Below are 54,597 nucleotides of genomic sequence, written 5' to 3'. Positions count from 1 at the left end.
AATGGTGAATTATTTAGAGTATATGTACAACTAATAAGATAAGATAAACTTTATTGATCTCACAGAGGAAAAATTCACATGTTACGTCAGCTCTTAAAAAACACACAAGATGGGTGCAAGTAGAGGAAAATGTTCATCAAACAGTGTGTGCAAGGATAAGCAATAATAATAATACCTGTAACAGTATGAGACATAAGAAAATGAGGTAGAAATAGAATATATATATATATATACGCCTGTCGGTTGCGTCATTCACCTGTGAGCAGGCTTTGAGTGAGCAGTGGTCCAGCCCCCTCAGCGGATTTTCATTGTCAGGAAAATGGCCGAGCGACTGCTGCTTTGCTGCATCAAAATTTTTTCAGAAACTGTGAGAGACAGCCAGGTGGAAACCATTCGGAAAATTCAGATGGCTTTCGGTGAAGATCTTATGGGCATCACGCAGATTAAGGAGCATTACAGCCGGATTAAAGACAGCCCACAGCGGCTGAGGGTGCGCCGCACTTCAAGCAGCCATCGACAGGCTGAAACGACCAAATCATTTCCAAAGTGAAGGCTGTGTTGATCCGGGATGTCGCCTGACTACCAGAGAAATGGCGAGAGAGGTGGACATAGCACTTTTTCGGCACATTACACTGTTACAGGAGATTTTGTAATGAAAGACATGCGGCGGAATTCGCGCATCAGGACGGAGCCACGTAATGGTGCAGAACAAAAAGCACCTCCGTGATGGAAGTTGCACGGGACATGCCCAGCTCTTCCACCATTCGGAAGATTCAGACGGCTTTGGGTGGCTTTTCAGTCGAGTGAGTATCCGAGAAATTGTCGAAGATCTGGGCATGCCACAACATGTCCTGTGAGACCAGTATGGAGGTGCTTTCGTTCCGCGCCATTAGCGGCTCCGTGGCGAATTCCTCCGCTCCTGTTTTCATGACAAAATTTCCTTTAACAGTGGAATGTGCCGGGAAAGTGCTATGTCCACCTTTTCTGCCATTTCTCTGGTAGTCAGATGACATCCGGGATCAACACAGCATTCAGTTTGGAAATGTCCGCCATTGTGCGCCGTCTTTAAATAGGCTGTAACACTCCTTAATCTGTGTGATACCTATAAAATCGTCCCTGAAAGCCATCTGAATTTTCCGAATGGTGTCCACCTGGCTATCTCTCACAGTTTCTGGAAAAATTTGATGCATTGCTGCTCCAGTTGTTCAGACATTTTCCTCACAATGAAAATCTGACGAGGGGGGAGGACCAGTGCTCACTCAAAGCCTGCTCACAGGCGAATGAAAAAACTCACGCATGCGTACAAAGGTTCAAGCTTGGCTGATGCAATCACACGTGATTCAAATCCATATGGTTTTTGCAAAAAATAAAAAGGTCGGATAGTTTTCTAACAGACCTCGTACATACAAGGTTGGGTAAGATTACTTTGAAAGAATACATGTGGATTACATGTATGTATGTACATACATTTGGAATACTTGTAATCTGAGTACTTTTGGATTACATTTCAAAGTAATCCTACCCTGTTATTGCACATGATTTGTGGACATATTAATATTGCACGTGATTGTAGACATATTATTGCATGTGGTTATTTCCAGTGGTGGGCACACCGATAATCTAATAACCGATAATTATCGAAGATAAAGTTTTCATTATCGGATTTCATTATCGGCATCGGTGTCCTCTGACGCTGAGCTCCGTGTGCCCTCCGCACGCTCCAATGCAGAGGAAGCCAGGGCCAGCGGGGCAAGACCCGGCTGCATTGGAGCAAGAGCTGCAGTGAAGGGACCTGGAAGTTCGCGCAGCAAAGTTGGGGCTTGGAGTCGCGTTACCGCTGCGGATAAGGATCTATATACGCGTACGGATAACCCGTCCAAGTGGATCAGGAGCTCTTGGTTCGGCGCTGGTGCTCTGGACGCGGTCCCTGTGGACTTTACTGCATGTGGGGCTGTGGACTTGTGCACTAAAGACGCATCTGAAGGTCTGCAGGACTTTGATCCAGCTAAACCACGAGATCTGGTAAATTTCACTGTTTGTAAAAATGTTCTCAAGACCGATGTAAATGTAAATGTGAATATAAACAGGAAAATAATCAATCCGGGTATATTGAAAAACAGGAAGTGGGCATTTTTTCAAACAGTCAATCAGGCTAAAATTATATGGGACGCTAAATCTAAACCTAAGGGGATGTTAGGTGGTCACCTAAACATTCGTAGTGTCTTGTCCAAAGTAGATCAAATACACCACCTTTTAGAAAATTCTAATCTGGACTTCCTCTGTTTGTCAGAGACATGGCTGAATAAATATTCACAGTCAGCAGCACTTCATGTCAATGGATACAATATATACAGAAAAGACAGAGAAAATAGGAAAGGTGGGGGTGTAATGATTTATATTAAAGACAACATACAATGCCGTGAAATGGAATGGTTAAGCAAAACAGATTTGGAGTGTCTTGGTGTTGACATTATTTTATCACCACAAATGAGTTAGTCTGTTATTGTGGTCTACCGTCCTCCTTCCTCAGATGTAACTTTTTATGATAAATTTGAGAAGCTTTTAAAGGAATGCAATAATAAGAATGAAATAATTATAATGGGAGATCTAAATCTGGATTGGACTAATCAAAAAATTAGGAAGAATCTTAAAAGAATTGCAGATAAATTTGATTTGCAACAACTAATTAATGGGCCAACAAGAATCACTGCATCAAGTAAAACCCAAATTGACTTAATTTTCAGCAATAGACCAGAGAGAATATCAAAATCTTTCAACATGTTAACTGGTCTTTCTGACCATAACTTGACACTCGTTTCCAGGAAACTCACAAAGCAAAGATTCAACTCAAACTGCAAATCTAATATTTTTGTTGGAATTCCCAAGAGTCAGATGAACAACTTTAAATTAGCTGTAGAACAAATCAGTTGGAATGAAATAAACTCAGACGATTGTCAAACTAATAGTGAAATCTTTACAACAAAACTTGAAGATACAATTAAGAAGTTTAGTGTAAGTATGAAAAACAAAAGGAATAAAAATTCAGTTGCATGGATTACTTCAGAAATAATCAATCTAATGAAGGAAAGAGATATGGCTCTAAAACATGCAGTTAAAACAAAGACAGCAACTGCAAGAAAGATGTTTGTGACTCTCAGAAATAAAATTGTCAAAAGTATAAGAAAAGCTAAAGCAAGCTTTTTCTTAACTTTAATTGAAAAATCAAATGGCAATACTAAAACACTGTGGGATCAATTAAACAAACAGGAAAGAAAACAAAAGCTAATCTCCAATTAGAAGTAAAAATTCAAGATAGGATCACATGTAATGTACAAGAGGTTGCTGTCGCTTCAATAATTTTTTCATAGATTCAGTCAAATCTGTAGCCCAAGGGTTTTCCCATAATGTCACACTGAGCTCTCCAGTTGTAACCGTGGAGCCAGCTTTCACTTTTAAGTGTGTCTCAGAAACTCAGGTGTCACAAATTATCTCTACCCTAAAATCTTCAAGAACAAAAGATAGTTTTGGTATGGATGCTCTAATGCTAAAAGACTTGGCTGCATTTTTAATTAACCCAATTGCAACCATTATTAATCAATCATTTGCACAGGCTCTGTTTCCTAAAATATGGAAGTCTGCTGCTGTAATCCCAGTGTTCAAATCTGGTGATAAGTTTTCAGTTCAAAATTATCGTCCAATTAATATTTTGTCTACGGTGTCAAAGGTCTTGGAGAAAATTGTAGCTGAACAAATGACTCAACACCTCAACACCTCATCATTCAACCTTCATCCGATGCAGTTTGGCTTTAGAGCTAGACACTCCACAGAAACGGCAACTTGCTTTCTCACCGAAAACATAAAATCATTACTTGATAAAAGGTGGGGTTGTTGGAGCTATATTTCTTGATTTCAAAAAGGCCTTTGACACCGTGAACCATGATATTTCATTGATGAAACTGCAACGATTTAATTTTTCTCCTGGGGCGTTAAAATGGGTTGAGTTGTATCTGTCAAATAGGTCACAATCTGTAAGAATTGGTAATTATCACTCAACTTCTCTCTGTGTTAATACAGGAGTGCCCCAGGGCTCAATTTTAGGGCCACTATTATTTTCATTATATATAAATAATCTCCCGTTGGTCTGCCCAAATTTGTTCACTCAAATGTATGCTGATGATTCTGTTCTTTATGTACATGGAAATAATGTACAGCAGGTCTGTGACAAATTAACACAGTCCATGGCTGATGTCACTATATGGCTTGAGGAAAATTGCTTACAACTTAATGTATCAAAAACTGTTGCAATGTTTTTTACACGATCTAAAAGTCTAGTCACTGAACCAAATGTCTATGTGGCAGGGGAAAGGATCAAAGTGGTGTCTGAATATAAATATTTAGGGGTCTGGTTCACATTTAAAACACAGTTTAAAAAGTGTGTCACAAAGTTCAATTTAGCCTCTCTAATTTTCGTTACATACAGCCTCAACTATCTGTACAGGCAGCTAAAGTTTTTATGCATGCAATGATTTTATCACATATTAAATACTGCCTGACTACATGGTCCAATGCAAATGCAACAGTGCTCAAGCCACTAGAGACCCTTTATAAACAAACTATCAAAGTATTGGATAGGAAGCCTCAGCGCTACCACCACTGTGCTATTTTACAAAAATATAAACTTTTAAACTGGCAAAATATGATGAAATATGTAAATTTATGTCTCTTGTTTCAAGTTATAAATGGTCTGTCCTCTCCGCCTCTGGAACAGTTTGTGAATGTAAGGTCTGCTGCTGTTCGTAACACCAGGGGAGCCACTAGAGGAGACTGTGTGGTCCCACTGAGGAGAAGTGCTTTTGGTCAGGCTTCTTTCTCTGTGAGGGCAGCACAAGAGTGGAACACAGTACCTGTGGTCATTAGAGAAATGACCACCTTTAACACATTTAAGGTTAATCTGAGGAAGTGGCTCGTTGACCATCAAACATGTCAGCACCAAATCTCCTGAATATTCTTAGAAAATATATTTAACCTGCATGTTTAATTCTTTTTTTTATATAATGTTTACAAAATTGTATAATAATGTGAAGTGTTTTATGTATGTATTTTAACTAACATTTATTTTTAGGCAGATGAAAAATAGCCGCTAAGGCTAATTCTGGTGCATTTACAGAAATGTTCATTAATGTACATTGTCCCTGTCAAATAAACTAATAAATAAATAAGATTATATTTTCAGATAACTTTGAAAACCAGTATCGGACTAATGATCTTCCGATAAATTTTTGTCCAATAATTTTTAGACCGTTAACGTAGTAAACAGAGGTGAACACGTGTAATTCTACTCTCTGCAAACAGAGAAGAGCTACTTCTAAGAGAAACCACTGTAGCCAATATCACCCAAGTCATCCAGAGGCATACATTTTTAACTTATGGTTCAAATTTTAACCAAACTTATTTCAGACAAGTTATTTAAATTAACGTCACTTCTGAAGTTTTATAAAGTGAAAATATCAGATATATGTTTTAGTTTTAAAGTAATGCGCTAATTTTTAAGGTTTTAGTGTGGGCATGCTGTGCCCAGCAGTGCATTGTGGGTGATAGGGTAATCTCAGTACGTTCACGACAGGAGAATGCATTTGAGACACTCTGATCAGGACAACAGCATTAAACTCTAGTGCCTAAAACTCTTGTGAATATATTCTCTGGGTTTATAGATGTTTTTGTGTTTGCTTTTATTAAATTCCACGCATCTTAAACATAGCAAGTAGCAACACAGATTATCTGGAATTTTGTTTTGGCAAGTTTTCAAGGTCACTACTGCCATCTACTGGCCAGTAGTGTTCATGGCAGTGCTCAGACTGAAGGTTTGATTATCATCTGACCATACAATCAGCGATCAGGAGGTGGTTGTGAGATGTTAAACGCAGCTCGTTACTCCATGTATACTAAACGATGCAGGACATGCGATTAACCTGAAACTCGGTGCGATCCAAAAAATTCTCACACGAATGAAAAACCAGCTGAAGAAGGGCCAAAACTCGCACTGGCACCAGTAGTTGCCAGTGTCCTATTTATTTTGACACTGGTTATATCAGACGGTTATCTAATTACAACTTGGCTTTTTTTTTTTTTTCTGAAAATGCCTTTTTTTTACAGATTAAAAAAATGGCATATTTTACAAAAGCACATTCATCTGTAAACACCAACACACGACACACCTCACCTTAACGTGCACAATTTACCCAGAATGCCATCTGTCTGTGTTTGTTACAAAACTTCAGAATTAGTGCATTATTCAACATTAAAAGATATGTGTTATATCTTAACTTTGCACAAATGACAGAATTTACATTAATGGAGTTATTCTATCAGTATTCATTTTATTTACACCAAACCATAACTCAGCACTACTTTATTTTCCAAGACCTCCGCCTGATGGCAGCATTGTGATTGATTAGAGTTGAATTTTCTGGCTCTTCTCAGTTGCATTTCTGCTGGAAGCCATGTAGTAAACAGGAGCTTCCAGCAGGGGGCAGGACGCTGAAAGACAGAAGTGCTGACTAATTGTTTAGGTCTGTTGTCGCCTTTGATGCTTCCAGAAGCGATCGTGGTGTTAAAACTCAAAATCAGCTTGTTAGCTGCAACTATACCGGAGACAATACTGGAATTTATCAGTTATTGGTTATCTGTAACTTCTGATACATTTTTGGGTGGTTTATCGTTTAATCTTTATCAAAGATAACTTTTCAGTTATCTGATTATCTGTTATCGAAGTTAATTTTTTGGTTATCTGTGCCTACCACTGGTTATTTCACAGTGTTATTGTACAGTCTGACAGCAGCAGGGAGGAACGACCTGCAGTATCATTCCTTCTTGCACTGAGGGTGCCTCAGCCTGTCACTGAACGAGCTGTTCAGCTCTACTACAGTCCAGTGCAGAGGGTGAGAGGAGTTGTCCAAGAGCTAACACCCTCCTCTCAACCACCTCCTCCAGAGACTGCAGAGGACAGCCCAGTACAGAGCTGGATTTCCTGACCAGCTTGATCAGCCTCTTTCTCTCCCACTCTGTGCTGCCCGGGGCCCAACAGACGACAGCACAGAGGAGAGCTGAGGCTACAACAGAGTTGTAGAAGGTCTTAAGCAGAGGCCTGCTCACTCCAAAGGATCTCAGTCTCCTCAGGAGGTGGAGGCAACTCTGGCCTTTTTTGTACAGTATATATAGACAATATAGGATAATATAGACATAAGGTAAAATAAAATAAAATGTGGACCAAGTAAAATGTAAAACAAGAATTATATACAACTGTGGAATCATATTGCACAGGAATATTGCACATGGTTTACAGATATTGCACAAGAAACCTGAAGGTGCGGATTAGAGTGATTTGTTATTGTTCAGTGCAGTAATCGCTCTGGGGAGAAAGCTGTCCCTGAGTCTGTTGGTCCTAGTTTTGATTGACCTATACCGTCGGCCGGAGGGTAGTAGGTCAAACAGGTGGTTGCTAGGGTGGGATGTGTCTTTGCTGATGCTGGCAGCTCTGTTGAGGTAGCGAAAGCTGGCGATGTCCTCCAGGCTGGACAGAGAGCAGCCAGTGATCCCCTGGGCCGTTTTGATCACCCTCTGCAGCACGCTCCTGTCTGCTGCTGAGCACCCCCCCCCCCCCCCGTACCACGCTGTGATGCAGTACGTCAGGATGCTCTCGATGGTGGCTCTGTAGAACAACACCAGCAGCTTCTCCTCCAGATTGTTTCTCCTGAGCACCCTCAGGAAGTGGAGTCACTGCTGGGCTTTCTTCACCACCACTGTGGTGTTGGCAGTCCAGGAGAGGCTGTCAGAGAGCTGCATTCCCAGGAACCTGATCGAGCTGACTCTTTCCACACAGTCCCCTTGGATGTAGAGCGGGGCTGGGTCAGCCCTGTTCTTCCTGAAGTCCAGGATTATTTCTTTTGTTTTTGTGGTGTTCAGCCGCAGGTTGTTATCTGAACACCACGCTGTCAGTTGATTTACCTTGTCTCTGTAATCAGACTCATCCCCCCAAGATGAGCCCGTTCATGGTGGTATAATCTGCAAACTTTATGATGGTGTTTGTGGGATGGGTCAGAGAGCAGTCGTGCGTGTAACGGGGGGAACAGGAGGGGGCTCAGTACACAGCCATGAAGGGAACTGGTGCTGAGTGTGATGGTGGAGGAAAGGTGGGGGCCAGTTTTCACGGACTGTGGGCGGTTTGTGAGGAAGTCCTTGATCCACTGGCAGATGGGGGTGGAGATGCCCAGATGTGTCAGTTTCTGGACCAGGATCTCCGGGATGATGTGGGTGAAGGCTGAGCTGAAGTCAAATCAAATCAATTTTATTTATATAGCGCCAAATCACAACAAACAGTTGACCCAAGGCGCTTTATATTGTAAGGCAAAGCCATACAATAATTACGGAAAAACCCCAATGGTCAAAATGACCCCCTGTGAGCAAGCACTTGGCGACAGTGGGAAGGAAAAACTCCCTTTTAACAGGAAGAAACCTCCAGCAGAACCAGGCTCAGGGAGGGGCAGTCTTCTGCTGGGACTGGTTGGGGCTGAGGGGAGAGAACCAGGAAAAAGACATGCTGTGGAGGGGAGCAGAGATCAATCACTAATGATTAAATGCAGAGTGGTGCATACAGAGCAAAAAGAGAAGGAAACACTCAGTGCATCATGGGAACCCCCCAGCAGTCTAAGTCTATAGCAGCAGAACTAAGGGATGGTTCAGGGTCACCTGATCCAGCCCTAACTATAAGCTTTAGCAAAAAGGAAAGTTTTAAGCCTAATCTTAAAAGTAAAGAGGGTGTCTGTCTCCCTGATCCGAATTGGGAGCTGGTTCCAGAGGAGAGGAGCCTGAAAGCTGAAGGCTCTGCCTCCCATTCTACTCTTACAAACTCTAGGAACTACAAGTAAGCCTGCAGTCTGACAGCGAAGCGTTCTATTGGGGTGATATGGTACTATGAGGTCCCTAAGATAAGATGGGACCTGATTATTCAAAACCTTATAAGTAAGAAGAAGAATTTTAAATTCTATTCTAGAATTAACAGGAAGCCAATGAAGAGAGGCCAAATATCAAATCAAAAAAGTCCCGGAAGAGCATCCTCACATAGCTCCCCTTTTGCTCTAGGTGCCTCAGTGCGGTGTGGAGAGCTGTGGTGATAGCATCCTCTGTGGAGCGGTTTGCCCTGTAAGGAACCCGGTGGGGGTCCAGAGTGGGAGGCAGACAGGCTCTGATGTGCTGAGAGACCAGTCTTTCTCTTCTTTCTTTTCTTTTCTTTTAAATCTTATATAGCGCCAAATCACAACAAACAGTTGCCCCAAGGCGCTCCATATTGTAAGGCAAGGCCATACAATAATTATGAAAAACGGCAACGGTCAAAACGACCCCCTATGAGCAAGCACTTGGCCACAGTGGGAAGGAAAAACTCCCTTTTAACAGGAAGAAACCTCCAGCAGAACCAGGCTCAGGGAGGGGCAGTCTTCTGCTGAGACTGGTTGGGGCTGAGGGAAAGAACCAGGAAAAAGACATGCCGTGAAGGGGGACAGAGATCGATCACTAATGATTAAATGCAGAGTGATGCATACGGAGCAAAAAGAGAAAGAAACAGTGCATCATGGGAACCCCCCCACAGTCTACGTCTAAAGCAGCATAACCAAGGGATGGTCCAGGGTCACCCGATCCAGCCCTAACTATAAGCCTTAGCGAAAAGGAAAGTTTTAAGCCTAATCTTAAAAGTAGAGAGGGTGTCTGTCTCCCTGATCTGAATTGGGAGCTGGTTCCACAGGAGAGGAGCCTGAAAGCTGAAGGCTCTGCCTCCCATTCTACTCTTACAAACCCTAGGAACTACAAGTAAGCCCGCAGTCTGAGAGCGAAGCGCTCTAATGGGGTGATATGGTACTACGAGGTCCCTAAGATAAGATGGGACCTGATTATTCAAAACCTTATAAGTAAGAAGAAGAATTTTAAATTCTATTCTAGAATTAACAGGAAGCCAATGAAGAGAGGCCAACACGGGTGAGATATGCTCTCTCCTGCTAGTCCCCGTCAGTACTCTAGCTGCAGCATTCTGAACCAACTGAAGGCTTTTTAGGGAACTTTTAGGACAACCTGATAATAATGAATTACAATAGTCCAGCCTAGAGGAAATAAGTGCATGAATTAGTTTTTCAGCATCACTCTGAGACAAGACCTTTCTGATTTTAGAGATATTGCGTAAATGCAAAAAGGCAGTCCTACATATTTGTTTAATATGCGCTTTGAATGACATATCCTGATCAAAAATGACTCCAAGATTTCTCACAGTATTACTAGAGGTCAGGGAAATGCCATCCAGAGTAACGATCTGGTTAGACACCATGGTTCTAAGATTTGTGGGGCCAAGTACAATAACTTCAGTTTTATCTGAGTTTAAAAGCAGGAAATTAGAGGTCATCCATGTCTTTATGTCTGTAAGACAATCCTGCAGTTTAGCTAATTGGTGTGTATCCTCTGCCTTCATGGATAGATAAAGCTGGGTATCATCTGCGTAACAATGAAAATTTAAGCAATACCGTCTAATAATACTGCCTAAGGGAAGCATGTATAAAGTGAATAAAATTGGTCCTAGCACAGAACCTTGTGGAACTCCATAATTAACGTTAGTCTGTGAAGAAAATTCCCCATTTACATGAACAAACTGTAATCTATTAGACAAATATGATTCAAACCACCGCAGCGCAGTGCCTTTAATACCTATGACATGCTCTAATCTCTGTAATAAAATTTTATGGTCAACAGTATCAAAAGCAGCACTGAGGTCCAACAGAACAAGCACAGAGATAAGTCCACTGTCCGAAGCCATAAGAAGATCATTTGTAACCTTCACTAATGCTGTTTCCGTACTATGATGAATTCTAAAACCTGACTGAAACTCTTCAAATAGACCATTCCTCTGCAGGTGATCAGTTAGCTGTTTTACAACTACCCTCTCAAGAATCTTTGAGAGAAAAGGAAGGTTGGAGATTGGCCTATAATTAGCTAAGATAGCTGGGTCAAGTGATGGCTTTTTAAGTAATGGTTTAATTATTGCCACCTTAAAGGCCTGTGGTACATAACCAACTAACAAAGATAGATTGATCATATTTAAGATTGAAGCATTAAATAATGGTAGGACTTCCTTGAGCAGCCTGGCAGGAATGGGGTCTAATAAGCATGTTGATGGTTTGGATGAAGTAACTAATGAAAATAACTCAGACAGAACAATCGGAGAGAAAGAGTCTAACCAAATACCGGCATCACTGAAAGCAGCCAAAGATAACGATACATCTTTGGGATGGTTATGAGTAATTTTTTCTCTAATAGTCAAAATTTTGTTAGCAAAGAAAGTCATGAAGTCATTACTAGTTAAAGTTAATGGAATACTCAGCTCAATAGAGCTCTGACTCTTTGTCAGCCTGGCTACAGTGCTGAAAAGAAACCTGGGGTTGTTCTTATTTTCTTCAATTAGTGATGAGTAGAAAGATGTCCTAGCTTTACGGAGGGCTTTTTTATAGAGCAACAGACTCTTTTTCCAGGCTAAGTGAAGATCTTCTAAATTAGTGAGACGCCATTTCCTCTCCAACTTACGGGTTATCTGCTTTAAGCTACGAGTTTGTGAGTTATACCACGGAGTCAGACACTTCTGATTTAAAGCTCTCTTTTTCAGAGGAGCTACAGCATCCAAAGTTGTCTTCAATGAGGATGTAAAACTATTGACGAGATACTCTAACTCCCTTACAGAGTTTAGGTAGCTACTCTGCTCTGTGTTGGTATATGACATTAGAGAACATAAAGAAGGAATCATATCCTTAAACCTAGTTACAGCGCTTTCTGAAAGACTTCTAGTGTAATGAAACTTATTCCCCACTGCAGGGTAGTCCATCAGGGTAAATGTAAATGTTATTAAAAAATGATCAGACAGAAGGGAGTTTTCAGGGAATACTGTTAAGTCTTCTATTTCCATACCATAAGTCAGAACAAGATCTAAAATATGATTAAAGTGGTGGGTGGACTCATTTACTTTTTGAGCAAAGCCGATAGAGTCTAATAATAGATTAAATGCAGTGTTGAGGCTGTCATTCTCAGCATCTGTGTGGATGTTAAAATCGCCCACTATAATTATCTTATCTGAGCTAAGCACTAAGTCAGACAAAAGGTCTGAAAATTCACAGAGAAACTCACAGTAACGACCAGGTGGACGATAGATAATAACAAATAAAACTGGTTTTTGGGACTTCCAATTTGGATGGACAAGACTAAGAGACAAGCTTTCAAATGAATTAAAGCTCTGTCTAGGTTTTTGATTAATTAATAAGCTGGAATGGACGATTGCTGCTAATCCTCCGCCCCGGCCCGTGCTACGAGCATTCTGACAGTTAGTGTGACTCGGGGGTGTTGACTCATTTAAACTAACATATTCATCCTGCTGTAACCAGGTTTCTGTTAGGCAGAATAAATCAATACGTTGATCAATTATTATATCATTTACCAACAGGGACTTAGAAGAGAGAGACCTAATGTTTAATAGACCACATTTAACTGTTTTAGTCTGTGGTGCAATTGAAGGTGCTATATTATTTTTTCTTTTTGAATTTTTATGCTTAAATAGATTTTTGCTGGTTATTGGTGGTCTGGGAGCAGGCACCGTCTCTACGGGGATGGGGTAATGAGGGGATGGCAGGGGGAGAGAAGCTGCAGAGAGGTGTATAAGACCACAGCTCTGCCTCCTGGTCCCAACGCTGGACAGTCACAGTTTGGAGGATCCAAGAAAATTGGCCAGATTTCTAGAAATGAGAGCTGCTCCATCTAAAGTGGGATGGATGCCGTCTCTCCTAACAAGACCAGGTTTTCCCCAGAAGCTTTGCCAATTATCAATGAAGCCCACCTCATTTTTTGGACACCACTCAGACAGCCAGCAATTCAAGGAGAACATGCAGCTAAACATGTCACTCCCGGTCTGATTGGGGAGGGGCCCAGAGAAAACAACAAAGCACTTCATGACCACAAGCGTAAGTGCAACAGGCCTGTAGTCATTTATGCTCTCCACTGCTGACTTCTTTGGGACTGGAATGATGGTGGAAGATTTGAGGCAGAGTGGGACGATGGCCTGTGACAGGGACAGGTTGAAGATTTCCGGGTACACCATCGTGGCCGACCACCTTCCTGGGGTTCACTGCCTTCAGCACAAGTGTTAGCGTGCTAGTGCTGGAGGGTGGTGGGTGTGGAGTTGCTGCTGGTCTGTCTGCTTCAAAGCGGGCAAAGAAGCGGTTCAGCTCCTCTGCCAGCGAGGCGTCAGACCTAGCATTTCCTGGGTTGCTGCTTCTGTAGTTGGATATATGATTTATTCCCTGCCACATCCTTCTGGGGTCATTTACAGCGAAGTGGTCCTCTATCTTTTCCTTGTAGGCAGCCTTGGCCTCTCTGATGCCTCTTTTCAGATCAGACCTGGCTGCGCTGTACAGGGCCCTGTCCCGATTTAAAGGCGGTGTTGTGCCTTTTTAATAGGGACTAGACTGCGCTGTTCATCCAGGGCTTCTGGTTTGGAAAAACCCTGACCCTTTTGTTGACGGTGACAGTGTCAACACAGTTCTTAATGTAAGAGAGTACGGTGTCAGTGTACTCCTGCAGGTTGTGGCTGGAAAATAAATCCCATACAGTTCGTGAGAAGCAGTCCTGTAGCTGGGAGAGCACTCCCTCAGGCCAGGTTTGGATTGTCTTTCGTTGTGGCTTTGTTCGCCTCAGCAGGGGGGTGTAGGTGGGGGTGAGGGACAGGCAGAGATGGTCGGATCCAGCAAGATGGGGGAGGGGAGTGACTTTGTACGCATGTTTTGAGTAAACATGGTCTAAAGTATTTTCCCCTCTGGTGGCACACTTCATGTACTGGACGAACTTAGGGAGCACAGTCTTTAAACACGCTTGGTTGAAGTCACCAGCAACAATACAAACGCCATCCGGGTGGGCCAGCTGCTGTTTATTTACACAGGCAAGCAAGAGGCTAAGGGCCGTGCTAACGTTAGCATCGGGTGGGATGTAAACAGCAAACACGACGACTACTGTGAACTGCCTTGGGAGATAAAAAGGTCTGCACGAGACTGCCAGCACCTCTAAATCAGGAGAACAGTGAGAATCAGTGACCCTGCTGCTGCAGCACCACTCGCAGTTCACATAAACACAGAGCCCTCCACCTCTGCACTTACCCCAATCACTGGTTCTGTCCTGCCAGTGTAGCTTGCGGCCTGCTAGCTCGACTGCAGCGTCGGGGAAAGTGGGTGAAGCCACGTCTCCGTGATGAAAATAATGCTGCAGTTCCGCACAAAGTTGTTTGTGGCCATCTGTAGCTCCAATTCATCCATTTTGTGGGTGATGGATCTGGCGTTTGAGAGGAAGAGGCTCGGTAATGCTATCAGGGGTGCCCAAAACTCTCTCTCTCTCTCTCTCTCTATATATATATATATATATTGCTGCAGCGATCTGTGGTATTGGGCCTAAACTCCTGCAGGATGAGATTTTCTTGGTACTGATAATCTTTGCTTCAGTCTGGAAGACAGGCATAATCTCTACTGCCTGGAAGTGTAAATACATATTAAAAAAAAAAAAAAAAAAAAAAAAAAAAAAAAAAAAGGAAGGAAATTAATTTGAAACCTTGATTATCCTTGGATAATTGCTTAGCCACAATACTTGAGTATATTGACTCAGCTCAGTCCAGTATTTGTTTCCTGCTTCCAACATTTAAAATTAATATGCATCATTACAAAATTACTTTACCCAAAAATGTCTTGTACCTTTAATCCATGAGCTAATCCCATATCAACACAATATCATGTTAGTCAGTACAATGTGTCCCCACATTTCGTTCATTTCTACATTTGTGAAACACACACACACACATAAAGACATTATTTACTTTTTTAAATCCAGTCTTTTTTCCATCATTCTACAAAAACCTGAAGACTTTCATGTATTTTGATGAATTCGAAGCATAACACAATTACACTGCTGCCAAATCAATATTCTCTAACAAACTCAATATCTTAAAATATTAAACAATGATATGCTGTTTCCTATGACACTGGAAATCAAAATATGACATGGTGTGTGTACATGTTAAAGTAATAAATAAACTGGAATATAGTCCCAACGTTTCCGTTTGTATGCCTTGTCAAAAATGAATTACAATCATCCATATTATTTTAGTACAATCCTTTAAAGATCAGATTAATGCATATTTATATTCAATCACTAGTTATATTTTTATTCTTCATGTGTTTCAAGTGGATGTTTCTTCTCAGATTAATAATACCTATAATATTGCCATTACTGCTACATTTTGCAAAGTAAAGTGTTTTACTGTTCAGTCAGTTCCCTTGAAGTCTTATCCTGAGTCATGCACTATAGAAAACATTTGTATGTTTGTTTGTTGTTTGCAGTGGTGGGCACAGCTAAACAAAAAGTTAGCTTTGATAACAGATAATCAGCTAACTGAAAAGATAAGAAAGCCTTTATTCATCCCTCAATGGGGAAATTTCAGTGTTACATAGCATCATAGAACAGTAGGAATAGACAGAAGGGCATGCAATAAAACAAACAAGTTTTATTGCAAGTTTTTTATTGCAAGCATCTTTTATGAAGCTAAACCGATAAACCACCCAAAAAATTATCGGAAGCTATAGCTAACCGATAACTTTCAGTATTGTCTCCGGTACACTTGCAACTAACAAGGTGAATCGCTTCTTGTAGCGACGACAGACCCAAACAATGAGTCAGCACTTCGGTCTTTGAGCGTCCTGCCCACTGCTGAAAGCTCCTGTTTACTACATAGTTTGTAGCAGTGAAGCAGCTGAGAGGATCAGCAAAGCTCAACTCTCTACTCAATAGCAGTGGCACTGTGAGGCAGTGGTCTTGGAAAATAAAGCAGTGCTGACTTATGGTTTTGAAGTGTAAATAAAATGAATATGAGTGAAGCTCACTCATGGTACAGGGTGTCCTAAACAGGAAGAGCCAATTTTCAAATTAACAGTAAAACAGGAAATGTTCAAATTTAAACACTTCTTGGATTGACAGACAAGAGCCCATGGAATCTCGCGGGAACTCAGTGGCAAGCTCACACTCAAACAGGAAGTACCAGTTTATCAGTCACAGTGAAACAGGAAATGTTCACATGTCAAACATTTCCTGGCATGGGTGGAGCTAGATTGGAGGCCGGGGTTTCAGTGGAGTTTCCTGAAATCTGATTGGACACACATGATTGATATGTCACGGCACTGCACGTCTGGTTGAAAGACCTGCATTTTCAAATCAGTGAGTCACATTGACTGCTAGGTTCCTCCTGTCCAGTAGTTGGTGCTGTGTACCACAGAAAAGTTCTAATCCATCTTAATAGAAGAAGAAAAATGCTTGCTCCAGATTTGAACTGAACACATTGTTTGAACTATGGACTTCTAATCACATCAAACTTATATTGGTGAGTAAAGAACCGTATTTTATGCCAGAAATGAGGTCCAGGTTGTTAAAAGCAGCATTTCTCCTTTAATTCGGGTTGTCTTATATACACGTTTAAGCTAACAGACAGCAGCTGGTTCATGCTCTGTTGGCTTATTAGAGCAGCAGATAACTGAAACAATCCTTCAAATGGTGATACAAGCATCAAATTCTGCACAAATACAGATGGAGCAACTTTAACTTTTGACCCATTTACAAACTGAAACTGACCTTTGTCACCATTTTTTTTGCATTTACGCAATATCTCTAAAATCAGAAAGGTCTTGTCTCAGAGTGATGCTGAAAAACTAATTCATGCATTTATTTCCTCTAGGCTGGACTATTGTAATTCATTATTATCAGGTTGTCCTAAAAGTTCCCTAAAAAGCCTTCAGTTAATTCAAAATGCTGCAGCTAGAGTACTGACGGGGACTAGAAGGAGAGAGCATATCTCACCCATATTGGCCTCTCTTCATTGGCTTCCTGTTAATTCTAGAATAGAATTTAAAATTCTTCTTCTTACTTATAAGGTTTTGAATAATCAGGTCCCATCTTATCTTAGGGACCTCGTAGTACCATATCACCCCAATAGACTGCAATAGACTACTTGTAGTTCCTAGGGTTTGTAAGAGTAGAATGGGAGGCAGAGCCTTCAGCTTTCAGGCTCCTCTCCTGTGGAACCAGCTCCCAATTCAGATCAGGGAGACAGATACCCTCTCTACTTTTAAGATTAGGCTTAAAACTTTCCTTTTTGCTAAAGCTTATAGTTAGGGCTGGATCAGGTGACCCTGAACCATCCCTTAGTTATGCTGCTATAGACATAGACTGCTGGGGGGTTCCCATGATGCACTGTTTCTTTCTCTTTTTGCTCTGTATGCACCACTCTGCATTTAATCATTAGTGATCGATCTCTGCTCCCCTCCACAGCATGTCTTTTTCCTGGTTCTCTCCCTCAGCCCCAACCAGTCCCAGCAGAAGACTGCCCCTCCCTGAGCCTGGTTCTGCTGGAGGTTTCTTCCTGTTAAAAGGGAGTTTTTCCTTCCCACTGTAGCCAAGTGCTTGCTCACAGGGGGTCGTTTTGACCGTTGGGGTTTTACATAATTATTGTATGGCCTTGCCTTACAATATAAAGCGCCTTGGGGCAACTGTTTGTTGTGATTTGGCGCTATATAAAAAAATTGATTGATTGATTGATTGATTCTTGCTGCTTTTACCTCATAACTCCATAGCATTCAGTCACAGATTGTTCAAACTATACCTTTTTTTGGAATCTTTATGATCAGGCAAATAATGCGGTGTAGTTTTCTATATGATTGGAGCATCTTTTAATTTAGACCAAGGGTGGGCAACTTGTTCCAGAAAGGGCCAAGAGGGAGCAGGTTTTCTTTGCAGCCACTGATCCCACTAGGTGATTTCACTGATTAACTGATTCCATCTGGTCAAAGTGATATTAATCAGTGAAATCACCTGGTGGAGTCAGTGGCTGCAAAGAAAACCTGCACCCTACTTGGCCCTTTCTGGAACAAGTTGCCCACCCCGATTTATACCCCTGTGTAATTCTTCAGTTGACCCCTACCTGGCTGCCTCTTGAAAATTCAAGTGGCCAATCAGTTTTAAAAGAGTTAATGTCTATGGATTGTTTGTGCCAAATTTGATGTTTGTATGACCATTTGCAGGATTCCACTCTAAATATTCTCTTATCTGCTGCACTATATATGAGATGTAAGATGCTGCACCTCATTGTTTCTCAGTTGTCCTCAAAAGTATTGGAACACTTGGTATTTCACACATTTTAATTTGTTTATTCCATTTCAAATATATTTTTTTTTCTAAAATTATCTTCCTTAATTCAAACTGAAAGCAAATCTCTACAACTTGATATAAATGAATTAAAAATCTAAAATCCATTTTCCTGATGAAGTGGTGTAGAGGAGGATTTTCTTCAAAAGAAGACCTGAAAGTTCAGCTACAATTTGACAGAAAGTACATTTGAGATGAAAGCCTAGATTTGAAGTTTTGGTGAAAGAAACTTTTGTATTTCTTCATAATTGATGTAAATAAAGTCCAAGACATATTCAGTGACTTGGAAATGTTCATGTTTCCATCCCCTGACTTGTCTAAAAAAAAACTGGCAATAAAATTGATTATTTACAGGTTTTATCATGTTTTAGAGATTTGCTTTCAGTTTGAGTAAGATAATATTAGAAATATGTTTTCTTAATTGTTTTGTATTTCCTGTATTTAAAATGGAATAAACAAATTAAAATGTGTGAAATTCCAAGTGTTCCAGTACTTTTGGAGGGTACAGTATCCTAACCTTATGATGAGTGCAAAATGAGTGTGGGATTATTACTGTTTGGTTTAAGAAGGTTTAATTTTCACTGTTGCTGCACTTTGTGTCAAATCATAGTCATATTGTATATCATATTGATATGAAAATTCAGTAAGGTATATCTTCTATTATACATTCCAAATCTAAGGTGGAACTCTACTAGTGTTTACTAAGGTACAACTAAATATCTTAAAAAAAAAAAAAGAGAGAGTAGAGCCACTTAGGTGCCTGGTCTTGAGAACCAGGGATGGTAGGTTGAAAAGCTTTTTTATCCCATGGGAACTCTCCCTACACACCTAAGCAGCTCTAGAATATGGACAGCAGGTATATAAGTGACATTTACATAACAATTTATATGACAATATTGAGATACGATAATTTGGCCATATTGTACAGCCCTACTGTCAACTAGCTGAAAACTTTGAATATTAATTTACATCTACAGTAAAAAATGCTTAAAGTGGCGGGGGGTAAGAGGGCTGTAATTAGGGGGGTCAGCTGAAAAGCAAAAAAAGAAAAATGCTTAAAAAGGTGGAGGTATGGGGGGCAGAGCCCCTCCAGAAGCTGAAAGGCAAAATAAGGAAAATGCTTAAAAAGGCGGGGGGGTCTGGGGAGCTCCGCCCCCACCCCCCCAGAAACTAAAAGGTTTTAGTCATGCTCATGCTCCAAGAACCATTTTACTGAAAATAGACTGAAGGACATAAAGGACATGGTTAGATGGCGAGGAACTTTTCCAAGTATATGATAGGCAAATAAAGAAAACTGCTTAAAAAGGCGGGGGTTTGGGCTCCGCCCCCCCCACCAGAAGCTGAAAGGTTTTTGCCATGCTAATGCTCCCCTGAAGCATTTACTCAAAATAAAGTCTGAAGAACCTAAATGACATGGTGAGATGCTGACGTGCTTCGCTCATTCATGTCTGTGACATATGCATATTACAGACAGAATAACTCCATTAATGTCAATTCTGTCATTTGTACAAAGTTAAAATATAACATATATCCATCCATCCATCTTCTACCGCTTAGTCCAATTAAGGGAGGCGGGGGGCTGGAGCCTATCCCAGCAGTCATAGAGCATGAGGCAGGGTACACCCACGACAGGAAGCTAGTCTGTCGCAGGGCCACAAACAGACAAACAAGCACAGACACACACACACACACACACACCTACGGACAATTTAAAGACTCCAATCCACCTTGGAAGTGGGAGGAAACCGGAGCACCCGGAGGAAACCCACGCACACACAGGGAGAACATGCAAACTCCACACAGAAAGGCCATGGGAATTGAACCCATGACCTCCTCACTGTGAGGCAACAGTGCTAACCACGAAGCCACCGTGCTGCCCTATAACATATATCTTTTAATTTTAAATAATACACTAATTCTGAAGTTTTGCAACAAGCACAGACAGATGCCAAAGGGATTATGGGTAAATGAGCCTCCGCAAACACTGATTGGTTGACTCATTCATTCTATGTAAAAACCAACACATTAATGTGAGGTGTGTGTGTTGGTGCTTACATGTAAATGTGGTTTTGTAAAATATGCCATTTTTTTATTTGTAAAAAAAAAAAAAAAAAAAAACATAAGCCAAAAGCAAAAAAGTTGATTTGACAACCGTCTGATATAACAGAGGTCAAAATAAATAGAACACTGCCATCTAATGGTACCCAGATGCTTAGTACTTAGGGCGAATACTGCCATGAACACTAATGGCCAGTAGATGGCAGTAGAGACCCTGAAAACTTGCAGTTTTCATATGGATAATTTATTATTCCAAAAAATAATCTGTCCGTGTCTGCTACTGTTTAAGATGCATGGAATTTAATAAACGCAAACCAAACTTCAGACATCTTATATATATTACTCTGGAACAAAGAGGACAGTCGGTGCCTGACAAAAGCAAGACGTTAAAGAACATGAAGCACTGCCGCTCACAATGATTCCAATTGAAAATAATGGATTAGCAACCTGAGCTTTTTCTGGCATTTTTACATAAAACCAACACAATAATAACATCTATAAACCCAGATAATATATTCACAAAAGCTTTAGGCACAATATACAAAGAGTTTAATGCTGTTGTCCGTGTGGACCCTGATCAGAGCATCACAAATGCATTTCTTCTGTCGTGAATGTACTGAGGTTACCCATAATGCACTGGGCAGAGCATGTCCACACTAAAACCTTTAAAATTAGAGCATTACTTTAAAACTAAAACATATATCTGATATTCACTCACACTCATCTTCAACTGCTTTTCCTGGTTCAGGTCACGGGGGCAACAGCTCCAGCAGGGGACCCCAGACTTGTCTTTCCTGGGCCACATTGACTACCTCTGACTGGGGGATCCCGAGACGTTCCCAGGCCAGTGTGGAGATATAATCTCTCCACCTAGTCCTGGGTCTTCTCCGGGGTCTCCTCCCAGATGGACGTGCCTGGAACACCTCCCTTGGGAGGCACCCAGGAGGCATCCTTACCAGATGCCCGAACCACCTCAGCTGGCTCCTTTCAACACAAAGGACCAGCGACTCTACTCCGAGCGGACCAAACCTCTCACCCTATCTCTAAGGGAGACACCAGCCATCCTCCTGAGGAAGCCCATTTCGGCCGCTTATACCCACGATCTAGTTCTTTCGGTCATGACCCAACACTCATGACCATAGGTGAGAGTAGGAATGAAGACTGACCAGTAGATTGAGAGCTTCGCCTTTTGAGTCAGCTCCCTTTTCATCACAACAGTGCGGTAGAGCGAATGCAATACCGCTCCTGCTGCGTCAATCTCATGCTCCATCATCCCCTCACTCATGAACAAGACCCAGAGGTACTTGAACTCCTTCACTTGGGGCAAGGCCATATTCCCTTCCCAGAGTAGGCAATCCATTGGTTTCCTGCTGAGAACCATGGCCTCAGATTTAGAGGTGCTGATCCTCATCCCAGCCGCTTCACACTCGGCTGCGAACTGATCCAGTGAGTGTTGGAGGTCACTGGCCGATGAAGCCAACAAGACCACATCATCTGCAAAAAGCAGTGATGACACCCTGAGCCCACCAAACTGGAAGCCCTCCTCCCCTGACTATGCCTCGATATCCTGTCCATGAATATCACAAACAGGATTGGTGACAAGGCACAGCCCTGGCAGAGACCAACCTCCACCGGAAACAAGTCCAACTTACTGCCGAGCACCCGAACACAGCTCTCGCTTTGCGAGTACAGAGAATGGATGGCCCTGAGAAGGGACCCCCTCACTCCATACTCCCGCAGCACCTCCCACAGTATCTCCCAGGGTACCCGATCATACGCGTTCTCCAAGTCCACAAAACACATGTAGACTGGGTGGGCATACTCCCAGACTCCCTCCAGGATCCTTGTGAGAGTAAAGAGCTGGTTGGTTGTTCCACGGCCAGGATGGAACCCGCATTTTTCCTCTTCAATCAGAGGTTCGACTATCGGCCGAACCCTCCTTTCCAGTACCCTGGAGTAGACTTAACCAGGGAGGCTGAGTAGTGTAATGCCCCTGTAGTTGGCACACACTTTATTTTAAATATAGGGACCACCACCCCAGTTTGCCACTCCTTAGGCACTGTCCCAGACCTCAAAGCAATGTTGGAGAGACGTCTCATCCAAGACAGTCCCTCCAAACTCAGAGCCTTCAGCATTTCTGGACAGATCTCATCAACCCCCAGGGCCTTGCCACTGCGGAGTTGTTTGACTACCTCAGTGACTTCCACCAGGGAAATTGATGAAAAGCCTCCATCAGCTTCCAGCTCTGCCCCTAATATAGAGGGCGCTCTGGTCTGATGCAGGAGTCCCTCTAAGTGTTCCTTCCAGTGCCAGATTACATACTCAGTTGAGGTCAACAGAGTCCCATCCTTACTGTAGACAGCTTGAATGGTTCCCCGTTTTCCCCTCCTGAGGTGCCTCACGGTCCGCCAGAAGCACCTTGGTGCCGACCCAAAGTTCTTCTCCATGGTTGCTCCAAACTCGTCCCACACCCGCTGCTTTGTTCCTCCACAGCAGAGGCTGCTGCCCTTCGGGGCTGTTGGTACCTTGCAACTGCCTCTGGAGTCCTCTGAGATAACATATCCCGGAAGGACTCCTTCTTCAGTCAGACAGCTTCCCTGACCACCGGTGTCCACCACGGTGTTCGAGGGTTGCTGCCCCTTGAGGCACCTAAGACCTTCAGGCCACAGCTCCCTGTTGCAAGTTCAGCAATGGAAGCTTTGAACATTGCTCATTCTGGTTCAATGCCCCCAACCTCCACAGGGATGCTCGAGAAGCTCCGCCAGAGGTGTGAGTTGAAGATCTGTTGGACAGTGGGCTCCTCCAGACGGTCCCAGTTCACCCGCACTATCCGTTTGGGCTTACCAGGTCTGTCCAAAGTCCTCCCCCACCCTCTGATCCAACTCACCACCAGATAGTGATCAGTTGACAGCTCTGCTTCTCTCTTCACCCAAGTGTCCAGAACATGCAGCCTCAAATCAGATGATACAATCACAAAATCGATCATCGATTTTCGGCCTAGGGTGCTGTGGTACCATGTACACTTATGAGCATCCATATGTTCGAACATGGTGTTCGTTATGGACAGTCTGTGGCTAGCACAGAAGTCCAATAACAAACGGCCATTCGGGTTTAGATCAGGGAGGCTGTTCCTCCCAACCACACCTCTACAGGTGTCTCTGTCATTGCCCACGTGTGCGTTGAAGTCCCCCAGCAGAACAATGGAGTCCCCCACCAGAGCCCCATACAGGCCTCCATTCAGGGACTCCAAGAAGACCAAATACTCCAAAACGCTGTTTGGTGCATATGCACAAACAGTCAGACACCCCCCACCCCCCACTCCGCCACCCGAAGACGCAGGGAGGCGAAACTATCATCTACTGGAATAAACTCCAATGTATCTGATATTTTCACTTTATAAAACTTCAGACGTGACGTTAATTTAAATAACTTGTCTGAAATTAGTTTGGTTCAAATTTAAACCATAAGTTAAAACTGTATGTCTCTGGATGACTTGCGTGATATTGTCAGCACATCTGTATGGGGTCAAAAGAAATGAGCTTTTCTTTTCTGTGACCAGTTCTCCTCTTTTAGCAGAGGATAGAGCTGTGCATCTACTACAAAATATTTAGCAGGTAGGTGCTCAAATCTTTTATCTTGGACTTCATAAATGTTCATAACTGTTAAGCTCTGTTCACCATGCCTGCAAAAATAGGTTAGCAATCTAAAATTTATCAGACCAAAATTTATCGGAAGATAATTAGTCTGCTGATGGCTTTCAAAGTTATCTGAAAAGCTAATCGATAATGAAAACATTAGCTTCAATAATTATCGGTTAGCGGAATTATGCCCACCACTGGTTGTTTCTTAACTTTTCCTGCTGTCAGTAAAGTGCAAAAAGCTGAAGAAGCTGAGGTAAACGTAACTGTCTTCTCATTGTTTCTCCAGATTACAGGTCAATACTGCATTTGTAAACAACAAACATATTATACTACCTAAGCCCCATTCCCTATCAATTATTTCAAAATGTTTAATTTTTATATCTAACCAGGCAATGTGAGATACTACCTTAGCATGAAAAATACAGTAGAAGTAAAGTTAGGCCAACATGAGAACAGTTACAAGAAAACACTGCATCAATCAAGAAGGGTACCATAAAGTCATAAACCAAAGCGTAGAACTCGGACAGAAAGACACACAAATGTCTAAAACGTACAGTTTCATGTTACCAAAAATAATAATAATGGGATGAAATGTAGAGAAATAATCAACTTAAAGCAGTTCTAGAAACAACCAACCAACGAACCGTCAAATAATTATTTAAAATTTTAAAATAGAAATCTTATAATCGGCCCGATGCCCATGCTAATCTCTGTAGCCTAAAGCAGATGAGAGTTTACAACGGCCCCTGGGCAAGACACCAGTCCACCTCACATTATTTCCCCAGTCATGGCCAGTAAACATTTATAGTTAGGTGGACTGAGACAATGCAGATGAAGCATCTTGTTTACAGGTAGTGAGATCAAGAAACAAACCCAGGTCTACATACTGATAGCCCAGCTCCTTGTCCCACTGAGCTACTCGCTATATAGTATGTCTAACTTAATTTCTGTTTTAGTCATTTAAAATAACATTAGTAAATTTGCAAGTGATGTATGTTTTTGTATTTTTCTTCTATATATTTAAAAATGGCAATATGGCAATAATTAATTTGCACTTCGCAAGTGTTGATGCTTCTAACATGAAGGTTAAAATGGCATTCTGGGACATATGGGGGAAATACGGTGAATAAAGTCTCACCAAATGAAGAGTGCAATTTGTAAACGCATACTGGCGGGGACAAGTGACATCTGGAACAGTTCCAGCTACATTAAGCTTGAAATTTCTATTATTGAATATTCTTCTCACACTGTACTTACACAACATAAAGAAACATAAATAATTTGCATTACTAAAATTTCCAGTAATATCTACAAAAAAAAAAACATTGGACTGCTCGCTATAGTAGTAACAACCTATTTTGGTCTTTCAAGCTTGCTTTAATATTACATTCGTTTTTTTCTCCTTTTGGTGAACTTAATAGAATGAAGAGATGGGGGGTTTTCAAATATAAAAGTTATACTCTTATTTATTTGCACATACTTCAGGAATTTGGTATTAAATATACAGTAATAGAAAAGGTGTGCTTATTGTACCCCGGTGATTGTCCCAAAACATCTTGTGCACAGTCAGAATAACACCAGATTTTTAACAATCTGTGGACAATTAAGACTCTTCAAAATCACGTTTTCTCCTCTTCAATTAACTATAATGGGAAAATTATATTATTGAGTAAGCAATTTAAAGTCATAAATGTTAAAAAAGGCATGCCTGCACATAATGAGGGGAAGCATATAAAACTACTGATATAAAATTACATCCAATATTTTTTAAATATTTATGCTATATGATAAGAGGACCATGCAGTTTTAGTACAGACTAGAGATCTACTGTACACATAATCCAGTATTAAAACACGGTAAGAGCCCATTTTGAGTCATTTTTCTAATGCATAACTCTAATCAGTCTTGTGGATGTTTTCATTTCCTTCATTATCTCAGAGAGTTTATGAACTTAATGAAGTTTACACTGCATCTACAACACAGTGCACATATGTGTCACAGTATTATAGTTTCAGCTTTCAAAAAGCTAAATGATCATGACTAAACCCTCCCAGTAAGACATCACTGCTGAACCTGGAAGACATTGATCTTGCTTGTGTTTTTCAGTGTCTGTCGGCGGTTGCAGAACCATACTCGCACAACTTCCCGGTCATAGTTTAGCTCTCTTGCAATTTCTGTAATCTCTTGGCCTGTGGGCAGGGCATTCTTCTCAAAGTAGGAGTTCAGGACTTCGATTGCCTGCGGCGTGAAACTGGTGCGCCGCTTGCGCTTCTTGGATGGCTCTCCGCCAACAAACTCCATGAGATTCTGCTGGCCTTTCTGATTCCAGTGCTCAGCTTCAGCCAACCACTTTTCCAACACGGGCTTTAGCTTCTGTGCGCTCTTTGGTGTGATGTCCAGCTTTTCAAACCTGTAGAACAAAAATAAACAACCAGTACTTCTTGCAGTGGACTATCCACTACATCATGGGTCATACCCTACAAAAGGGTTATGGCTGATTACACGGACTTGATTGTGAAGTGAGATTATTTGCATTCTGCATTAAATCTCAATGAACAGACAGATACTCATATGTGTGCAAATGCAATTCTTCACATTCTGTTAAACTCAACTCTTCCATGGAACAATTTTTTTATGACCCATTACAAAGAATGTTCTGATCAGCCACCAGCTGCCACTAGCACCAATTTAAATCAAATCAAATCAATTTTATTTATATAGCGCCAAATCACAACAAACAGTTGCCCCAAGGCGCCTTATATTGTAAGGCAAGGCCATGCAATAATTACGGAAAAACCCCAACGGTCAAAACGACCCCCTGTGAGCAAGCACTTGGCAACAGTGGGAAGGAAAAACTCCCTTTTAATAGGAAGAAACCTCCAGCAGAACCAGGCTCAGGGAGGGGCAGTCTTCTGCTGGGACTGGTTGGGGCTGAGGGAGAGAACCAGGAAAAAGACATGCTGTGGAGGGGAGCAGAGATCAATCACTAATCATTAAATGCAGAGTGGTGCATACAGAGCAAAAAGAGAAAGAAACACTCAGTGCATCATGGGAACCCCCCCAGCACTCTAAGTCTATAGCAGCATAACTAAGGGATGTTCAGGGTCACCTGATCCAGCCCTAACTATAAGCTTTAGCAAAAAGGAAAGTTTTAAGCCTAATCTTAAAAGTAGAGAGGGTGTCTGTCTCCCTGATCTGAATTGGGAACTGGTTCCACAGGAGAGGAGCCTGAAAGCTGAAGGCTCTGCCTCCCATTCTACTCTTACAAACCCTAGGAACTACAAGTAAGCCTGCAGTCTGAGAGCGAAGCGCTCTATTGGGGTGATATGGTACTATGAGGTCCCTAAGATAAGATGGAACCTGATTATTCAAAACCTTATAAGTAAGAAGAATTTTAAATTCTATTCTAGAATTAACAGGAAGCCAATGAAGAGAGGCCAATATGGGTGAGATATGCTCTCTCCTTCTAGTCCCCGTCAGTACTCTAGCTGCAGCATTTGAATTAACTGAAGGCTTTTTAGGGAACTTTTAGGACAACCTGATAATAATGAATTACAATAGTCCAGCCTAGAGGAAATAAATGCATGAATTAGTTTTTCAGCATCACTCTGAGACAAGACCTTTCTGATTTTAGAGATATTGCGTAAATGCAAAAAAAATGGTGACAAAGGTCAGTTTCAGTTTGTAAATGGGTCAAAAGTTAAAGTTGCTCCATCTGTATTTGTGCAGAATTTGATGCTTGTATCACCATTTGAAGGATTGTTTCAGTTGTCTGCTGCTCTAATAAGCCAACAGAGCATGAACCAGCTGCTGTCTGTTAGCTTAAACGTGTATATAAGACAACCCGAATTAAAGGAGAAATGCTGCTTTTAACAACCTGGACCTCATTTCTGGCATAAAATACGGTTGTTTACTCACCAATATAAGTTAGATAAAGCTGGGTATCATCTGCGTAACAATGAAAATTTAAGCAATACCGTCTAATAATACTGCCTAAGGGAAGCATGTATAAAGTGAATAAAATTGGTCCTAGCACAGAACCTTGTGGAACTCCATAATTAACTTTAGTCTGTGAAGAAGATTCCCCATTTACATGAACAAACTGTAATCTATTAGACAAATATGATTCAAACCACCGCAGCGCAGTGCCTTTAATACCTATGGCATGCTCTAATCTCTGTAATAACATTTTATGGTCAACAGTATCAAAAGCAGCACTGAGGTCTAACAGAACAAGCACAGAGATGAGTCCACTGTACCACAGGCTTTTAAGGTGGCAGTAATTAAACCATTACTTAAAAAGCCATCACTTGACCCAGCTATCTTAGCTAATTATAGGCCAATCTCCAACCTTCCTTTTCTCTCAAAAATTCTTGAAAGGGTAATTGTAAAACAGCTAACTGATCATCTGCAGAGGAATGGTCTATTTGAAGAGTTTCAGTCAGGGTTTAGAATTCATCATAGTACAGAAACAGCATTAGTGAAGGTTACAAATGATCTTCTTATGGCCTCGGACAGTGGACTCATCTCTGTGCTTGTTCTGTTAGACCTCAGTGCTGCTTTTGATACTGTTGACCATAAAATTTTATTACAGAGATTAGAGCATGCCATAGGTATTAAAGGCACTGCGCTGCGGTGGTTTGAATCATATTTGTCTAATAGATTACAATTTGTTCATGTAAATGGGGAATCTTCTTCACAGACTAAAGTTAATTATGGAGTTCCACAAGGTTCTGTGCTAGGACCAATTTTATTTACTTTATACATGCTTCCCTTAGGCAGTATTATTAGACGGTATTGCTTAAATTTTCATTGTTACGCAGATGATACCCAGCTTTATCTATCCATGAAGCCAGAGGACACACACCAATTAGCTAAACTGCAGGATTGTCTTACAGACATAAAGACATGGATGACCTCTAATTTCCTGCTTTTAAACTCAGATAAAACTGAAGTTATTGTACTTGGCCCCACAAATCTTAGAAACATGGTGTCTAACCAGATCCTTACTCTGGATGGCATTACCCTGACCTCTAGTAATACTGTGAGAAATCTTGGAGTCATTTTTGATCAGGATATGTCATTCAAAGCGCATATTAAACAAATATGTAGGACTGCTTTTTTGCATTTACGCAATATCTCTAAAATCAGAAAGGTCTTGTCTCAGAGTGATGCTGAAAAACTAATTCATGCATTTATTTCCTCTAGGCTGGACTATTGTAATTCATTATCAGGTTGTCCTAAAAGTTCCCTAAAAAGCCTTCAGTTAATTCAAAATGCTGCAGCTAGAGTACTGACGGGGACTAGAAGGAGAGAGCATATCTCACCCATATTGGCCTCTCTTCATTGGCTTCCTGTTAATTCTAGAATAGAATTTAAAATTCTTCTTCTTACTTATAAGGTTTTGAATAATCAGGTTCCATCTTATCTTAGGGACCTCGTAGTACCATATCACCCCAATAGAGCGCTTCGCTCTCAGACTGCAGGCTTACTTGTAGTTCCTAGGGTTTGTAAGAGTAGAATGGGAGGCAGAGCCTTCAGCTTTCAGGCTCCTCTCCTGTGGAACCAGCTCCCAATTCAGATCAGGGAGACAGACACCCTCTCTACTTTTAAGATTAGGCTTAAAACTTTCCTTTTTGCTAAAGCTTATAGTTAGGGCTGGACCATCCCTTAGTTATGCTGCTATAGACGTAGACTGCTGGGGGGTTCCCATGATGCACTGTTTCTTTCTCTTTTTGCTCTGTATGTACCACTCTGCATTTAATCATTAGTGATCGATCTCTGCTCCCCTCCACAGCATGTCTTTTTCTTGGTTCTCTCCCTCAGCCCCAACCAGTCCCAGCAGAAGACTGCCCCTCCCTGAGCCTGGTTCTGCTGGAGGTTTCTTCCTGTTAAAAGGGAGTTTTTCCTTCCCACTGTAGCCAAGTGCTTGCTCACAGGGGGTCGTTTTGACCGTTGGGGTTTTACATAATTATTGTATGGCCTTGCCTTACAATATAAAGCGCCTTGGGGCAACTGTTTGTTGTGATTTGGCGCTATATAAAAAATTAGAGAGAATTAGAGAGAGAATCTTGGAGGTGAACATGCTGGATGTGGAGGACCTGGGCTGGTGTGGTTACACGTGGTCTGCGGTTGTGAGGCTGGTTGGATGTACTGCCAAATTCTCTGAAACGCCTTTGGAGACGGCTTATGGTAGAGACATGAACATTCAATACACGAGCAACAGCTCTGGTTGACATTCCTGCTGTCAGCATGCCAATTGCACGCTCCCTCAAATCTTGCGACATCTGTGGCATTGTGCTGTGTGATAAAACTGCACCTTTCAGAGTGGCCTTTTATTGTGGACAGTCTAAGGCACACCTGTGCACTAATCATGGTGTCTAATCAGCATCTTGATATGGCACACCTGTGAGGTGGGATGGATTATCTCAGCAAAGGAGAAGTGCTGACTATCACAGATTTAGACTGGTTTGTTAACAATATTTGAGGGAAATGGTGATATTGTGTATGTGGAAAAAGTTTTAGATCTTTGAGTTCATCTCATACAAAATGGGAGCAAAACCGAAAGTGTTGCGTTTATATTTTTGTTGAGTGTAGATTGATCATATTTAAGATCGAAGCATTAAATAATGGTAGGGCTTCCTTGAGCAGCCTGGTAGGAATGGGGTCTAATAAACATGTTGATGGTTTGGATGAAGTAACTAATGAAAATAACTCAGACAGAACAATCGGAGAGAAAGAGTCTAACCAAATACCGGCATCACTGAAAGCAGCCAAAGATAACGATACGTCTTTGGGATGGTTATGAGTAATTTTTTCTCTAATAGTTAAAATTTTGTTAGCAAAGAAAGTCATGAAGTCATTACTAGTTAAAGTTAATGGAATACTCAGCTCAATAGAGCTCTGACTCTTTGTCAGCCTGGCTACAGTGCTGAAAAGAAACCTGGGGTTGTTCTTATTTTCTTCAATTAGTGATGAGTAGAAAGATGTCCTAGCTTTACGGAGGGCTTTTTTATAGAGCAACAGACTCTTTTTCCAGGCTAAGTGAAGATCTTCTAAATTAGTGAGACGCCATTTCCTCTCCAACTTACGGGTTATCTGCTTTAAGCTACGAGTTTGTGAGTTATACCACGGAGTCAGGCACTTCTGATTTAAAGCTCTCTTTTTTAGAGGAGCTATAGCATTCAAAGTTGTCTTCAATGAGGATGTAAAACTATTGACAAGCAAAGATGGGGTGAGGATCACCACTTTGTTAACAACTGTGTGAAAAATAGTCCAACAGTTTAAGAACAATGTTTTTCAATGTTCAAATGCAAGGAATTTAGGGATTCCATCATCTACAGTCCATAATATAATCAGAAGATTTAGAGAATCTGGAGAACTTTCTACACGTAAGCGGCAAGGCCGAAAACCAACACTGAATGCCCGTGACCTTTGATCCCTCAGGCGGCACTGCATTAAAAACTGACATCATTGTGTAAAGGATCTTACCGTGTGGGCTCAGGGACACTTCAGAAAACCATTGTCAGTTAACACAGTTCGTTGCTACATCTACAAGTTAAAAGTCTACCATGTAAAGTGAAAGCCAAACATCAACATCCAGAAATGCCGTCGCCTTCTCTGGGCCCGAGCTCATTTGAAATGGACAGACGCAAAGTGGAAAAGTGTGCTGTGGTCTGATGAGTCCACATTTCAAATTGTTTTTGGAAATCATGGACGTTGTGTCCTCTGGACAAAAGAGGAAAAAGACCATCCAGATTGTTACCAGCGCAAAGTTCAAAAGCCAGCATCTGTGATGGTATGGGGGTGTGTTAGTGCCCATGGCATGGACAACTTACACATCTGTGATGGCACCATCAATGCTGAAAGGTACATCCAGGTTTTGGAGCAACACATGCTGCCATCCAAGCAACGTCTTTTTCAGGGACGTCCCTGCTTATTTCAGCAAGACAATGCCAAGCCACATTCTGCACGTGTTACAACAGCGTGGCTTCGTAGTAAAAGAGTGCGGGTACTAGACTGGCCTGCCTGCAGTCCAGACCTGTCACCCATTGAAAATGTGTGGCGCATTATGAAGCACAAAATACGACAACGGAGACCCCGGAATGTTGAACAACTGAAGTCCTACATCAAGCAAGAATGGGAAAGAATTCCACCTACAAAGCTTCAACAATTAGTGTCCTCAGTTCCCAAACGCTTATTGAGTGTTGTTAGAAGGAAAGGTGATGTAACACAGTGGGAAACATACCACTGTCCCAGCTTTTTAGAAACATGTTGCAGGCATCCATTTCAAAATGAGCAAATATTTGCACAAAAACAATAAAGTTTATCAGTTTGAACATTAAGTATCTTGAAGAGGATTTGAAAATCATTGTATTCTGTTTTTATTTACATTTTACACAACGTCCCAACTTCATTGGAATTGGGGTTGTATTTTTAAAATGGATGCTGCAGTTGTGTTAAATTATGCATATGAAACAAAGTGAGAAGGAACACATATTGATTCAGTGAATTGGGTTTAGTTCAACTGCTTCGACTGGATTGGGACATTTCTACCCATTACTGAAATACAAAGAGGGTGTTGTGAAAGTGTCGTGACACGGACCCACAACAGGGGGCGTTAATGAATGGACAATGGATAAGCCAAAAGTAACAATTTAATGTTGTGAATCGCACAATGACGTACAGACAATAACAATATGGTGGACTGTCAATTATACACAAAGTGACGTGTGGGCAGGCTCGACGATAAAAGACGCCTGGCGAGAGAAGAGCCGGATCACACACAACTTCCACCACCAACGGAGCTGAAGAACACCGGAGCCGCCAAGCCCTGCGCCCCAGGTGGCCGCTGTCTTCAGCAGTCAGACCCGGTACTGCTGGCAGAGAACAGAGACAGTCCTGATGAGTGTGAGTTCGCACACTCAGTAATCCTACAGTCTGTACACAGTTAGGAGGGAGAACCTCCACCTCCAGAAACAATTTCACCCGTGCAGCTCCTGTTAGTCTCTTCCCTGGATGGAGTGAGAGGCGAAGACCGTCGCACTCCCACTATCCGCCAATCCAGCTTCAGACTGAGTCCACAGGAAAATGGCTGCACACAGAACAATGTTTAGATACAACAAAATCACAGCAGAGAAGGTTACCTGAATGGTAGCTGATTTCTCGGCGAGGAGGTGGAGTTGCAGTCCGGCCTTTATGGTGATGGTGATGAGATGAATGAGTGACAGCTGGTGCTGAGGATGAGTGACAGCTGTCACTCCCAGTGGCTCCGGCGCCCTCTCGTGCTTGAAGCCCGCACTCCAAGCAGGGCGCCATCTGGTGGTGGTGGGCCAGCAGTACCTCCTCTTCAGCGGCCCACACAACAGGACCCCCCCCTCAACGGGCGCCCGACCAGGCTTGTCTGGGTGCCGGGCGTAGAAATCGGCCAGGAGGGCCAGGTCCAGGATGAAGCTCCTCTTCACCCAGGAGCGTTCTTCGGGTCCATATCCTTCCCAGTCCACCAAATACTGGAACCCCTGGCCCTTTCGACGAACATCCAGGAGTCGGCGCACAGTCCAAGCCGGCTCCCCGTCGATGATCCGGGCAAGCGGCTGCGCCGGTCCAAGGGCACAGAGGGGAGAGGTGTGGCAGGGTTTGAGTCTGGAGACATGGAATACTGGATGTATCCGCAGTGAAGCTGGCAGCTTCAGCTTCACTGCGGCTGGACTGAGGACCTTCACGCTGGTGAAGGGTCCTATAAATCTGTCCTTAAGTTTCTGGGATTCCGTTTGTAGAGGTATGTCCTTTGTGGATAACCAAACCGCCTGCCCGGGCTGGTATGCAGGGGCCGGGGAACGCCGGCGGTCTGCATGGGCCTTAGCCCTCGTCCGGGCTCTGAGCAGGGCAGAGCGGGCGATACACCACACCCAACGGCACTTCCTCAGATGGGCCTGGACCGAGGGCACCCCGACCTCTCCCTCCACTAGCGGAAACAATGGGGGCTGGTACCCCAAACACACCTCAAACGGGGAGAGGCCGGTGGCAGATGAAACTTGGCTATTATGAGCATACTCGATCCAGGCCAAATGGTTACTCCAGGCCGTCAGGTGCGCGGAGGTCATGCAGCGGAGGGCCTGCTCCAGTTCCTGGTTCGTCCGCTCTGCCTGCCCGTTCGTCTGGGGGTGGTACCCAGACGAGAGACTGACGGTGGCCCCCAGTTCCCTGCAGAAACTTCTCCAGACCGGGGAGGAGAACTGAGGACCACGATACGAGACAATGTCCGATGGAATCCCATGCAGACGCACGACATGGTGGACCAGGAGGTCTGCAGTCTCCTGGGCCGTCGGAAGCTTCGGGAGGGCCACGAAGTGGGCCGCCTTGGAGAACCGGTCCACTATCATGAGGATGGTAATCATGCCCTGGGACGGCGGGAGGCCCGTGACAAAGTCCAGGACGATGTGAGACCAGGGGCGATGAGGCACAGGCAGAGGCTGGAGGAGGCCTTGGGCCTTGTGGTGGTCGGCTTTGCCCCTGGCACAGGTGGTGCAGGCCTGGACATACTCCCGGACGTCGGCTTCCATAGACGCCCACCAGAAGCGCTGCTGGACCACTGCCACGGTCTTTCGCACCCCTGGATGACAGGAGAGCTTGGAACCGTGACAGAAGTCAAGGACCACAGCCCTGGCCTCTGGTGGGACGTACAATTTGTTCTTCGGACCTGTCCCCGGGTCCGGGCTCCGTGTCAGGGCCTCCCGGACGGTCTTCTCCATGTCCCAGGTAAGGGTGGCCACGACAGTGGACTCGGGGATGATGGTTTCAGGGGGGTCTGACAGCTTGGTCTTGACCTCCTCTTCATGCGCCCGGGACAGGGCGTCAGATCGTTGGTTTTTTTGTCCCGGGGCGGTAGGTGATCCAGAAGTCAAAACGCCCGAAGAACAGCGACCAGCGGGCTTGCCTGGGGTTCAGACGCCTGGCGGTCCGAATGTACTCCAGGTTCCGATGGTCCGTGAAAACCGTAAATGGTACCGATGCTCCCTCCAACAGATGTCTCCACTCCTCAAGAGCCTCCTTCACCGCAAGAAGTTCCCGATTGCAGACGTCATAGTTCCTTTCAGCCGGGTTCAACCTGTGGGAAAAGTAGGCACATGGATGGAGAACCTTGTCGGACTCCCCGCTCTGGGATAGCACGGCTCCTATCCCTGAGTCAGAGGCGTCCACTTCAACTACGAACTGGCGATTAGGATCGGGCTGCACCAGAACTGGTGCAGTCGAGAACCGGCGTTTCAACTCCCTAAACGCGGCTTCGCACTGATCCGACCAGGTGAAGGGGACTTTTGTGGAGGTCAGGGCTGTCAGGGGGCTAACTACCTGACTGTAGCCCTTGATGAACCTCCGGTAGAAATTTGCAAAACCGAGGAACTGTTGTAGTTTCCTACAGTTTGTTGGTTGGGGCCAATCTCTCACCACCATCAGGGGCGACGGAGTTGGAGGAGATTATGAACCCCAGGAAGGACAAAGAAGTGCGGTGGAACTCGCACTTCTCGCCCTTCACAAACAGCCGGTTCTCCAACAACTGCTGTAGGACCTGACGTACATGCTTGACATGGGTCTCCGGATCCGGAGAAAAGATGAGTATATCGTCTAGATATACGAAGACAAACCGATGCAGGAAGTCCCGCAAGACATCATTAACCAACGCTTGGAACGTCGCAGGCGCATTGGTGAGGCCGAACGGCATGACCAGGTACTGAAAGTGACCTAACGGGGTGTTAAATGCCGTCTTCCACTCGTCTCCCTCCCGGATCCGAACCAGGTGATAAGCATTCCTAAGATCCAATTTCGTGAATATTTGGGCTCCATGCAGGGGCGTGAACACTGAATCCAACAGGGGTAACGGGTATCGGTTACGAACCGTGATCTCGTTCAGCCCTCTGTAATCAATGCATGGACGGAGTCCGCCGTCCTTCTTGCCCACAAAAAAGAAACCAGCACCCATCGGGGAGGTGGAGTTCCGGATCAACCCGGCAGCTAATGAGTCCTGGATGTAGGTCTCCATTGATTCGCGTTCCGGACGTGAGAGGTTGTACAGCCTGCTGGACGGGTACTCAGCGCCCGGTATCAAATCAATGGCACAATCGTACGGATGGTGTGGGGGCAGCGTGAGTGCCAGATCCTTGCTGAAGACGTCAGCAAGGTCATGGTACTCGGCTGGCACCGCCGCCAGATTGGGGGGGACTAAAACCTCCTCCTTAGCTGTCACACCGGGTGGAACCGAGGATCCTAAACACTCCCAGTGGCAGGTTTCGTTCCACTGAACCACAACCCCAGACAGCCAATCAATCTGGGGATTGTGTTTCAACACCCATGGAAAACCCAAAATCACTCTGGAGGTAAAAGGTGTTACATAAAACACAATCTCCTCCCTGTGATTTCCAGACACCACCAATGTCACTGGCTGTGTCTGGTGTGTGATTAGTGGAAGAAGGGTGCCATCTAGTGCCCGCACCGACAATGGTGATGGTAAGGCGACTAGAGGGAGCCCAACCTCCTTTGCCCATCTGCTATCCAGCAGATTCCCCTCTGACCCCGTGTCCACCAGTGCTGGGGCGTGAAGGGTTAGATCCCCGCTCAGGATCGTGACTGGGATTCGTGCAGAACTTCGGGGTTTCCCCGCGTGGGTGTTGTGACCCACCCTTAGCCCAGTCTCTAAGGACGAGTGCTGCTGTTTTGACCATTCGGGGCATTCTCTCTGTGTGTGCTCAGTTGAGCTGCAGAGAAAACACTCTCCACGGATCAGCCTCCTTTGTCTCTGATCTGATCGCTTTTTGGCCCTGCTCGTTTCCAGCAGGGGGAGCTGTTGTCACGTGGAGAGCCCTGGCAGTGGAGCGTGGGGAAGTCGGCTCACTTTCGGACCCGGGAGGAAGAGGGATGGCTTGTGCCTGACCACGCCCTTCATCTCGCTCCCGTCGGTGTTCTGTTAATCGGTTGTCTAACCGTATAACCAGGTCGATAAGCCCATCTAAATCCCGTGGCTCGTCCTTCGTCACCAGGTGCTCCTTAAGGACCAGAGACAGTCCGTTTACAAAGGCGGTGCGGAGCGCAACAGCATTCCAGCCGGCTCGCGCTGCCACGATGCGGAAGTCGACTGCATACTTCGCTGCGCTCCGACGCCCCTGCCGTATCGACAGCAGCACGCTTGAAGCGGTCTCGCCTCTATAAGGGTGGTCGAACACCTGTCGGAACTCCCTCACAAACTCAGTGTAAACCGTTAGGAGCCGTGAATTCTGCTCCCAGAGCGCCGTAGCCCAGGCGCGTGCCTCTCCTCGAAGCAAATTTATAACGTAAGCCACCCGGCTAGCGTCTGACGCGTACATGACGGGACGCTGTGAAAAGACGAGCGAGCACTGCATCAAGAAGTCCACGCACGTCTCCACACAGCCTCCGTACGGCTCCGGAGGGCTTATGTATGCTTCAGGGGAAGGTGGGGGGGTTCGTTGAACGACCAGCGGAATGTCTGTCTCTGGCACACGGTCAGCAGGAGGAGGTGCTGCAGTAGCGCCCTGAGCATGCGCGTCCACCTGGGCGGTGAGAGCCTCCATCCTACGATTGAGAATAATGCTCTGCTCGGTAACTAAGTCCAACCGAGCGGTAAAGGCGGTTAAGATGTGCTGCAGCTCACCCAACACGCCTCCTGCTGGTGCCTGTGCACCTCGCTCTTCCATTGGCTGTTCAAGCGATGGTTGACACCCCTCGGGATCCATGACGCTGGCCGAAAAATCCTGTTGTGAAAGTGTCGTGACACGGACCCACAACAGGGGGCGTTAATGAACGGACAATGGATAAGCCAAAAGTAACAATTTAATGTTGTGAATCGCACAACGACGTACAGACAATAACAATATGGTGGACTGTCAATTATACACAAAGTGACGTGTAGGCAGGCTCGATGATAGAAGACGCCTGGCGAGAGAAGACCCGGATCCCACACAGCTTCCACCACCAACGGAGCTGAAGAACACCGGAGCCGCCAAGCCCTGCGCCCCAGGTGGCCGCTGTCTTCAGCAGTCAGACCCGGTACTGCTGGCAGAGAACAGAGACAGTCCTGATGAGTGTGAGTTCGCACACTCAGTAATCCCACAGTCTGTACACAGTTAGGAGGGAGAACCTCCACCTCTAGAAACAATTTCACCCGTGCAGCTCCTGTTAGTCTCTTCCCTGGATGGAGTGAGAAGCGAAGACCGTCGCACTCCCACTATCCGCCAATCCAGCTTCAGACTGAGTCCACAGGAAAACGGCTGCACACAGAACAATGTTTAGATACAACAAAATCACAGCAGAGAAGGTTACCTGAATGGTAGCTGATTTCTCGGCGAGGAGGTGGAGTTGCAGTCCGGCCTTTATGGTGATGAGATGAATGAGTGACAGCTGGTGCTGAGGATGAGTGACAGCTGTCACTCCCAGTGGCTCCGGCGCCCTCTCGGGCTTGAAGCCCGCACTCCAAGCAGGGCACCATCTGGTGGTGGTGGGCCAGCAGTACCTCCTCTTCAGCGGCCCACACAACAGAGGGTTCCTTTCATGTGCATGTTTAACTGGAGCAGACACAAAATTTGGGTCTTTATATGCAATGCCTTGCAAAAGTATTCAGGTCCTTTGTATTTCACACATTTTAATTTATTTATGCCATTTCACATGCAAAAAGTAAATCAGGCTTCTCAATATAAACATTTCTAAAAATTACCTTCCTTAAACTCAAAGCAAATTTTGAGATTTTCTTTCACCAAAACATCAAATCCAGGCTTGCAGCTCAGATGTACCTTCTGGCAAACTGTAGCTGAACTTTCAGGTCTTCTTATTAAGAAAATTCTCCTCAATACCACTTCTTCATGAAGCTGTATAATTGGGGATACAAAATGCAAAATATGCACTGTGCACAATTTCTCCAATCACAGCCACAGAAACCTGTAACTTCTTCTGGGATGTCTGGGTGTCTTGGTGGCTTTCCTCACTCTTCTCCTTCTTGCACAGTCACTCAGTTTTTGAGAACTGTCTACTCCACACAGATTTAACATAGAGTGTCATACTGTTTGTAAGTAGAGTCAAAGTGACTTGGAAATGTTCATGTATCCATCCCCTGACTTGTCTGAAGAAAACTGGCAATAAAACTGATCATTTACAGGTATTATACCAGCGAGTTCCATTACTAATCAACCCATCATCTTGGCTTTCATATTTTTAATTAATCGATATCAAGCTGTAGAGATTTGCTTTGAGTTTAAGGAAGATCATTTCAGAAAGTTTTATATTGAGAAGTCTGGTTTACTTTTTGTATTTGAAATGGCAGAAATAAATTAAAATGTGTGAAATACTAAGGGGCTGAATGCTTTTGCAAGCCACTGTCATAAAAGCTGCTCTCTTGCCTCTGTGGTTCCTCGTTTTTCACTATTACTGTGGTAGCACATGGGCACAGTGGTTACCACTATTATCTCACAGCAAGAAGGTCTAACAGTCAAAGACCAACTATGCTTGGAGAGCTGTGGTAGTAAGGTTCCATTTTCAGAAAAGAAGCTCAAAGTGCCCAAGGCAATTTCTGGTAAAAGCAGACAACAGACTGATTCCTGCATTTTGAGTTCAAAATTGCTGTTGGCAAGCTGCATCTTTACCCCTTCACGCTCTAATTTTCATAAAGCAAAATGGCCGGCAATTACATCAAAATATGCACAATTTTGGATGCATATCTTTATACACAAAGGGCTAATTCTGTCTGTCTGTCTGTCTGGGATAAACTCCCAAACTATAATACGTAGACCTATAAACTATATATTTTCTGAATCCTCATGACTTGGGGAATAAACTGGTACCATTTTTTTTTTAAAGTTGAACGTACCCAAAAAATTAATGATTTAATCAATTCTCTTTATCTATTTATCTTTCATGGAATTACTGGGCAACTGGGTCAAGCTGCCCTGGTTGCCCAGGTCTATAGATCTATCGACCTTTAATCATGGAATTACTAGACAAGCAGGGCCATCTATATACATAAAGAGCTAATTCCGTCTGTCTGTCTGTCCGGGATAAACTCCCAAACTATAATATGTAGGTGTAAAAACTATATAGTGTATATTCTGAATCCTCATGACATGGGGAAAAAAACTGATACCATTTTTTTTAAAGATAGACCTATAGATCTATAGACCTTTAATCATGGAATTATTGGGCAACCAGTAATTCCATAACCCCAGTAATTTCATAGCCCTCACCCCCCACCCTGATGATGCCATCAAGAAAGCATGAGTAAATTGGTCAGAATTTTAATTACACCCCCCCCCCCCCACCCTAGACAAAAATAACTTTCACTTTAATTCTTTATGGTTACTGGACTAATGCTTTAATCTATTCTCTTTGATTCTATTCTCTATGATTCCTACCAGGCTGCTCAAGGAAGCCCTACCATTATTTAATGCTTCGATCTTAAATATGATCAATCTATCTTTGTTAGTTGGCTATGTACCACAGGCTTTTAAGGTGGCAGTAATTAAACCATTACTTAAAAAGCCATCACTTGACCCAGCTATCTTAGCTAATTATAGGCCAATCTCCAACCTTCCTTTTCTCTCAAAAATTCTTGAAAGGGTAGTTGTAAAACAGCTAACTGATCATCTGCAGAGGAATGGTCTATTTGAAGAGTTTCAGTCAGGTTTTAGAATTCATCATATTACAGAAACAGCATTAGTGAAGGTTACAAATGATCTTCTTATGGCCTCGGACAGTGGACTCATCTCTGTGCTTGTTCTGTTAGACCTCAGTGCTGCTTTTGATACTGTTGACCATAAAATTTTATTACAGAGATTAGAGCATGCCATAGGTATTAAAGGCACTGCGCTGCGGTGGTTTGAATCATATTTGTCTAATAGATTACAATTTGTTCATGGAAATGGGGAATCTTCTTCACAGACTAAAGTTAATTATGGAGTTCCACAAGGTTCTGTGCTAGGACCAATTTTATTTACTTTATACATGCTTCCCTTAGGCAGTATTATTAGACGGTATTGCTTAAATTTTCATTGTTACGCAGATGATACCCAGCTTTATCTATCCATGAAGCCAGAGGACACACACCAATTAGCTAAACTGCAGGATTGTCTTACAGACATAAAGACATGGATGACCTCTAATTTCCTGCTTTTAAACTCAGATAAAACTGAAGTTATTGTACTTGGCCCCACAAATCTTAGAAACATGGTGTCTAACCAGATCCTTACTCTGGATGGCATTACCCTGACCTCTAGTAATACTGTGAGAAATCTTGGAGTCATTTTTGATCAGGATATGTCATTCAAAGCGCATATTAAACAAATATGTAGGACTGCTTTTTGCATTTACGCAATATCTCTAAAATCAGAAAGGTCTTGTCTCAGAGTGATGCTGAAAAACTAATTCATGCATTTATTTCCTCTAGGCTGGACTATTGTAATTCATTATTATCAGGTTGTCCTAAAAGTTCCCTAAAAAGCCTTCAGTTAATTCAAAATGCTGCAGCTAGAGTACTGACGGGGACTAGAAGGAGAGAGCATATCTCACCCATATTGGCCTCTCTTCATTGGCTTCCTGTTAATTCTAGAATAGAATTTAAAATTCTTCTTCTTACTTATAAGGTTTTGAATAATCAGGTCCCATCTTATCTTAGGGACCTCGTAGTACCATATCACCCCAATAGAGCGCTTCGCTCTCAGACTGCAGGCTTACTTGTAGTTCCTAGGGTTTGTAAGAGTAGAATGGGAGGCAGAGCCTTCAGCTTTCAGGCTCCTCTCCTGTGGAACCAGCTCCCAATTCAGATCAGGGAGACAGACACCCTCTCTACTTTTAAGATTAGGCTTAAAACTTTCCTTTTTGCTAAAGCTTATAGTTAGGGCTGGATCAGGTGACCCTGAACCATCCCTTAGTTATGCTGCTATAGACGTAGACTGCTGGGGGGTTCCCATGATGCACTGTTTCTTTCTCTTTTTGCTCTGTATGCACCACTCTGCATTTAATCATTAGTGATCGATCTCTGCTCCCCTCCACAGCATGTCTTTTTCTTGGTTCTCTCCCTCAGCCCCAACCAGTCCCAGCAGAAGACTGCCCCTCCCTGAGCCTGGTTCTGCTGGAGGTTTCTTCCTGTTAAAAGGGAGTTTTTCCTTCCCACTGTAGCCAAGTGCTTGCTCACAGGGGGTCGTTTTGACCGTTGGGGTTTTACATAATTATTGTATGGCCTTGCCTTACAATATAAAGCGCCTTGGGGCAGCTGTTTGTTGTGATTTGGCCGTATATAAAAAAAAATTGATTGATTGATTGATTGATGATTCATTGATATTTACATTTACTGTTACCTATCTTTTGTGTGTAATTTTGTTATAAATTTGATTGCAAAACAAAGTCTGCACGAAGGACTTCAAGTGTGTTTGTCTTTTAACCAAGTATTTCCACTTAGTTTGGGGAGTCCATCTCTTGTAGTTCTGCTGGACAAACTTTAGCCCATTAAATATTACATTTATAAGACATCAGCAATGACAAAAACAAATGTTGGGCAATTGTTTTGATTAAAATGATTGGCATTTGGCCTATATCTAAAACAGGTTAACCTGGGCAGCGCCGGGTACCCAATGCTAGTGTACTATAAAGGCAAACTAAACATCCTTTTCTATGTATTTTGACCTGCTGAATTCAAATATTATTGTTGCCCAGCTGGATCTTTACCCCTTCACCCCTAATTTGCATAAAACAAAATGGCCGCTCATGAAGCTTTTCAAAAGTCTGCTTGTGCTTGCATTTGAAAGGAAAATAAAACTTCTATTTCTATGTATTTTGACCTGTTGAATTTAAATATTGTTGTTGGCAAGCTGTATCTTTAATCCTTCACCCCTAATTTAATATGCACTTGGAATGGCAATTTCAGCATCCTTGCACAGAGTAAAGTATCGTTGCCAAATTTCTTGCAACGCAAAGGTGTAGCCCTTTTTAGCAAAGTTTCAAGCTCTTTTTGAAGCCAGCTAGTGTAATGTCATGCTGTTGTGACGTTCTTTCAGAATTGCGCTTGAACACAGAGAAACAAGCTAAGTGGTATTTTTCTTCTGCTGCTATGCGATCACCACAACCAGCAACAGCAATGTGCAGATCATGATCAAAGCCTGCAGTCTTCAGTATCTTTTCATTCATCTTGAAGGTCTCAACATTGGGCAGAGTCTTGTCAGCCTTCTCCTCCTAGCAGAATATGCAAAGGGCCCATTTGAATGTACTGGGGGCAATTCTGACTCTTGCAGCTGGGCCAGTGGAGGGACCTGCAATGGGTTCCTCGGTGTCTTGAGACATTGACCTTTTCTCTAGTTTCCTAATATTTGTCTTGTTGGTGAACCAACTGTAACAGGATCTATGCCACTTTAGAGATGTCTCATCAGAACTCAATATCCTCTCAGTTGTGAGTTTGTTCTCCATATCTTTGAGCTTGTGACGGACTCTTGCACGATCCTGCAATGTAGCTCTTCCTTTGTTACGACCCTGAACAAGATTTTCTTTAGTGCAGTCCTGACAAATAATGCAGGCATCACTATCCTGAAGTACGCAACAAGAGAAAGTAGTAACAAGAGGAAGTCACTCCACAGTTTAAATGATGAATGCAGCTAATGTAAATGCTAGAGAACACAGACATTCAATTATATTATCTTACTACCTAACACTTTCAAGAATATATGCAAAGCAATCTAGTGACAAGGGACACTGGCAACCTAACACAGTGTGTATAAAGAGAATGAGCAGACAAGAGACAACACAAATCTAATCTAATGCTACTAAGTAGAATATATTATACTACAAAACCAATACCACAAGACTGGAACTTGTCCACACAAACCAACACACTAGAACATGAATATGCACAGATATAAATGAACAAAGTATCTCAGAGACTCCTTAACGTGAGTTTGAAAGGATGAACTCCACAAATATATCATGGAATAATGCAGTTTGATTGACCATGTCAATGCTGTGGCTGCTGCTGCTGCTGTTGAGTCACGGTGGCACCATGTGCCTGGCCACTGGCCAGTGAGGCCTGCCCTCTGGTATCAAAAGCAGTGGCCCTCTGATATTGAAGCTGTATACATTATCTGTGCTGTACTAAGCCAATTATATAGGTTTTCACATAGTATTATCATGATGTTTTTCAGCATTTGTAATGAAAAATACACGAGTCATTCACATGCCATCAAGGAATGAATATAACGATACTGTGATTATTAAATCCACAGGAGACGTTTTTCAGCAGGCTAGTATAAGTAAGATTGACCAATACATGCAATTGTAGGCCTGACTGTGCAGCAGAGGCATGGGAAAAAAATTGGTTTTATTATCAATTTCTTTTATAGAACAAACTTCTACAAAGTATGAAAACAGTAGGTGGCCATGTTGTTTCATGCATATTAGAGATGAAGGAGAGAAGATACAACTTGCAAATAAGAAACTACAGTATGAACCCAGCAGTTCAAAAAGCAATTCAAAGAGTTTTCATTGCATTTCTTGAGCAAAAACAAGCAAACTTTGGAAAAATATGAAAAACTGGGCGGCCATTTTGTTTTATACAAATTAGGCAGTGAAGGAGAAGAGATACAGCATGCTAACAACAATTTTTGAACTCAGCAGGTCAAAATTCATAAGAATCAGCCTGTTGTCTGCTTTTAACAGAAAATGCTTTGGGTAGTCTACTTTTATGAAAATAGAACCTAACTATGGTGACCTCTACCAAATGGAAGCATCCAAAACCTGTTTTTGACAAGGTGCTACAGTAAAGCTAAAAGAAGCTTGTATCTTGAGAATAATATGATAGGAACAAAAACTGGTACGAGCCACGGAGGTGGCCTTTTATGAAAATATAACTGGTGTACAGCTGTCATCATTAACAAGGTCTGTTCTCCTGATATGGACTTTCTGGCAGCATAGTGCAGATCCTTCTATCTGCCACGAGAATTTTATGTTGTTGTTACAGTGGTGAACATACTAACCTCAAGCTCATCTAAATGCTAACAGCAATAAAGAAATAACAGAATGCACACCGCACAGGGGTCCTTATTGTTACTGGATGTTTTAACCATGATAATTTAGTTCAAGTTTATTATTATAGCCATTTCAACAATATAATAAAATACAGTTGATAGGAATGTGCTTTGGTATGCTCACATATCTCACACTACAATGACAACAAAACATATACAAGAGAAGAAGCCAAAAATGCACATAAATAACAGTAATACACATAGTAGAGAAGCTTGAATCTTCGACTGGACTGTGTTGCTTGACGCAAGGATGTTTTGCTTCAAATCGCAGAAGCTTCCTCAGCTAAAATTCTTGTTCTGGTAGTCTGACTTCTGTCTTGACCCTTGTAGAAGAACCAAAGCATCCTTATCCTGCCAGCGGATAGATGCAGATACACGGTGGTCCTGAACACATCGGACTACGAGGCCAAGATCAACAACTTGCTCAGTGACTCCAATACATACAAGCGTTTGAAGAGAGACTGTTGTGGGCTGGGGTGTTTGGCTGGCTTTGTTTTTGTTTTCTGTTTCTCCCTCCAGGTGGTATGCGTTCAGGACTGAGTGGCTGACGTGGGGCTGAGTTTGAGGACCTCACCCTGATCACCTGTGGCTTGTTATCAATGTTGTGAAAGTGTAGGAACACAGACCCACAACAGGGGGCGCAAATGAACGGACAATGGAGTAAGTCAAATAACAAAGCTTTACTGTTGTGAAACTCGCACAACAAACACAACAGATAACAATTTCGTGAATAAGCCGAATTCCAATGGTGTTGTGTGGGCAGGCTCGAAGGTAGGAGACGTCTGTCCAAGTCGAACCGGAACCACTCGATTTCCACCGCCACCGAACCCCGGGAATACTGGAGCCGCCAAGTCCCGAACTCCCAGGTGACCACTGCCTCCGCTTGTCGGATCTGGTACTGCTGGCGAGAAACAAAAACAGTCAGAGGTGGGTGCGCTGCACCCAGCAACACGGACGGTGGTAACACCACCTCCCCCTCTCGTCAAGTAAACACTGAAGTGCAGGAGTGTGAGTACTTATCCAATACTGTCTCCTGCTGCTCTTCTCTCTCTCTGTATAAAGGCAAAAAGTATTCAAAGGTGATACAGTCGGCTGGATACGTTACCTCCTCGGTAGAAACGATATCTCGGCAATGAGGTGGAGATGCCGTCCTGCTGATATACCCCTCTGATGATTGCTGTCAGCTGTCTCAGGTGATGGGTGACAGCTGTCACCCTGGCTGCTCATGTGAGGCGGCAGCGCCCTCTGGTGCCTGGAGCCCGCACTCCAGGCAGGGCGCCCTCTGGTGGTGGTGGGCCAGCAGTACCTCCTCTTCAGCGGCCCACACAACAATCAAGTGCAGTTCATCAGGACTCACAGCTGTGGTGCATCTGTCTTGATCAGGGCATGTTGCATTTAAACCTGGAATACACAGTATGTAGTTGCCAGAGACTCGACTTTGTGACCAGACGTGTGAGATCGACGTTGGGAGAACAATCTCACCACTATGGACGCAGAGACCGCTCCAGGTTTGACGCCACGGTCTGTGAAAGAGGATTGGGTGAGGTCTCACGCTCTTCAGCATACTTCCTGAGGTATTTTGGTTTTTGTGACTTTCATGAGTAAAGTCAGTAAATTTGGTGTCCCTCACACCTTGTTATATTGAGTTGTTATGCTATGCTAATTGTCTAAATCAGCTTCTACTGCAGTGGAGTTTTGAACTGAGTTGTTCCGTGCCTGCGGGAAGAGAAGCTGATTTTACATTTAGGCCAGGAAGTGTTTTGCTGATTGTGTGCATCTTTGAGCTGTCTCTCTGTGTGGAGACTGTTGGACTCACCTTACGGTTTCTTCTTTTACAGACTCGGTTTGTCGCGGCCACTTGGGGGCTGTCAGCGGGGTCCTTGGGTCCAGAATTGCTGTGGCTCCGATCCTTTTGCGCTGCTGGGAGCGCGCCGTTTTTCCACCTCGCCAGACCGTTGACTTTTGGGTTATTATCACTTAATACACTATGTTAATTAAAACTTGTTTTCCTTTGAACCGTGCTCTGCTTCTTTTATGCTGGGTCCTGTCAAACGCTGCATCGGTTCTCCGCCCGCGTCCGACACATAACAGAGACCCCACAAGTGGCTATAAGAAAGAAATCATTAACTACCTCCAAAACCTGGAGAAAGAGGGACTCATCGACAGGCATGCATACTACAGACTGTACCCTGGGGACGCCACTCCATGCATCTATGGACTGCCCAAAATCCACAAACAGGACGTGCCACTCAGGCCTATTGTATGTAGCACAGATTCCATCACGTACAATTTGGCCAAGCACCTCAAGTGGATTTTGGCTCCTCTAGTGGGTAACTCAGACCACCATGTGGAGAACACACAAGATTTTGTGAACAAGATCAAGGACCTTCAGCTGGAGGAAGATGAAACTATGGTGTCATCTGATGTGACATCGTTATTCACCTGCATCCCCACCGCTGAGGCCGTCTCAGCTGTGAGGCAGAGACTGCTGGAGGATGTGTCTCTACTTGAAAGGACCTAACTCACACCAGACCACATCTGCCAACTCTTAGATATCTGTCTTAACACCACGTATTTCCTGTTTAGGGGGAACTACTACAGGCAGATCCATGGTAGTGCGATGGGGCCTCCGGTATCCCCCATTGTGGCCAATCTGTACATGGAGCTAGTGGAGAAGACAATCTTGACGTCGTTCATGAGCATCTCTCCCAGTCACCCGTTCAGATATGTCAATGACACATGGGTTAAAATCAAGCAACAGGAAGTTGAGGACTTTACAGAGCACATCAACTCGGTGGACTCCAATATCAAGTTCACACGTGAGGATGCCAGAAACAACCATTTAGCCTTCTTGGACTGTGATGTTACGATTGGCGAGAACAGGCAGCTCCAGACAGGGGTTTACAGAAAACCCACTCACACTGACCAATATCTGCTCTTTGGCTCAAACCACCCCCTTGAACACAATCTCGGGGTGATCAGGACTCTTCAACACAGAGCCCTACAGGTGCCCACAACTACAGAGGGAAGGGCTAAAGAACAACAATTTGTCCGGAAAGCCCTCACAATATGTGAGTACCCACGATGGTCCCTGGATAAAGTGCAGAAGTCCCAGAGAACAAAGAAACCAGACAGACAGGAGACCGACACAAGAAGAAGAGGAGTGTCTCTCCCTTATTTAGGAGGAGTAGGGGAAAAAATACAGAGGATCTTCAGACAGCACAAAATCCTAGTTTACTTTAAACCTGTTAACACCTTGAGACAGAAATTAGTTCACCCTAAGGACAGGATCCCAAGTTACAAACAGAGCAATGTAGTGTATTCTATCAGATGTCAGGAAAACTGTAACGAACACTACATAGGTGAGACTAAGCAGCCGTTACACAAAAGGCTATACCAGCACCACAGAGAGGGTGCCAGTGGACCTCAGTCTGCAGTTCATCTCCACCTTAAATACACTAACCACACGTTTGAGGACAAGGAAGTTAAAATCTTAGCCAGAGAGAAGAAATAGTTTGAGAGAGGGGTGAAGGAGGCATTGTATGTGAAACAGTTGAAACCCAGCCTTAACTGGGGAGGGGGTCTGAGACACGCTTTGTCCCCTGTTTACAATGGGGTACTCAGGTCAAAGCAGTTTCAGTCTTTTGTTCATGGTAATGAGTCATTCACGTCATCAGGACACTCGTCAGGAGAGCCGCCAGGAGAGCCATCAGTCCCATCGTTAGAAGGGACAGCTACCCTGTCATTAGGAGGGTGATAAATAGAGCACAATAGGTGCTAATTAAAGCAATTGTTTAGTCACTAGCCAATAGCAGTCTGCCTCTCGGTAGGAGGGGTCTGGTTAGGTTTAAAACTCCAGCTTTTGTGGCTTCTGTTTGTTCTTCTCTACAAGAGTCAAGACAGAAGTCAGACTACCAGAGCAAGAATTTTAGCTGAGGAAGCTTCTGTGATTTGAAGCTAAACGTCCTCGCATCAAGCAACCCAGTCCAGTCGAAGAGTCAAGCTTCTCTACTAAGGAATAAATGGTAAATGGACTGCATTTATATAGAGCTCAGACGCTCAAAGTGCTTTACAATTATGCCTCACATTCACCCCAATGTCAGGGTGCTGCCATACAAGGTGCTCACTACACACCAGGAGCAATAGGGGATTAAGGACCTTGCCCAAGGGCCCTTAGTGATTTTCCAGTCAGGCAGGGATTTGAACCGAGGATCTTCTGGTCTGAAGCCCAACACCTTAACCACTAGACCCAGAATTCTTGGGAGTGGAGCTTGTAAAACCTTTAAAAGAGTTTGCGCCCAGGAAATTGTTCTCTTTTGCTCTTTTCTTCTTTTCTCTTCTGCATCATTTGCTGTGCGCTTCTTGAGTCTAAAGATGCGGCCTAGCCGTCAAGATTTATGACTTTCTTTGTTTGAAGCCACATGCTGCTTAAAACTTAATTCTTGTTTGGGGCACGCCAACAAGAAATTACTTTGCTTTTCGACGATAACTTTTGCTCAACTTTTGTCAAGTTAAACGCGCAGGCACATTTAACTTCCTTTTTCGATTTTTCAAATTAAGACCTTTTTCTTCTTCAAATCCAAATTCCTCTTTTTTGAACATTCTTCTCCAAAGCCAGCTATTTTTGTACTGAATTTTGTTTCGACCCTGCTTCCAAAAGACGACGACGAAAGACAAATTTTTGATTTTTGAGAGAGAATAAATACGCTCAAACTCTTAATCTGATGGCCTAGATTACAGAGCGCTGCAGAGAAAAACATCCAGGTCAGCTGGGATGTCAACAGCGACTTGAACCACCACTGCAAATTCACAGCATAACAACAGAAAGCATCCCCGGTAACCAACGGAACTGGGCTGGTTGACCTGCAAAGCCTCTTTGTCAAGGTCCCTGAAAAGCTGTGTAACGGACGGACCGTTGACTGAACTGAGACGATTTCAGGACATGGCCAATGGAGACCAGCTGCACTGCGCCAAAGTAAGACCGGATTTTGTCACAATGAAACAGACTGGCTTTATTTAACTCTATTCAAAATCATTAATCTTCTCTCAAGTCAATAAATACCAAAGTAAATTCCCTGCTAAAATAGGACGAATCTTACTCCTAAAACTCCCGCTATGAAATCCAATTATCTGAATGTCATAATCACAGCTCATTGAAGGTTTTCATTATTAAATTTCTCACTGTGATATGTCCTGTTATTTAACTCCTGCCAGAGTTAAATAAATATCTTAAAAGTGTGAAGTTGTCTGTGATTTTTGTATGGTTTTACAGAGAGTGTAGGATCTGACCTGCGGAGCTTATGCCTGACATTTTGAGACTGATTTTAATATTTCTTATCGACTGACCCTAAAGTCAATGATATTATAACCTTGTTATAATAACATTCAGGTAGTGATAGGTGGTGCCCTTTTTTTTGAGGTAAAATTATCCACAAGTGATAATTTCAAATATTCCAAACACATTATATTCTTCCTGTGTTTCTCCTACACATGATAGAAGTGGGGCATGCCTGCTTGACTGACCCCAAATTTCCTCAGCTGACAGAGGAAATGTAGTCTCTGATGGGCTTTGGAAATAATGAGACTGGTGTTCAGATTCCATGATAAAGACTGATGGATGGTGGTGCCTAAGAAACAGAAGGAGGGAACCCACTCTACTTGGCCGTTAATGGAGATGAGAACGTACTGGCCTGGCTTTTTCCTATAGTCAACTATGAGTTCTTTGGTTTTGGCTGCATTAAGGATTAGGTTATTGCTTTCACACCACTGCACTATCTGATCGACCTCAGTCCGATAGGTAGATTCCTCCCCATCGGATATGAGGCCTTTACCAGTGGTGTCATCTGCAAACTTTAGTAGTTACAGACTAGGTGTTCAAAGACTTTCATGACAACAGAAGTAAGTGCAATAGGCCTATAATCATTAAGACAGGTTATGTTACTTTTCTTGGGCACTGTAATTATCATGGCTGATTTAAACATGCAGGTACAGTTGCTGTATTAAGAGACCAGTTGGAGCAAGCTTGTTTGCACAGTTCTTTAGTGTAGCTGGTGTCACACCATCCGGCCCAGCTGCTTTGTTCGTGTTCTGATGCCGTAGCAGTCTACGGACATCATGCTCCGTGATGGAATGGGGAGCACGCCCCTCACCCAACGGGGGTTAGGGTTAGGTTAGGGTCTGGGGTCCATTGTTCTCGAATCAGCAGAAGAAGTCATTAAGCCGCTCTGGCAAGGACGGGTCACAGTCAAGAATATGCCATTTGGTCTTGTAGTCAGTGATGGCCTGTAGGTCCTGCCAGACACCCTTACTGTTATGGTCTTGAAAGTTTGCTTTCAAGTTTGACTCCATAGTTTTAGCCATATTGACTGCCTTCTGGAGTTTGTATTTGAGAAGTTTGTATTGGCTCTTTGTCCCCACATTTGAAAGCATAATTTTTGTCCTTACACAGACGCTTCCATGTTGAACCAAGGCTTGTTGTTACTATAAATGGTAACATACTTGGTGGGGATACACACAGACTCACAGAAGGAGATGTAGGACATTATGCAGTCAGCAAGAATTAATATTGTTCGACTAAGCCATAAAAACAACCCAGTCAGTGATATCAAAACAGTTCTGTAGCATGTCTATAGACCCAGGAGAGTGCCCCTTACCGTCTTAGTTGTTGGCTTACATGCCTAAGTTTCTGTCTTATACTTAGGAACAAGGAGTAAGGTGTTGTGATCTGACTCACCAATTGGAGCTCTGACTACAGCCTGATACGCGTCCGGAATAGAGGAGTAGCACTGGTCCAATGTTTAGTCCAGCCTGGTGGGGATGTGAATCTGAGGCTTGCATCTGGGCAGAGCTTTCTGCATGGAGACGTGGTTGAAGTCACCAAGCACCAGGACGACCGAGTCTGGGTTGGAGTTCTCCATGGTGTGAATGTGCTTGGCTAGAACGTGGCTGCGCTCAGAGGGATATACACTAGATTATAAAGAATGTGGCCGTAAAATTCAACTTCAGCCCCTTTCACACCGGGCCCACTTTGCGTTGCGTCGTGCGGCGTCATGACAATGCAGGAATGTCTGTGTCAGGTGCGTGCAGCAGGGGGGCAGAGAGGAGGTGAGAACGCAGAGGAGAACCTGCAGACAGACTCAGCTGCAGCCAGTCTGTGTGTGCTCTGATTCCTCTTCTTGTTTGTATGTCTTGTGTTGAGCTGCAGGTCTGCGCTCTGACTTCTGTCATAGTTAATCTTCTCTGACCGCAAGCTCCATCCGTACGCGTGAACGAACCGTCTGTGAGAAAAATGTGGAGATGTCTGGAGTTATGCTGTATTTGTGGACATGTTCTGTCTCTGGCAATCAGTCTGTGAGCAGGACTTTGGACTATATTCAAAAACAATTGTGAGAGATTTAAGGCAAGAGCGAGCAGCTACCTGCAGCCAGGCTGAACGTTTTTTTTTCTGCGCTTTTGAGCGTGTAGTTTTTACTACATCATTGTACACGGTATAAAAACATTCCTGCATGATTTATACTTCAGGAACAATGGAACACAGCAGGATTCCTAAATTAGCGTCGGGTAACATTGTATTGTGAGGGTGGTGGCTTCCAGTCATGTTGAGTACCATTGCTTTGCCCTGACTTGCGCTGAAGCTACTTCCTTTCTGCGTTCAATCACAGGACTCAGAAAAAATTAAACATATTTCATTTTTGCGGTCCGATTCACTTCGTCCTTTGTGTCCCTCGCGGTGCTGTGTCGTTGAGCTACATCGTCTCGGCACTAGATTGCATCACATGGCGTCGTCATGATGCTGCACGACGCAACTCGAAGTGGACCCGGTGTGAAAGGGGCTTTAAGCTGCGCTGACACTTTGCATGACTTGATGCATGCACGTCGTCGTGACGATCCCACCAGCTGTGTTCACAGCTGGACATCCTGCTTTGTTCCACTGCCTGCCACGCGCTCTGCGCTGGACGCTGCGTATATAAAATAATTATTTTGCAGTGGATTAATCATTTCTGTGCAAGTTGTCTGTTGAAAACGGCTCTAATCGCTTCCTGAATCACAGAGGACTGCTCCAGCAGTGCCATTCCCGTGCGCGCTGAATGAGCTGGAGAAAGCATTTGAAGCCGTCTGAAGTAATTATTTGTCATGTTTACATTTTCATTGCTTGTTAAAACAGTTGCATGTTCTTTCTTTCTTGTGTGCAGCTGTACAAGTATGTTTATGATAGGTTTTACATCTCGTAGAATCCTTCAGACGAGCTGCGCTCTGATGCGATCCTCTCTGTTCATTTCTTCTTTACTCAACTTGACGAGCTGCACGCCATGTTGGCGAGCAGATCATACCATGTAGCACGGCATTTAGGCGTGAAGGATTTTTTTGCACATTTCAAAATTCTTTTGCGCAACTGCACGCAACGGTACCCCCCTCACGTTCAGTCTACACTCGTTAAAGACGAGTTTACTCTCCTGCACAACACAGGTCATATAAGTGCATGAATCAAAGTCATGCAAGTGTCAGTGGACCTTAGAGGCAAAAAAACTTCACTATGCATAGTGTGAGACCATCAAGGGATACAGAGCCTCAAGGTGCCCTGACACGAGCATGTTTTTTTTGACCTGTGTCATGACGACCCCACCCGCTGTGTTCACAGCTGGATGCCGTTCTTTGTTCTACTGGCTGCACGCACTCTGCACTCGACGCTGCATATATAAATTATTATTTTGTGACAGATTAATCATTTTTTTTACTGCAAATTGGCCATTGAAAATGGTTCTAATCACTTCCTGAATCACAGAGGAGGCTGCAGCCAGAGCAGTTGCGCGCGCCTAACAAGCTGCAGAAAGCATTTTGAGCCGCCTAAAAAGGTAATTAGTCGTCTTGTTTACATTGTCATGGCTTGATAAAACAATTGTGTGTTTTTTCCTTCTTGTGGTGCAGCTGTTGAAGGTATTTGTTTTTATGTTTATAACAGATTTAACTTCTTGTTATAATCCTTCAGACGAGCTGCGCTCCGATGCAATCCGGTGACGTCAACACTCGCCCTCTTCACTGCTTGTTTACTCCACTTGATGAGCTGCATGTCGTGTTGGAGATTAGACTGCACCACATAGCACAACATTTGTGCGTGAAATATTTTTTTAACATTTCAACATTCTCTGTGCGCAACAACACGCACCGGCGCCCCTCTGGCGTCCTGTCTGCACCCGTTAAGGACGAGTTTACTCTCCAGCATGACACAGGGTGTGCTGTTGTGTGAATCAAAAACATGCTTGTGTCAGGGCACCTTTACCTCTCCACATCTTGGTCAATCTGACCATCAATCACTAATGCTAACAGAGTTTACAGACTCTTTATAAAGAAAGAGAAACCCACTTCAAGAGTTGCTGAAACCTCTCTGCCGGAAGGAGTGTTTCTACAGCTGCAGGACTGTTTGCAACACACTAACTGGGATTTGTTGCTTGATAGAAATGTGGAGGTATGAACCTCCACAATACCCTTCAACATCGGTTTTCCCAAATAGCAAACAATGGACGACTAGGGAGGTC

The 54,597-nt window shown here is 43.5% G+C and overlaps 2 long non-coding RNA genes across 2 annotated transcripts; both read right to left on the bottom strand.

The window, feature by feature from the left end:
* Positions 1-26,186: 26,186 nt before the first annotated feature.
* On the bottom strand, positions 26,187-50,080 carry LOC117513122. The gene is made up of 3 exons (XR_004561464.1): positions 50,068-50,080; positions 49,928-49,936; positions 26,187-26,415 (listed from the first exon to the last, which is right to left on the bottom strand). It is a non-coding gene; the product is annotated as an uncharacterized LOC117513122 (long non-coding RNA).
* On the bottom strand, positions 28,064-43,507 carry LOC117513124. The gene is made up of 3 exons (XR_004561465.1): positions 43,375-43,507; positions 34,003-34,006; positions 28,064-28,074 (listed from the first exon to the last, which is right to left on the bottom strand). It is a non-coding gene; the product is annotated as an uncharacterized LOC117513124 (long non-coding RNA).
* Positions 50,081-54,597: the final 4,517 nt, after the last annotated feature.

Source organism: Thalassophryne amazonica, chromosome 6 (genome assembly GCF_902500255.1).
Source record: "Thalassophryne amazonica chromosome 6, fThaAma1.1, whole genome shotgun sequence".
NCBI lineage: Eukaryota > Metazoa > Chordata > Actinopteri > Batrachoidiformes > Batrachoididae > Thalassophryne > Thalassophryne amazonica.
This window is presented reverse-complemented; position numbering and strand designations above follow the sequence as displayed.